This window comes from Dipodomys merriami, unplaced genomic scaffold, assembly GCF_024711535.1.
Source record: "Dipodomys merriami isolate MVZ:Mamm:240054 unplaced genomic scaffold, mDipMer1.0.p SCAF_911, whole genome shotgun sequence".
Taxonomy (NCBI): Eukaryota; Metazoa; Chordata; class Mammalia; order Rodentia; family Heteromyidae; genus Dipodomys; species Dipodomys merriami.
Window position 1 is genome coordinate 1 of NW_027206526.1, and position 68,112 is coordinate 68,112.

Below are 68,112 nucleotides of genomic sequence, written 5' to 3' on the forward strand. Positions count from 1 at the left end.
GCTCTCTGCTCTGCTCTGCTCTCTGCTCTGCTCTGCTCTCTGCTCTGCTCTGCTCTGCTCTCTCTGCTCTCTGCTCTGCTCTGCTCTGCTCTCTGCTCTGCTCTGCTCTCTGCTCTGCTCTCTGCTCTCTGCTCTCTGCTCTCTGCTCTCTGCTCTGCTCTGCTCGCTCTGCTCTGCTCTCTGCTCTGCTCTCTGCTCTGCTCTCTGCTCTGCTCTCTGCTCTGCTCTCTGCTCTGCTCTGCTCTGCTCTGCTCTCTGCTCTCTGCTCTGCTCTGCTCTGCTCTGCTCTGCTCTGCTCTGTCTCTGCTCTGCTCTCTGCTCTGCTCTCTGCTGCTCTCTGCTCTGCTCTGCTCTGCTCTGCTCTGCTCTCTGCTCTGCTCTGCTCTGCTCTCTGCTCTGCTCTGCTCTGCTCTCTCTGCTCTGCTCTGCTCTCTGCTCTGCTCTGCTCTCTGCTCTCTGCTCTGCTCTCTGCTCTGCTCTCTGCTCTGCTCTCTGCTCTGCGCTCTGCTCTGCTCTCTGCTCTGCTCTGCTCTGCTCTCTGCTCTGCTCTCTCTCTGCTCTGCTCTGCTCTGCTCTCTGCTCTCTGCTCTGCTCTGCTCTGCTCTCTGCTCTGCTCTCTGCTCTGCTCTGCTCTGCTCTCTGCTCTGCTCTCTGCTCTGCTCTGCTCTGCTCTCTGCTCTGCTCTGCTCTGCTCTGCTCTGCTCTCTGCTCTGCTCTGCTCTCTGCTCTGCTCTCTGCTCTCTGCTCTGCTCTCTGCTCTCTCTGCTCTCTGCTCTGCTCTGCTCTGCTCTCTGCTCTGCTCTCTGCTCTGCTCTCTGCTCTCTGCTCTGCTCTGCTCTCTGCTCTCTGCTCTCTGCTCTGCTCTGCTCTGCTCTGCTCTCTGCTCTGCTCTCTGCTCTGCTCTCTGCTCTGCTCTGCTCTCTGCTCTGCTCTGCTCTGCTCTGCTCTCTGCTCTGCTCTCTGCTCTGCTCTCTGCTCTGCTCTCTGCTCTGCTCTGCTCTCTGCTCTCTGCTCTGCTCTCTGCTCTGCTCTCTGCTCTGCTCTGCTCTGCTCTCTGCTCTGCTCTCTGCTCTGCTCTGCTCTGCTCTCTGCTCTGCTCTGCTCTCTCTGCTCGGCTCTGCTCTCTGCTCTCTGCTCTGCTCTCTGCTCTGCTCTCTGCTCTGCTCTCTGCTCTGCTCTCTGCTCTGCTCTGCTCTGCTCTGCTCTGCTCTCTGCTCTGCTCTCTGCTCTGCTCTCTGCTCTGCTCTGCTCTCTGCTCTCTGCTCTCTGCTCTGCTCTCTGCTCTGCTCTGCTCTCTGCTCTCTGCTCTGCTCTCTGCTCTGCTCTGCTCTGCTCTGCTCTCTGCTCTGCTCTGCTCTGCTCTGCTCTCTGCTCTGCTCTGCTCTCTGCTCTCTGCTCTGCTCTGCTCTCTGCTCTCTGCTCTGCTCTCTGCTCTCTGCTCTGCTCTGCTCTCTGCTCTGCTCTGCTCTCTGCTCTGCTCTGCTCTCTGCTCTGCTCTGCTCTCTCTGCTCTGCTCTCTGCTCTGCTCTCTGCTCTGCTCTCTCTGCTCTGCTCTCTGCTCTGCTCTCTGCTCTGCTCTCTGCTCTGCTCTGCTCTCTGCTCTGCTCTGCTCTCTGCTCTGCTCTGCTCTCTGCTCTGCTCTGCTCTCTGCTCTGCTCTGCTCTCTGCTCTGCTCTGCTCTCTGCTCTGCTCTGCTCTCTGCTCTGCTCTGCTCTCTGCTCTGCTCTGCTCTCTGCTCTGCTCTCTGCTCTGCTCTCTGCTCTGCTCTGCTCTGCTCTGCTCTCTGCTCTGCTCTCTGCTCTGCTCTGCTCTGCTCTCTGCTCTGCTCTGCTCTCTGCTCGGCTCTGCTCTGCTCTCTGCTCTGCTCTGCTCTGCTCTCTGCTCTGCTCTGCTCTGCTCTCTGCTCTCTGCTCTCTGCTCTCTGCTCTCTGCTCTGCTCTGCTCTCTGCTCTCTGCTCTCTGCTCTCTCTCTGCTCTGCTCTGCTCTCTGCTCTGCTCTGCTCTCTGCTCTGCTCTGTCTGCTCTCTCTGCTCTGCTCTGCTCTCTGCTCTGCTCTGCTCTCTGCTCTGCTCTCTGCTCTGCTCTGCTCTGCTCTGCTCTCTGCTCTCTGCTCTGCTCTGCTCTGCTCTGCTCTCTGCTCTGCTCTGCTCTCTGCTCTGCTCTGCTCTGCTCTCTGCTCTGCTCTGCTCTCTGCTCTGCTCTGCTCTGCTCTCTGCTCTGCTCTCTGCTCTGCTCTCTGCTCTGCTCTGCTCTGCTCTCTGCTCTGCTTGCTCTGCTCTCTGCTCTCTGCTCTCTGCTCTCTGCTCTCTGCTCTGCTCTGCTCTCTGCTCTCTGCTCTCTGCTCTCCTCTCTGCTCTGCTCTGCTCTCTGCTCTGCTCTGCTCTCTGCTCTGCTCTGTTCTGCTCTCTCTCTGCTCTGCTCTGCTCTCTGCTCTGCTCTGCTCTCTGCTCTGCTCTGCTCTCTGCTCTGCTCTGCTCTGCTCTCTGCTCTGCTCTGCTCTGCTCTGCTCTCTGCTCTGCTCTGCTCTCTGCTCTGCTCTGCTCTGCTCTCTCTCTGCTCTGCTCTCTGCTCTGCTCTCTGCTCTGCTCTCTGCTCTGCTCTCTGCTCTGCTGTGCCCTGCTCTCTGCTCTCCGAGAATCAGAAGAGGGCTTGGCGCTCAGCCTGGAAAGCACTTGCTAAAATCTGATCTGTTACTTCAGCAGCTTTCAGACTCGGGAAGGTCTTGGCATGCAGACAGTTGGAACGCACTGGCTTCCAGCGCTGTGGAAATGAAGGAAAAGGGGGGAGGAGGGAGCCGACTTCAGCCCGATTAGAACCAGACCAGGGCTCCTCAGCGGGGGAGTGGAGGGACAGGAAGAGCCAACTTCCCCAGCTCCAGCCACCCAGCGCCCGCGCCAGGAGGGCTGGGGTCCTGGGAGGGTTGGGCACAGGCCTCTGACTTCCTCCACCCACGCAGGTGTCCCCAGTGCTGGGGCCTTGAATGCTGCAGACACCCAGAAAGCTCTGGGCATGGGAGAGCCCTCCTGCTTTTCTGCTAGGTGTGCGATGTGTTGGGTGCGGGTGTGTTCCTCAAGTGTCTCCTCATTCTGGGAGCAGGCAGGCACCGGACCGGGCAGCCAGTTGGGGCCAGGGCTGGCAGGATGTGTAGATGGACAGACCGATGAACCCTTTCCTTCCTTTGGCCAGGCTAGTGTCCCCAGTGACTCCTTGAATCAATACAACTGGAGACAGTAACTTGGACTGGCTGTTTGCCAACGCAGATGTGATCATGTGACCCTGTGTGATGAAGGGGTGGGGGACGGGGCAGGGGATGCCGGTGTCAGGGAGAGGGGCTGTGCCAGGCCTGGGCAGAGTCCTGAGCAGAGGCAGAGCGGCGACTCTGCTTGTCTGGCTTGGACAGAGGTTGAGGACCTGAGCAGAGGAGCTGGGCTCGCAAGCGGAGGGGCCTTGCACCCGGCACCGTAGTCCTGAGTGCCTGTGGCTGAGCTCCTTCCTGACGCACGCGGGCTGCTGGGTGGTCCTGGTGGTCTCTGGGGGAGGACGTCTGGATTCCACGCCCCCCCTCCACCTCCTGGCCAGAGCCAGAACCCGCGTCCCGGGAAGGAAAGGGCTGGGTGGTCCTGGGGATCTGCAGGGTTTGTCAGGAGCAGCCTTCCCACAGGTGGGGAGCCTCCTCCTCCCCTGCTGCCCTCCCTGCCCCCCTCCTCCCCTCCCTGCCCCCCTCCTCCCCTCCTGCCCTCCCTGCCCCCTCCTCCCCACTCTGCCCTCCCTGCCCCCCTCCTCCCCTCCTGCCCTCCCTGCCCTCCTCCTCCCCTCCTCCCCTCCTGCCCTCCCGCCCCCCTCCTCCCCTCTGCCCTCCCTGCCCCTCTCCTCCTGCCTCCTCCTGCCCTCCCTGCCCCCCTCCTCCCCCTCCTGCCCTCCTTGCCCCCTCCTCCCTCCTGCCCTCCCTGCCCCCCTCCTTCCCTCCTGCCCTCCCTGCCCTCCTCCTCCCCTCCTGCCCTCCTTGCCCTCCTCCTCCCCCTGCCCTCCCTGCCCCCTCCTCCCCTCCTGCCCTCCCCTGCCCTCCCTGCCCTCCTCCTTCCCTTTCTGCACTCCCCTGCCCTCCCTGCCCTCCTCCTCCCCCTCCTGCCCTCCCTGCCCCCCTCCTCCCCCTCCTGCCATCCCTTGCCCTCCTCCTCCCTCCTGCCCTCCCTGCCCCCCTCCTCCCCCTTCCTGCCCTCCCCTGCCCTCCCCTGCCCTCCCCTGCCCTCCCTGCCCTCCTCCTTCTCCTTTCTGCACTCCCCTGCCCTCCCCTGCCCTCCCCCTCCCCTCCTGCCCTCCCCTGCCTTCCTCCTCCCCTTCCTGCCCTCCCCTGCCCTCCTCCTCCCCCTTCCTGCCTTCCCTGCCCTCCTCCTCCCCTCCTGCCCTCCCCTGCCCTCCTCCTCCCTCTTCTGCCCTCTCCTGCCCTCCCCTGCCCTCCTCCTCCCCCTTCCTCCCTCCCCTGCCCTCCCCTGCCCTCCCCTGCCCTCCTCCTCCCCATCCTGCCCTCCCCTGCCCTCCTCCTCCCCCTCCTGCCCTCCCCTGCCCTCCTCCTCCTCTTCTGCCCTCTCCTGCCCTCCCCTGCCCTCCTCCTCCCTCTTCCTGCCCTCTCCTGCCCTCCCCTGCCCTCCTCCTCCCCCTTCCTGCCCTCCCCTGCCCTCCCCTGCCATCCCTGCCCTCCCCTGCCCTCCTCCTCCCCCTTCCTGCCCTCCCCTGCCCTCTCCTCCCCCTCCTGCCCTCCCTGCCTCTTCCTCATCATGCCTCTCACATGCATGCCTCCACAGGGCTGGTATTTGAACCCCCAGTTTGTGCTGTCTTGGAACAGTCAAGGATGGGACTTGGGGGGAATGGGATCCCTGATACACTGCGCAAAGCCAGCGCATGCAGGTGCTGTGTCTGAGGAAGGTTCCCGGCAGCCCACAGCTCCCCAAAGATGGAGAATGAGGCGGGGGTCTCAGGCAAGGTTTGGAGGCTCCTGTTTCCTTTGCACACAAGGCGGAGGTGAGGTGCCCGGAGGTGTGAATGCCGGGGTGCGGCGCGAGGGGCGCACAGGGGCCAGGCTGGTGGACAGCACCGCGTCTGGCAGGGTTGGTGGAGACCTTAGCGTTTGGACTTGCTCGGACCTTTCCCAGGGCTGGGCGTCCGGGAACGCTGGCGCAGACCCCGCCCCTTGTGCCGTCTGTGGGAGCCTCGGCTTTTCATTTGTAGGATGGGGGCCCTGAGGTCCCAGTGACGTATGTTGGGGAGGGCAGCGGTTTGGAAATTCTGACCCTCCCAGGAAGGGTGTACCCCATTCCTTCTCTCCCCCACCCTGCTCCCATCCCTCAGCCATCAGACCCAGGCCGCCCCTGCTCAGGCCTTTTCCATGAGTGTGCTCAGAGCCAGACACCGGCGCCCCCACTCCCCCCGCCCCCCATACTCCCCCCCCCCCGTGTGTGACCCTCTCCACCAACACCCCTGGGAATTTAATAAAATCCCTTCATCCCTTCTCCGCACGGCTTGGGACACCACAGATAGCTGAAATGGGAAGAATTTAAAAAATTTCCGCGGCGAGCAAGCGGCGTGACCAGTAAATTGCTTTTCTGCACTTGGCTGAGCTCTGACAATGACACCGGCAGGGCTTTGCACCTGCCTGACACTGTCTCTGCCGCCAGGCTCCACTAGGTCCTGGTGCTGGTCAAGCCGGCCAGGCCTGGTGGGAGAGGACGGGGCTGCAGCTCCCCCCGCCCCCTCCAACAGGGCCGCTTCCTCCCCAAGCCGCTCTGCAGGGATTAAGTGGGCTCTTCCTTCAAGCTGGCCAGGGCAGCAGGAGGGACCGCAGGAGGACGGGAGCTGTCTTAGTGCATAGCATTGGTGTGTGTGTGCGCGCGCACGCGTGTGTGTGCACCTGCTGGCACTGGGGTTTGAATGGGGCCTCATGTTGGTGAAGGTGGTGCTCTTCTGCTTGAGTCCTACTTCCAGACTGAAGTTCGTGCTGGCTAACTGGAGATGGAATCATGCAGAGTTTTCTGCCCTAGCTGACTTCAAACTGGTTTCAGACTCCTGAGTGACTAGGATTAGAGGCGTGAAGCACTGTCTCCTGGCTCCTTGTTAGTATCTTAGAGAACCACTCAGGTCAGGCATTCACTCAACACTTAACTGGCCGGAGCCGGTGTCTCCGTAGCCTGGGAGTAGGATCTGGCCAGTCCCTGGTCTCAACCAGCCTCCACTGCCGAGTTTCTAGGAATTTGTTCTCTCGTAACCTCCGTGCCGTGAAGGGATAGAGACCACATGTCTCTTGCTCTCGTTGGAGAGGAGGACTGGCCGAGGAAGGGGCAGGGATGTTAAGCTGGGCTGGATGGCTCACACCGTTCGTCCAGCCACCCTGGGAGTGAGAGCAGGAGGCTGGCGGTCCAAGGCCAGCCCAGGCAGAAGTGCAAGACCTTTCCTGAAGAATGAGCGAAAGCAGGACACCGGCTGAGGCATGGCCCCAGTGGCGGAGCATGGCCTGGCAGCGTGAGGCCCCGAGTTTCAACCCCAGAAGGTAGGAAGCTAGTGCGTCCGAAGGCACGCCCCGGCTCTGGATCTGGATCAGGGCTGGTCCCGTCAAGCTGACGTTGCTAGAAGGAATCCTGAAGTTGTTCAGAAAGCATCCGGGGAGGTGGAGCCACGCGGAGAGGTGTGTGTGGCGAGGTCTTTAGTGTGGGTCCCGGGGAGAGGCGTGGGAGCCGGGACCAGCGGGAAGGGGTGGCGCTGGTCTCCTGGAGTGTGCCCACTTGGGGTGAGGCCCAGAATTAGGGGTAGGTGGTGTGTGGTGGCTGCAGGGGGAGGCTTCCGCACCCCCAGCCACGTTCCTGGGCGCAGGGGAGGGGCTGGCGCCCCGCCAGCATTCCTGCAGCCTAGACTGTCACCGCACTCCCTGATAAGGAGGTGGATTTTTTAAATTTCTCGTGGTTGGCACCGCCCGAGCCGGGGGCTGGAGCGGGGTAGGGTGCGGCCTCTGCCCGGCAGAGGGCAGCTCTGTGGCCATGGGTCCCAAGGGTGACCGTGACAACCACAGCCCGTGGGGCTCAGGCCGGTCGCGGAGCTCAGCTGCCATGTCTGGGGAAACCGCCCCGGAGGGGGGAGAGACAGGGCCCAGGAGAGGCTTGGCACCCGAGGCCTGCCAGCCGCCGTCACCTGGCCACCTGCCTGGCTCTCTAGCAGCAGGGCGTCGTGGTGAAGGGTCGCAGGAGGCTAGCACGTGTAAAAGGGTCAGAACAAAACCAACCCAGAACAAAGCCACAAAATCCAAACAGCCCGTAGTCTGGCTTCAGCGTGCAGGGGGCACGTGTTGGGGGCCCGTCTGGCTCTGGCATCCCTGGGGGGGTCCTTTCCTCCCCCCTCCCTGCCAGTGGCTATGTCCACGCCCTTGCTGCCCATCTCCCACCTCCTGGAACCTCAGTGTTTGTGGGCCAGGGCCGCCCCTGCCTCAGGCCTGGTGTGTGTGTGTGTGTGTGTGTGTGTGTGTGTGTGTGTGTGTGTGTGTGTGTGTGTGTGTGTGTGTGTGTGTGTGTGTGTGTGTGTGTGTGTGTGTGTGTGAAGGCATGCCAAGCCCTGCGGTGTGGCCAGGGCTGCCCCTGCCTCAGGCCTGGTGTGTGTGTGTGTGTGTGTGAAGGCATGCCAAGCCCTGCGGTGTGGCCAGGGCTGCGGCAGAGCCGGCCTGGCTCTGTCTGACAGTGCGGCTCACTCTGAAACAGCAGCAGGCGCGTGGCCGCGGGGCTGCGGGCGGCTGGTCATCGCGAAGGCCTGGCAGACCCACCGGACTGCGTTAAGGATGGTCGTGCGGGCTCACCCTTTCACGGCCCTGAGGCTCGGGCTCGGGGCTCAAACGCAGAGGCCCTGGTGGAGGAGACAGCCGCTCAGCAAATAGTCGTGAATCCTCCACCCTCCCATCTAGGAAAAGAGGCGCGCCTCCTTCTCGGGACCACTGCGGGGAGCGCAGGAGCACTGCACAAAGAGCACTCTCGCAGCCGTTCAGCCGGAAACGCGCGGCTCGCCATGCCCGCTTCGCGGTGCGCCCCCTGTGTCTGGGGTCCGGAGTGTTCCGTGGGAGGGGAGCTGGCAAGGGCGCCCTCCCCAGCCCGGCACGGCCGGCCTGTCACAGCCCTGGGACTGGGGAGTCGCAGCTCCAAGTTCCCAAGAGCAGCGCGCCCCAGGAAGGCGCTGGGTGGGGATCTTGTGAGCCTGTGCTCGGCGCTGGGTGCACGTGCGGGTTTGTCGAGGATGTGTGCCAGGTGGGACAGCACAGCCGCCCATCAGGGAACGGTCAGCCGTGGCCGGGGGTGTGGGAGGAGACGGGAGGGGTGGGGACGGGGGGGGTGGATACGGGGGGGAGACCCCGGGGGGTGGCTGGAGGAGACCTGGGGGGGAGGATGGAGAGGGGGGGAGACCCCGGGGGGTGGCTGGAGGAGACCTGGGGGGGAGGATGGAGAGGGGGGGAGACCCCGGGGGGGTGGCTGGAGGAGACCTGGGGGGGAGGATGGAGGGGGGGAGACCCCGGGGGGTGGCTGGAGGACACCTGGGGGGGAGGATAGAGAGGGGGGGAGACCCCGGGGGGTGGCTGGAGGAGACCTGGGGGGGAGGATGGAGGGGGGGGATAGAGACCTGGAGGTATCTGGAGACTGGGCAGAGGGGGATGGGGAGAAAGGCTGGAGATCTTCCTGGTTGGACTGAGAGAATCCTTATCTCAGGCATGAACCGTACCCTTTCCCCCTGAGGGCTCAGGGAAGAGGAAGTGCAGGGGCTGTTGGGGCCGTCGGGCAGGGGAGGGAGGGAGGCTAGGAGCTGAGGTCTCAACTGGCCCACCCCACCCCAGACGGGCTCTAGGGCTGGCTGTCGAACGGTAGAACCCGCTGGCCATCTGTACAGAGGAGGCAGATGCTGGAGGAGGTGGAGGCTGAGCCTCAGCCCAGGCCCAACGGGCTGTGCCCTCTCACAGGCTGATGATGGCTCTGCCCTGCCAGTCAATACACAGGCAGCTTAATGGACAGGCTGGGGGGTGTGTGGGCAGGGGCGGGGCAGGGCAGGGGGGGCAGGGGCGGGGCAGGGCAGGGGGGGAAGGGGCAGGGCAGGGGCGGGGCAGGTGGGGGGCAGGGGCAGGGGCGGGGCAGGTGAGGGGGCAGGGGCGGGGCAGGGCAGGGGCGGGGCAGGGTGGGGGGGCAGGGGCGGGGCAGGGCAGGGGCGGGGCAGGGTGGGGGGGCAGGGGCGGGGCAGGGTGGGGGGGCAGGGGCGGGGCAGGGGGGGCAGGGGCAGGGCAGGGTGGGGGGGGGGCAGGGTGGGGGGGCAGGGGCGGGGCAGGGGGGGCAGGGGCAGGGCAGGGTGGGGGGGGCAGGGGCAGGGCAGGGCGGGGGGGGGCAGGGGCGGGGCAGGGGGGGCAGGGGCAGGGGTGGGGCAGGGCAGGGGGGGCAGGGGGGCAGGGGCGGGGCAGGGGGGGCAGGGGCAGGGCAGGGTGGGGGGGGCAGGGGCAGGGCAGGGTGGGGGGGGCAGGGGCAGGGCAGGGCGGGGGGGGGCAGGGGCGGGGCAGGGGCGGGGTGAGGAGCAGGATGCTCTAGGCGTGGAGGTGGGGAGTCACCCCCTCCGGAGGGACACCTTTCCCTGCCTGACCTGGCAGCTGTGGGGTTCTGTGCATCCGCCCCTGGTGAGCGGGCAGAGCGGGCAGAGCGGCCCTGGGCGGGCTCCCTCCCCTGCTGCAGCGCCAGCTCCTGCTCTCGGAAGCCGGGGGCTCTGCGGACCTGGAGATGGCTCCAGGCACCCTGGGGACTCCGTGGCTCTGTGCGACGCCAGCTTCCGCCAGGGCGCCCTCTGCGGCTCCCCAGGCCCCTGGCCCGCCCTGGGCCCTGCGTGTCTTGTCGGGAGGGCCCTTTGTCCCTCGGCCTTCCCTTGTCTTTGCCACGGCCCTTTGCCGGCGGCCTCCTGAGGCAGAACCCAGAGCCTGTAGTAACGTGGACCAGCTGGACTTGGGACAGTGGCGTGTCCAGGGCCCTCCCTGGAGCAGGGCTAGGCAGGCCCTCAGAGCAGGTGCAGGGGGCCGGGTGGAAGAGCGCAGACCCCGGGCCCACCCCAGGCCCCGCCCGGCAGCCCAGGCACTCCGGGCTTTCCGGAAGGACACACATGCAGACTGCTGTGCTCAGAGTGCAGCTGGAATGGAGGAAAAATGGGCGTTGGGAAAGGCCGCCGGCCACTCTGCGCATCCTGTCCAGCGGGCCAGGGCGAAAATCATTAATGGAGGCTGCGCTGGGCAGGGGTGCCCTCCCCTCGGGCCTGGGGTGAGGAGATTGGTTTGACCTCTGATCGATAAGGTCTCTGGTGAGCAGAGGGGAGGAAGGGGAGGAGGGAGCAGAGCCAGGCAGCCTCCAGACCTCATTGCGGGAGGGTCAAAGGCCCCGGGGCGGTCCGGCAGCCGTGGCCTCCCAGTGCCCCGAGCACCAGGCTGGGATGTGGGCCGTCTGGGGCGCAGACCAGGCTGAGAGGTGTGTGCCGCCCGGCAGGGCTGGGGCGTGACGGGCGGGCTTGCGGGTCAGGCCTCTGAGAGGGTCTGCCTGCTTGGTGGCTGTGGGGCTTGAACTCGGAGTCTGGGCTCTGTCCCCAGGGTCTTTGGCTCAGTACTGTACCATTTCGAGCCACAGCACCACTTCTAGTCTCCTGGTTGTTAACTAGAAATAACAGTCTCACGGACTTTCCTTCCCGGGCTGGCTTTGAATCACAGTCCTCAGCTCTCAGCCTCCTGAGTAGCTAGGATTCCAGGTGTGAGCCCCCCACGCCCGGCTTGAACTGACCTTTTGGAGCCTCAGTTTCTACATCTGTCTCCCAGGGCGCTGGGTCTGGACAGCCGCTGGTGTTTTCTCAGAGGCTGCACTGAGCGCTGCTGTGCATGCCTGCCAGCCAAGGACACTTGGCCATGGCGCCTCCGTACCGGGCTCCGGCACCCAGGGCTGTGCTTCCATACCGGCCTCCAGCACCCAGGGCTGTGCCTCCATACCGGCCTCCAGCACCCACGGCTGTGCCTCCATACCGGCCTCCAGCACCCGTGGCTGCACCTCCATACTGGGCTCCAGCACCTGTGGCTGCACCTCGGTACTGGGCTCCAGCACCTGTGGCTGCACCTCGGTACTGAGCTCCAGCACCTGTGGCTGCACCTCGGTACTGGGCTCCAGCACCTGTGACTGTGCCTCCGTACTGGGCTCCGGCACCTGCGGCTGCGCCTTGGTACTGGGCTTCAGCACCCGTGGCTGCACCTCCGTACCAGGTTCCGGCACCCAGGGCTGTGCCTCCATACCGGCCTGCAGCACTGACTGTGGGGCCTTGGGTGCTCAGTCTTTGGAGCAGCCGTGAAGCGCGTGATTCTTCATCATGCTTGCTCCGTAGGTAGGGGACGGAGGGCAGTGGGCGTGGCACAGGGCAGCTGTGCCTTCTGTTGGGTGGAGAGCCTCTCTCGGGCAGGGCCGGGGTGTGGCGGGCCTGGCCCGCCTGGAGCCAGTGCTGAGGCTGCGGCCGCAAGGCCCAAAGCTCGGGTCTGCCCTGCGTGGCAGGCTGAGGCCCAGCCGCCTCCCTCCCTTCTCAGTAGAGCAGCGTGAGGCTCCCAAGCAGAGGACAGTGGTGAGTTTGGGAGTCAGGGAAGGTTTCAGGTGGAAGAGCAGGCCAGTGTGGACAGGGACGCCCGAGCGGAGCCAGACAAGGACTGGGGTGGATGCCTGCAGCTGGAGTGGGGGAGCGGGGCTGTGCTCGAGGGGGGGACCTCCAGCGTGGAATAGCGGGGGGACGTGGGCGGCGGGGGACGTGGATGGTGGGGACGTGGGAGGCGGGGGATGTGGACGGCGGGGGACATGGATAGCGGGGGACGTGGTGGAGCGTGGAGCTGGCAGAGGCAGGGGCTGCTCAGGAGGTGTCTGTGAAGGCCGTTGGGTGCTCACCCGGGTGAGACGGGGCTGGAGCAGAGACCTGAGGAGCCCCAGAGCCGGGGGGGCGCAAGCGCAGGCCCTGAGGCCTGGGGTCCTGGACAGTGATTGGCACAGCCGTCCCGGGGGGGGCTCTGGGGCTCCTGGCGGACCCTGGGGGCAGCCGGGGACCCCGTCCGGGTTCAGTGGGAAGATTGGGGACGCTCCAAGAGGGCTGTGCGGTGGAAGGGGCGCCAGTGGGGGGCTCAGGAGAAGGCCGGGCACACCACCCAAGGCAGAGGCCGTGGAGCAGGAGGGTGGAGCCTGAGGCAGCTGCTGGAGGGACTGGGCGGTGAGGGCCACGTGGGGCAGGTGCACGGCAGCTCCATGGAGACGCAGAAGGGAGGCTCCTCAGGAGGCCTGGCCCCTGAGCTGCCTGGCGCTGCCAGAGGGTGCCTGCCGGCAGAGGGCAGTCGGGGGTGTCCCCTGTGGAGAGCTGGGGGAGGCTGGGCGGGGGATGGCCCACAAGGCCGGGGCTGAGGCCGGCCAGACGTCGGTCAGGCTCACCACGGCGGCCCATTCTTCTGTGCCGGCCCCTCGGGGTCTGGGCACCGTCACCGAGCTCCTGTGTTAAGGTGGTGGTGCACTACCACTTGAGCCATGGCTCCATTTCTGGCTGTTTGGTGGCTAAGTGGAGATCAGAGTCTCACAGGCTTTCCTGCCTGGCCTGGCTCCTAACCACAGTCATCAGATCTCAGCTGTCAGAGTAGCTAGGATTACGGGTGTGAGCCACGGCGAGGGTCGCGGGCGGGCGTGAGCCACGCCGCCTGTGGTCTGCGGCACCCTATCCCAGGAGGGTCCTGAGTGGGCGCCCTGTGCGCGGTGGTCTCTCAGAAGCTGTGAGCACGCCCATCCTCCTTCCGTCCAGCCTGCTTTCCGGTGGCCCCAGCTTTGTGCTTGGCCCTCCCTCCCTCGGGCAGTGCCCTGTGCCTCTCTGAGCCCCAGTGGCCGGGCCTGAGGAACGGCGTGGCTCCTGCGGGGCCTGTTTGTGGTGTCCGTGGCTGCCTCACCTCTCCCCCTCTCTCCGGCCCCTGCTCAGGTGCTGGCCGCCGAGGAGAACGTGGACTTCCGCATCCACGTGGAGAACCAGACGCGGGCCCGGGACGATGTGAGCCGGAAGCAGCTGCGGCTGTACCAGCTTTACAGCCGGACCAGCGGGAAGCACGTCCAGGTGCAGGGCCGCAGGGTCAGCGCCCGCGGCGAGGACGGGGACAAGTATGGTACGTGCCGGCCCGGCCCACCCGCGGCACCGAGCACTGGCCGAGTCACCCCAGGCCGGGCGTCCTGAGCTCTGAGCCTCCTGGGGGGACTGACCAGGGTGTGGACGCCAAGCCGGGGCTGGCGGGAGGTCCGTGCTTGCCTGGTGATGACCGCGCCCCGGCCGCAGGCGTCTCCAGCCTCGGGGGCTGATGTCTGGTCGGCGGAGCCTCTGTGGTGTGTCTCTGGTCTAGCCGCTGTTGGTGGGAATCAGCCTGGGGCTTGTGTCTGCGTGTGTGCAGGTGCGTGGGTGCGCTCGGTGTGTGTGTGAGCATGCGTATGCACGTGTGCATGTAAGTGTATGCGCTCACATGTGTGTGTATGTGTGCACACGTGTGTGTGTGCACGTGTACGTGCGCACGTGTGTGGGCAGAGCAGACCCACGTTCCCCTCGGCACAGGGATCGTTTCCTTATTGTTGCTGGGCAGGAAGGGGTGAGGCCCTGGGAGCTCCCCCCCTCCCCCCCCCCAAGGCCCGTCTCACCTTGCAGCCTTCCCAGGCCCAGGCCATGCGGGCGCCCTGACCCCCGAGCTGGGGTTCTGCCCTGAGCTGGGGTTCTGCCCTGAGCTGGGGTTCTGACCCCTGAGCCGGGGTTCTGCCCCCGAGCTGGGGTTCTGCCCCCGAGCTGGGGTTCTGCCCAGGGCTGGGGTTCTGCCCTGAGCTGGGGTTCTGCCCTGAGCTGGGGTTCTGCCCTGAGCTGGGGTTCTGCCCTGAGCTGGGGTTCTGACCCCCGAGCCGGGGTTCTGCCCCCGGGCTGGGGTTCTGTCCCCGAGCCGGGGTTCTGCCCCTGAGCTGGGGTTCTGCCCCCGAGCTGGGGTTCTGCCCCTGAGCTGGGGTTCTGCCCCTGAGCTGGGGTTCTGCCCCTGAGCTGGGGTTCTGCCCCTGAGCTGGGGTTCTGCCCAGGGCTGGGGTTCTGCCCTGAGCTGGGGTTCTGCCCCTGAGCTGGGGTTCTGCCCCTGAGCTGGGGTTCTGCCCCCGAGCTGGGGTTCTGCCCCTGAGCTGGGGTTCTGCCCAGGGCTGGGGTTCTGCCCTGAGCTGGGGTTCTGCCCCCGGGCTGGGGTTCTGCCCCGAGCTGGGGTTCTGCTCCCGAGCTGGGGTTCTGCCCCCGAGCTGGGGTTCTGCCCAGGGCTGGGGTTCTGCCCTGAGCTGGGGTTCTGCCCCGAGCTGGGGTTCTGCCCCTGAGCTGGGCTTCTGTCCCCGAGCTGGGGTTCTGCCCCCGAGCTGGGGTTCTGCCCCCGAGCTGGGGTTCTGCCCCTGAGCTGGGGTTCTGCCCTGAGCTGGGGTTCTGCCCCTGAGCTGGGGTTCTGCCCCTGAGCTGGGGTTCTGCCCCTGAGCTGGGGTTCTGCCCAGGGCTGGGGTTCTGCCCTGAGCTGGGGTTCTGCCCCCGAGCTGGGGTTCTGCCCTGAGCTGGGGTTCTGCCCTGAGCTGGGGTTCTGCCCTGAGCTGGGGTTCTGTCCCCGAGCCGGGGTTCTGCCCTGAGCTGGGGTTCTGCCCTGAGCTGGGGTTCTGACCCCCGAGCCGGGGTTCTGCCCCCAGGCTGGGGTTCTGCCCCGAGCTGGGGTTCTGCCCCTGAGCTGGGCTTCTGTCCCCGAGCTGGGGTTCTGCCCCCGAGCTGGGGTTCTGCCCTGAGCTGGGGTTCTGCCCCCTGAGCTGGGGTTCTGCCCCCGAGCTGGGGTTCTGCCCCCGAGCTGGGGTTCTGCCCTGAGCTGGGGTTCTGCCCCCCGAGCCGGGGTTCTGCCCCCAGGCTGGGGTTCTGCCCCGAGCTGGGGTTCTGCCCCTGAGCTGGGGTTCTGCCCCTGAGCTGGGGTTCTGCCCTGAGCTGGGGTTCTGCCCTGAGCTGGGGTTCTGACCCCCGAGCCGGGGTTCTGCCCCCAGGCTGGGGTTCTGCCCCGAGCTGGGGTTCTGCCCCTGAGCTGGGGTTCTGCCCTGAGCTGGGGTTCTGCCCCTGAGCTGGGGTTCTGAGCACGTGGGCAGAGGTGGGGGTGGGTCCCTCCGGCCCAGGCCTCTCTGGGATGAAGGCCCACCAGCATCTGATCACTTCGGTCAGGAGGTGACAAGACAAATTCATTCTTGGACCTTTTATCCCGGACACCATTTATTTCCCTGTGCCCCGAGGGCAGGTGTGACCTCGCGTGGCTGCCGCACTCTGGGCGGGGGCTGGGCCCGGGCTGGGGCGGGCTCTCGGCCAGCTGCTCCCCCACTTCCTTGGCCCTGTCGACTCCCTCTGCCTCCCTGGCCTGCCCTCTCTGCCCTGCTTCTGCTCCTGGTCTGGCTCCCTCCTGCCTTTGTTGCTGTCCACTGCTCTGTGCTCCCTCCCCACACCCTGTCCCCTCTCCCTTGGGCTCAGTCTCTCTCCTTTCAGATCCTGCCCCTTCCGTCCTCTCCAGCCTCAGCCTCCTCCAGAGCAGGTGGTAGCTTTCCCTGGGATCCTCCGTCCGGTTGCTGCCAGGGAAGGGGCAGCTGCTGGCTGGGAGGGAGGAGGTGGCTTCCCGGGGTTCTGGGAGCTCTTGCTGGCCCCTCTAGGCCAGGAGGGCACGGGAGGGGGTTGTCAGACTGTGGTTGAACCATCTGTCCACACCCTGAGATGGGGGGCAGGAGCTGTTGGCCTCTGCCTGCACGGGCCTTTCCTGTGCTGTGTGACGGAGGGCCGGCCGGTTGCCTTCTCTGTGCGTTGTCTGGGCTGAGGGACAGCAAGCGGGCAGGGGCTGCTCCCAGCCTGCCTGGGGTCCCGGGTTCCGGCACCGGGCGGGAGCCCTGGGCCTCTGCTGTTCCATTCAGGGTCCCATTAGAAAGGTAGATGAGGCCGGGGCCCATCTGTGAGCCCTGGGGGAGACAATGAGGCTTCCAATCTAGATAATCAATACAAATATTATTGGGAGGGTGATTGATGTGGCCAGGGGCAGGGGAGGGAGTCACCTGACCTGCGGGGGGGCCCGGGCAGCTCGGGAACCTGGTTCTCTCCTGCCTTGTGAGGGTCAGACTGCCTGAAACCGGGGGACCTGCCGTGGGCGCCGCGTGGGGCCGGGCGGGGGGCTCTGCGCTGGGCCGGGCGGGGGGCTCTGCGCTGGGCCGGGCGGGGGGCTCTGTGCTGGGCCGGGCGGGGGGCTCTGCGCTGGGCCGGGCGGGGGGCTCTGTGCTGGGCCGGGCGGGGGGCTCTGCGCTGGGCCGGGCGGGGGGCTCTGTGCTGGGCCGGGCGGGGGGCTCTGCGCTGGGCCGGGCGGGGGGCTCTGTGCTGGGTGGGCCGTGGGCTCTGCGCTGGGCCAGGTGGGGGGCGCCGCGTGGGGCCGGGTGGGGGGCTGGGCGGGGGGCTCTGCGCTGGGCCGGGCGGGGGGCTCTGCGCTGGGTGGGCCGTGGGCTCTGTGCTGGGTGGGCCGTGGGCTCTGCGCTGGGTGGGCCGTGGGCTCTGTGCTGGGCCGTGGGCTCTGCGCTGGGTGGGCCGGGGGCTCTGTGCTGGCTGGGGCCGTGGGCTCTGCGCTGGGTGGGCCGGGGGCTCTGCGCTGGGTGGGCCGGGGGCTCTGCGCTGGTCCGGGCAGGGGCTCTGCGCTGTCCGGGGCTGGCCTCTGAGGGCTGGCCTGGGCCTGGTCCCCGCCTGCCCCGCCCGGGGGAGCTCCCACACCTGCGGGCCGCCGCCCTGGTGTGCCGCCGGGGGTGTCTCCTGTCCCCAGACCCCCGAGCTGTGCAGGGCTGGCCCCTGGCCTCATTGTCTCCAGTCTATTTTTCTTCCTAGAGCTTCTCGCTGTCTGCGGCTCCATTATGTCCTGGGCCGTGGATGGCCGCCTCTCCCGCTGGGTGCCCCCAGGGCACAGACACCGCGGGCAGGCGCTCGGCACACGCTCGGATGCCCCCGCGGGTCCGGGGTGGGGGTGGGGTCACCTCGCCCCGGGACACCAGAGCATGGGTGGGGGGCTGCTGGCGCCAAGCGCCCCACATAGGAGTGTCCCCTCCCCCACCCGTCTCCCTTCCCTCCCTCTCTCCCCCTTCCTTCCCAGTACCTCAGGGAGGGGCCTCGCACCCAGCCCCTTAGCTGTCCTTTGACACGGTGGCCACCCACGGCTGGCCTGCCCCACACGGGCAGGGCCACACCAGAGCTACAGAGAGGATTAAATATAGCTCTAATCAATAGTATTGATTCTCTCTCTCTCTTTCCGGTGAGCCCACATGGCTTGAGACCCTCCTCTGGGACTTAGGAGAAGAGAACTTTGGAGAAAGCCATTTTGTGTGTGTGTGGGGGGGAGGATGGGGGGGGGAAGGGGAGGGAACATTTCCAGAAAGATCCCCAGCCCACCTGTCTCCCGCGGTCTCTCCATCATCCCGCCCGCCCGCCTTTGGAGGTAGGGAGGCTGGGCCCAACTTCGGAGGCTGTGAGGCGGGGTGTGTGGGGACGCTTCTTCTCTGGAGGAAGTGGCTGGCTGGGGAGGCTGCGGTCTGGGGGGCTCCTGGCCCTTGGCCTCTGCCCTGCCGGGCTGCATCCTCCAGCTTGGTTCTCAGCTGCCTGTCTGTGGCGTCTTCCGTGTCTCTGGCTTGCCTCTCCTTGGGTCTCTGGCTGTCTCTCTGCCTCCCTCCATTGTCTCCCGCCCTTCCAAGTCTTCGAGGGAGGGCAGCCCAGCCCGGGGCTCTGCCGTGGTCAGTTGTCAGTCCATCCGTCAAGGCCGCTGCTCTTTCCTTGGTGCTGGCAGCTGGCCCCCGTCTGTTCTCGTGCAGCCTGTGGAACTCGCCGGCATTCTGCCCGTCTCTCAGGAGCCGGTCTGCAGCCCTGGCCCTACTGTGACTCTGGGCAGGAGCTGTGCGGCGCTGTTGGCTTCAGTGTCTTAACATGGTGTCATCATTATTATGCCAAACAGGGTGAGGATACGATGAGACATCCGTTCTGTGTTCAGACTCCACCCAGAGACCAGCACACAGTCGGTGCCCAAAGACATTCTAGCTGTTATGACTCTCTCTCTCTCTCTCTCTCTCTCTCTCTCTCTCTCTCTCTCTCTCTCTTTCTCTCTCTCTCTCTCTCTCTCTCGCTCGCTCGCTCTTTCCTTGTCTGAGACTAGGACTTGAACTTGGTACCTGATGTTTTTGCTCATTGGTTGGCGCTCTATCAACTAAGCCGTACCTCCAACCCCCCCACCTCATCGCAACAGAGTTTTACTCACTGAGTCTTACCTCGGGATAGCCTTGAACTTGCCTCCTCCTGCCCCAGCCTCCCAGAGCTGGGACTCTGGGATTACAGACACGGCTAGATGCTGGCGGCGTTGATCTTTTGTGTTGTCCTTCCTCCTCCTGGCAGAGGAGGAAGCCAACAGGAGATTTGTACTGAATGATATTGCCAGCCATTCTCCCCTCCCCTTCTCCTGAGGCTGAGAAGGTGGAAGAAGATGCTGGAAGCTTCATTCCCCCCCAGGGCCCCGGCCCCCAGCCCTGGTGGGTGCCAGGCTCCTGCTGGGTAGTGGCTCTGTGGCTTTTCCTTCTGGGATCTGTTAGATAAGGTGTGGGGGGGTCTCCGCCCGAAACCCTGCTTTGGATTTGGGGGCTGTTTTTCATGTCCAGATTGGAAGCATTCTTCCTCCTCTGAGCCTGGCGTGGGGTGCCCACGGCTCCCCATCTCCTCGTGTTGGCTAGAAGGCAGCTTCCTTAGCAGGCATATGACCCTTCTTGCTTCAAGGTCATTTGGCAGTGGAGCAGGGGGATGTCCCTGGACATCTCAGTTCCTGAGTTCTGTCTCCAAGAAGGAGAGGCCAGGCCAGGCCAGGCACCAGTGGCTCACGCCTGTCATCCTAGCTACTCAGGGGGCTGAGATCTGATGATTAGTGTTCAAAGCCAGCCTGGGCAGGAAAGTCTGTGAGAATTTTATCTCCAGTGAACCATCAAAAAGCCAGAAGTGGAGCCGTGGCTCAAGTGGTAGAGTGTTAGCCTTGAGTAAAAAAAGAAAAGCAGGTGAGGGGCAGTGCCCGGGCCCTAAGTTCAGGCCCCAGGACTGGCGGACAGCTCCACAAAGCCTTTCCCGTCCCAGCTGAACGTGACACAGGGGGACCGGGGTGTGGGGTCAGGCTGGGACCAGTGCCTCAGGCCCGGCCTGCCTGGGTTTGAGCCTTGGCTCTGCCACTGGTGGTTCTCGGGGCTCGGTTTCCCCACCTGTGAGTGGAGGTGATGGCAGGCATGCTAGATAGAGCTCGTGAGGGTAAATGGGAGAGCTCCACATCCCGAGAGTTACTGACCTTCCTAGAGACGGGGGTGAACAAGGCCTGAGCCAGCACCTTGGCCTGGCCGGAGATGTCCCTTGTCCCCCAGCAGAGGGTTTTCTGTTTGTCCCAAGCCCAGGTGGCAGGCGCGAGAGGTGGGCACACTGCAGGGGAGAGCCGAGGCTGGGGCGTGGCCGGATTGGTGGAGAATGGAGGCTGGGGCGCGGCCAGGATTGGTGGACAGCGGAGGCTGGGGTGTGGCCGGATTGGTGGAGAGCGGAGGCTGGGGTGTGGCTGGATTGGTGGAGAGCGGAGGCTGGGACGCGGCCGGGATTGGTGGAGAGCGGAGGCTGGGACGCAGCCGGATTGGTGGAGAGCGGAGGCTGGGACGCGGCCGGATTGGTGGAGAGTGGAGGCTGGGGCGCGGCCGGGATTGGCTGAGAGTGGAGGCTGGGGTGCGGCTGGATTGGTGGAGAGTGGAGGCTGGGGCGCGGCCGGGATTGGCTGAGAGTGGAGGCTGGGGTGTGGCTGGATTGGTGGAGAACGGAGGCTGGGGCGCGGCTGGGATTGGTGGAGAGCGGAGGCTGGGTGTCGCCGGATTGGTGGAGAGCGGAGGCTGGGACGCGGCCAGGATTGGTGGAGAGCGGAGGCTGGGGCGCGGCTGGATTGGTGGAGAGTGGAGGCTGGGACGCGGCCGGGATTGGTGGAGAGCGGAGGCTGGGGCGTGGCCGGATTGGTGGAGAGCGGAGGCTGGGACGCGGCCGGGATTGGTGGAGAGCGGAGGCTGGGGCGCGGCTGGATTGGTGGAGAGCGGAGGCTGGGTGTGGCCGGATTGGTGGAGAGCGGAGGCTGGGGCACGGCCGGGATTGGTGGAGAGCGGAGGCTGGGACGTGGCCGGGATTGGTGGAGAGTGGAGGCTGGGTGTGGCCGGATTGGTGGAGAGCGGAGGCTGGGTGTGGCCAGATTGGTGGAGAGCGGAGGCTGGGGCTCGGCCGGGATTGGTGGAGAGTGGAGGCCGGAGGCCCTGGACTCTCTTTCGCCCTTTACTGGCGCCAGTCACTGTCAGACGGCTCAGGGCGGCCGTGTGCTGTTCAGATCGCTCGCTGGGTGCTGGGCGCTGGGCGCGAAGGAGCCTGCGGGCCTCGTGCTCACGGCCGCCCTGCTGGAGTGCAGACAGTGGGACCGGCTTTCCGTCCCTGCAGGGAACACCGAGCCATCCCCTGGGGATCGGGAAGGGCCTCTTGGGTCTGGGTTTGGAGTTTCTGTCCTTGGCTGAGCTTCTGCTTTGGGCCCATGCATGGGAAGCAGCTCTTGGTAAGAATGTGGGACGGGGCTGGGGCTGCGGCTCAGTGGTTGGTGCGTGAAGCGTGCACGAAGCCCTGGGTTCGATTCCTCAGCACCGCATAACTGGGGGCTGGGAAGGTGGCTCAGTGGTCCAGCGCTTGCCTTGCATGCGTGAGGCCCTGGGTTCGAGTCCTCAGCACCACATAAGCAGAAAAAGCCGGAAGTGGCGCTGTGGCTCAAGTGGCAGAGTTCTAGCCTTGAGCTGAAGAGCTGAGGGACAGCGCCCAGGCACAGAGTTCAAGGAAAAAAAAAAGAATGTGGGATAGGAGGAGACTCACATCCAGGTGACCAGGAAGCAGAGACAGGGATGGACAGACAGACGCACAGACAGGAGGGCTGGGTGCAGAGCAGTGTGTTTGCCTTGCTTGCGTGTGGCCCTGCGCTCATCCCCAGCACGGTGGGGGGGGGGAGGGATGGGTGCCCTCCCCCCTTAGGCAGACGCGGACACCCTCTCCCACCCCTCTCACCCGCTCTCATCGCTTCCCAGCGCATCGCAGGCTGGTGGCCAGGCCCTGGGGACCGCTCCCATCCAGAGCACAGCCCACGCTGGGAACGCTAAGCGGCATGGTGCTGGACCGGGTGGACGGTGTGTTTGGGGAGGGCCCCTCTGAGGAGGTTGGAAGCTCTGAGCAAGGCAAGCTCCAGGCAGGCAAAGCTCATACAAAGGCCCCGATGTGCAGAGAGCAACAACGGTGGCCGTGCGTCCTGGGAAGGGACAATGGGGCCAGATGCTGAGGGTTCCAGCAAGGAGTTGTGATTTGTGTCTTAATAGCTCGAGGTCTCTAGGAGGCTTTGTTGCAGGACTCCTCCGCTGGGGCGAGAGTGGCTGAGGGAGGCGGCTGGGGTGGAGGCCCTCGGATGGAGGCCGTGCTGGCCCTTCCTCCCAGATGAGCCTCTGGCTCCCGAAGCTGTGTCAGGGTTGGGGGGGGGGCCAGACCAGCTCTGGAACAGACCCCGGGTGGAGTCTGTCCTGAGAATGGCTGCTGCTACGGCTCCCCAAAGGATTTTACATAGTTCTGGCCGGCTGGCTGCTTGTGACGTCAGCCCAGAGCAGCGTCTGAGTTCTTCTGTTTTGTGCAGTGGTGGGGCTGGAGGGAAGGACAGACACCGGCCTCCACACTTAGGGGCCAGGCGCCTTCTGCAGGCTGCAGAGGGGGCAGTGTAGCCCTGCCCGCTTAGCCCAGCCCAGCCCTAGCCCAGCCCCAGCCCCAGCCCAGCCCAGCCCAGCCCAGCCCAGCCCAGCCCCAGCCCAGCCCAGCCCAGCCCAGCCCCAGCCCCACCCAGCCCCAGCCCAGCCCCAGCCCAGCCCCAGCCCAGCCCAGCCCAGCCCAGCCCAGCCCCAGCCCCACCCAGCCCCAGCCCAGCCCAGCCCAGCCCAGCCCCAGCCCTAGCCCAGCCCCAGCCCAGCCCTAGCCCAGCCCCAGCCCCAGCCCCACCCAGCCCCAGCCCAGCCCAGCCCAGCCCCAGCCTAGCCCCAGCCCCATCCCCAGCCCCATCCCCAGCCCAGCCCCAGCCCAGCCCCAGCCCCACCCAGCCCCAGCCCAGCCCCACCCAGCCCCAGCCCAGCCCCAGCCCAGCCCAGCCCCAGCCCAGCCCCACCCAGCCCCAGCCCAGCCCCACCCAGCCCCGACCCAGCCCCAGCCCCAGCCCCAGCCCCAGCCAGCCCCAGCCCAGCCCAGCCCAGCCCTAGCCCAGCCCAGCCCTGACCCAGCCCCAGCCCCAGCCCCAGCCCAGCCCCGACCCAGCCCCAGCCCCAGCCCCAGCCAGCCCCAGCCCAGCCCAGCCTAGCCCCAGCCCAGCTCCAGCCCAGCCCCAGCCCAGCCCCTCAGACAGTGCAAGGCTGTTCTGGAGACTGTCCAGAGCTGGGGCAGAGAGGGACTGACTGATGGCCCTTCGGGGCTCCAGTGGAATCTATCCTGGAAATGGCATGAGCCAGCCAGACCCGTGAGCATGGGACTCAGTGAGCTTACACGGGCGCTCCATGGACACAGCAGGGCCTGGCCTAGGGACAGAGGCCCAGGTGCATGCTGGGAGGAGGCTGGCAGTGGACTTCCTTCAGTGTCCTTGGGCTGGTCCTAATGCTTCCCCCCTTTCCCAAGTCCCCAGGAAGGAGCAGAGCAGCTGGCGAGAAATGAGAGCGGAGCCTCATGCCACACGCAGCCTCCGTGCCACAGCCTCTAGTGGTAGTGCCAGAAATGGAGGCAAACCTGGGACCCCAAGATGCCCCCCATGGTCTGGAGGTCTGCCATGGCGAGGATGCGGTAGTGGTGTTGATCCTCATCCTGGTGTGAGCACAGCTCATGGTGTGGATGGCTGTCACGGTCTAGACACCTGTCATGGTGTGGACGCCTGTCACAGTGTGCACTCCTGTCACAGTGTGGTGTGGACGCCTGTCACAGTGTGGTGTGCACTCCTGTCACAGTGTGGTGTGCACTCCTGTCACAGTGTGGTGTGGACACCTGTCACAGTGTGCACTCCTGTCACAGTGTGGTGTGCACTCCTGTCACAGTGTGGTGTGCACTCCTGTCACAGTGTGGTGTGGACACCTGTCACAGTGTGCACTCCTGTCACAGTGTGGTGTGCACTCCTGTCACAGTGTGGTGTGCACTCCTGTCACAGTGTGGTGTGCACTCCTGTCACAGTGTGGTGTGCACTCCTGTCACAGTGTGCACTCCTGTCACAGTGTGGTGTGGGCGCCTGTTGCGGTGTGCACGCCTGTCACAGTGTGCACTCCTGTCACAGTGTGGTGTGGGCGCCTGTTGCGGTGTGGACACCTGTTGTGGTGTGGTCTCTGCAGGGTGTTGATCCTCATTGTGGTGTGAACTCTAGGCTGTTGTGAAGGCTCAATGCCTGGAAGACACCAGACAAATGAAGAGCACAGGACAGGATCAAGGGAAGCAGGCCCAGGTCCACCTTGTAGGCAGCTGGCTTTTCCACTGTCTTTTAGGAAAACAGTTTGGTTCTGTAGTTTTTAGGAAACAACTCACAGCTCCTGAGCTGTGAGCACAGGTCGTGCCCGTGTCGCACAGTCTTCATCAGAGCGAGGGAAGCGTCAGGAAGCATCTCTGCATTTTACAGGGGAGAGGCCAAGGCCCTTGGCAGGAGGTACAGCTACACCTGTGCCTTCCAAGCCCCTGCCTCTCCACAGGGCTCTGGACATCCTTGGGGTCCCAATCCTCCCTCTGCTCCCTCAGGGCATGACCAGAGCTTCCTGAAGAGATGCTGCAGAGGGTCCCAGAGCCCCGGATGTCCCCTGCAGAGCGTGATGGGCGTGAGTGGAGGAGGTGGGGCTGTACCCCCCTGCCCCCCCTGCAGAGCTGGCTGACACCCTTGACCCCGTGTTTACTGGAGGTGGGGGGTGGGGGGTGGGCGGTGTGCCTCTCTCCTTCCCAGAGTTACAGAATTCTTGTTAGATCTTTAAATTTTATGTAAATTCTTCTTTCTCCCCTTGGAAGGATGGAGATCATATTTTAATTAGCAGTGGTGTCAAAGGAGGCTAGATTAATTATCACAATCTCAAGCTCCACATGGTTTCAATTTTCCCAGCAGGGCACCAGGGTCTATATTTGTAATTTTTTTTATTAAAATCATACCTCGTGCATTTTAGGGGCACTGAGGTGCACTCTCTGAAGTTGTAAGGATATGGTAACTCTGGAATTCGGGGCTGTGATTTTTGTTATGGAGAAGGAAGTCCCTTGTCACCTATGTTCAACTTCTGTGTATGAAGGAGGGGCAGGTGCTGGCAAGGGGGTCTGGTGTGTGTGTGTGTGTGTGTGTGTGTGTGTGTGTGTGTGTGTGTGTGTGTGTGTGTGATGGTCGAAATCAGAGAACTCCTGCTTCTGTGTGTGGGGAGGGCCGAGGTGTAAGAGTCAGGCACAGAAGTTCAAGACCAGAGGAGAGAGCTCAGACGGTAGCGCGCGCGCTGGACCCCACACAGCCCACGGTTGGAGGACAGTGTTCTGGCAGAGGGAGGGGAAGGCCCTGGACACAGCATGCCTAAGCCAGGGACCACTGCCCTTTGACCTCTGGTGCCCTTGTTCAGTCGGGACTTTAAGGATCAGCTCTGGACACCCTGTCTTGAAGTCTAGCCTGGGGAGTCCCAGCTGGAGGGAGCTGGGTCTAGCCTGGGGTGTCCCAGCTGGAGAGGGAGGGGTCTAGCCTGGGGTATTCTAGCTGGAGCAGGGGAAGTGGGGTTTTGGTTGGTCTTCTGGTCTCAGATGGCTGCAGTGAAGGGCAGATGAACATCACATGACCCCTTTCCCGAGGTCTTGTTCTGCATCCCTGTGTCTTCCCAGGTCTTGCAAGTGGCAGAGATTCCAAGGGTCAACCGCAGGGAGGCAGAGCAGGGGTCCTGGACTTGACCGTGGAGGAAATAGCTTGATGTCTCAGTGGCAGGATGCACGTGTGTGTTTATGTGTACGTGTACACATGCACACAGTCTGTACGTGTGTGTGTGAGCGCATGCATGAACACGCACACGCATGAGTGTGCATGGGCGCACACGTGTGCTAATCCGTCCCTTCCTCTGGAGAGGCTACTTCTGGTCTCCGAGCGCTTGACCGTCCTGATGGTGGGCGACGAGGGCAGGGCACACAGGCCTCACCTCTGCCGGAGTCCTTGCATCTCAGGGGGACTGAGAGGCTCCCGGTCGGGCTGAGGGGGAGGGCCTCCTCACGCCTGGCCGCGGGGGGCTCGGCCGGCGGGGGCGCTGTCGGCGGCTGAGACGCCCCTGTTCTCTGCCCTCACAGCCCAGCTCATCGTGGAGACGGACACCTTTGGAAGCCAAGTCCGGATCAAGGGCAAGGAGACGGAGTTCTACCTGTGCATGAACCGCAAAGGCAAGCTGGTGGGGAAGGTGAGTGCCGGGGAGGGGCGGTGGCGTGGCGTGGGGCCTCGGGCGCAGCTGGCCGCCAGGAGCACCGCCCCAGGGGGAGGCAGGGGTGTGAGTGAGGGAGGGGCCACCCAGTCTCTTCCTGTCACCCCCCCCCCCCGCCCTGCAGCCGGCCCAGCCCGGCCGTCTGTGCGTGTGCACCCCTGTCCCCCGCTGCACACAGGGCCCTGGGCCCTGCTGGCCCTGCGGATCTGCTGCCCGTGTGCCTGGTGGCCAAGCCCGTGACTGTCGTGTTAACCATCGCATCGCCAGGGTGCTGCCACAGCCTCAGCCCTGGCCTCAGGGTTCTGGTGTTTCAGAAAGATTGTATTACAGGAAGCTTCACGAAATGCAGGAGGGCAGGCAGGGACCCTCCCCCCCAGCTCTGGGCGACTCGGATCTGCCCGGTGCCGGCAGTCACGCACCTGCTGTCTACGGCGTCCGGGTGACGTCATGCCCTGTCCCCCCCGGCTCTGTGGTGACGTCACACCCGCCACAGTCTCCCCCCTCACCACCACAGGTTTTTCTTTTTCAAAATTGCCTTGACGTAGTTGTACACACAGGGATTTCAGTTCCAACCCGGAGGGAGGATGGAGGTGTCTGTCCAGTGCATCTCGGCCTCCAGTGTCAGCCCCTGTTCAACCGAGTCACCGGGGCTCTGCCGAGCGGCAGCGTGGCTCACGGCAATGCTGGAGTAAGAGGAGACGGTTGCGGTCTCTCTGAGGCTGAATCCTCTATCCTCGCTCTCCCAGCCCTCCTCCTCCCCCTCCAGGCCGGCCTTGTGGGCCAAACATTGTCATGCCACTGGTCACAGTTTCTTTTAGCTGACCATTTGAACACTGAGCAAAACCGGTTCTTCCCGGCAGTCCTGGTGGACGGGTAGCACAGCTGTCCCATTTCACAGAAGGAAACACCGGTTCTGTGTTTGTGGGGAAGCCCTCATTCCAGGGGCCGCCCGAGAGCCGGACGCAAAGCTGCGTAGAAGAAAAAATGAAACTGCTCTGCCCACCCCACCCCACGCGGCAGAAAGAGCAAAATAATAGCAATCCGAAGCACGGCCTGGGTGCCGACAAATGGTTTGAATTAGTGATTCACTTTCCGCCGTCCAGGCCAGGCCGGCCGGGTGTCAGGCCGCGGCCGGGCGGGTGCAGGTCCCCCTGCCTGGCCCATCACCCTGGCTGCTGCCCGCCCCCTTCTCTGTAGAGGCCGGGAGGCAACGCCCTTCCCAGGGTCCGGACCCCAGGGGCGCGGAGGGGCTGGGCTCCGCTGCTGAGTCACATCCACGGGAGCCGGCTCCGGTTTCCTGCTCTTGCCTCCCCAGCGTTAGTGTGGGTGACTGGTCCTCTGGCGTGGCGGCTGCCCGCCCTCCTTCCCGCCTCCGCCTCCCCCGCCGCTTCCCCTTCCCGGCCCCTCTCCTCCCCGTCCACCTGGCCAGAAAGCCTGGGCCGATGCCAGCCTTGGAACCGCAGAGCCGCGGCCAGGCTCTCGGACCTGTCTGGCCCTGGGATCTGGCCCCAGACTGCTCAGCTTCTCACCCGCTGCCCGTGCTGCGGCCTCCAGGTTCCTCCATCTGTCTGCTAAGGCCGGGCCGGCCCCGCTCCAAGCGCTGTGTGGCTCCCGGCCTAGGGAAGGGCCTGTGGACAGGACGCACCGGCCCCGCCGGCCCTGCCAGCGGCTTGTGCTCGGCCAAAGGGCCCCGTCGGGTCCCACGTCTCCGCCCCTCCCCCAACCTCAGGTCCCCGAGGACGGCGCGCCCTGGCCTGGCCTTGGCGGTGCCAACTGTGCACCGACACGTCCCCAGCCCCGCCTGCGTGTCCTGCACCCGACTCCCCTTCCCCAGCGTCCCCGCCTGCAGCCCTGTCCTTGGCACCTGCATCTGTCCCCTCTGTGCCCCAGGGTGTCCTGCGCCCACTCCCCTTCCCCAGCGTCCCCGCCTGCAGCTCTGTCCTCGGCGCCTGCATCTGTCCCCTCTGTGCCCCGGGGTGTCCCCGTCCACCCCGGTACCTGCTCTCTGGCCGCCCCGGGAGTGGGGCGAGGCCAGCTCTGGGTGGGTCCACTCGCCCAGGCCTCTGGCCTAGGATCTGCAGAAGTGACCGAGGAACAGACGTGGCCCCGGCTGCCCGGGTGCTCGAGCCCCAGGCGGCTCACGGAGCCGGTCTCCTCACCTGCGGACGGCCACGCTGACCGCTGACCGCCGAGGAGCCGCGTCTGCTTCGCCGCATTCCTTTGCCCTTGGGAAGCCCCGGCTTCTGCTCCTCTGGAGTTTGTCCCAGGACGGCTTCCTTGCCCTGTTCTGTCCCCTGGCACATCGCCGGCGGAGCACCAAGCACAGCCAGGGGGCCGGCCGGGGGTCCTCTCAGCGCCAGCTCAGGTGCCCCAGCTCCTGACGCTAGTTGCGCCCTGGGCTGCATCAGCCCGCCGAGTTCCCTGGCTGCCCTGCCGCCCGCAGGCCCAGCCCCGTCAGCCCTCAGCCCTAGGCACCTTTGACCCCTCACCCGCCAGTCCTGGGGGCTGTGTCCCCTCCATCTCACCTCCAGCTGCTGAAGGCCGGGGTGAGGGCTCACGCCCGTCACCCCGGTACTGGGAGGTGGAGACGGCTGGGTTGGGGTTTAAAGCTAGCCCCGCAAAGCGTGTCCGAGACCCGGTGTCAGAGATGCCAGCCATGGCGAGCTGCTTGCTTGTGATCCCAGCGGCGCGGGGCACAGGAGGAGAGCCAGGCCCTGGGCTGGCCTAGCCACAGTGAGACCTGTGTGAGAAGTAACGGGAGCCAGCAGTCCCCAAATCCCTTCTCTCTAAGCCGTAGTGCGCTTGGCCCTGCCAGCGGCGGACCGGACGTCTCAGGGACCTTGACCTGCAAACGCTCTGGGCGCCCGGTCCTGGCTGAGCCCGGGCTGTCCTCGGGAGTGACAGGGAGCAGAGGCCAGGGGCTTCTCTCCGGGCTCCCAACTGGGGGAGGTGGGACGGTGTTCTGGTTGCTTTGACTTTTGTCTAAGGTCCTGACTTGAGAAGCTTCCAGAACTTTTCATGGAGGACCCAAGCCCAGGGAGCCCTCCCCTCAGGCTGCCTAGCCTGTGTTCCCTGGCCGCTGTCCCCACCACGCTGCCTTTGGGTCCCGGGGTGGCCCCTGCCCTGCCCCTTTCCACTCTGCCCTTCTCCCCATCCCCGTGGTCCGCGGAGGTCGGCCTGCCCTCTGCACAAAGGTGAACGTTCCTGGAAACGCTCGGCCATTTTCCACCTCCAATGGAAGCTGGAACCTGCCCTTCCACCTCCACGTGGCCCGGGAGCCGCCTGGAGCCAGGAGCGGCCCGGCCTACATTGGAGATGTTCCTTGGAAACTCCAGGCTGCTAATTCAGGCTCCCAACTGCGTGTCCCCCCAAGCAGTCCGTCCGGCTGGAGCCCTGCCTTGCAGCGGCTGGGCCCAGGACGGGCCCAGGAAGGCCGGCCAGCCCTGCAGAGCCACCCAGCAACTGCCTACCGCGTGTCAGACCCACGCGTAAGCCCTTCCTCACGCTGGGTCTGCGGTGCCCAGGCCAGGGTGCCCGTCGGCCGGGGAGGAATCCTGGGCGTGGAGCGTGGGGCTGGCCGGCCCGAGGTCACACAGGAATTCACTCTGAGAATTCATTCGACTGCGGACTCAAGTCCAGTGCCCCCTGCCCTCCCCAGCTGGTAGCCCAGGAAGCCTGGGACCCCCCAGAGCCAGTAGCCCAGACGCTGGCGTTACACGGCGCTAAGTCTCTCATTGTACTTGGGACCAAGCTTGGAGATGTGCCACTCCCTCACCATGCAGCTCCGTCCAGCGGCGTCCCCGGGGGGTCCAGCGGCCCTTGGGCAGCTGACTTAATGTCGGGTTTTGTGCAAATCTGTCACAACTCATTTTGGTTGCAAGTGGTACAGCGGGACGGGAAATGGCCCCATTACGCTGCGTGATGGCGGAGAGCCATGAATGCCAGGCACGCTGCCTCCAGAGCCCGGACGATGGGCCAGGGCTTGTTCCTCTTCTTGGCCTTGCTTTCGCGGTGCTGGCGTCACGGTCAGACGGCTCTCCTCCCGGCCGTACAGTGGCTTGCCGCTGTTTCAGCCTTACGAGGCCCTCCAGTGTGAACCCAGCCCTGTTCGTTGCTCTGCCCGATGGCCTGGGCCCCGGCCAGGCACGGGGCCTGTGGGAAGTGCTTTGGTCAGCCGGGCCCAGGGCTCCGGCTCCGGTAGGAGCGCAGAGGCTCCGCAGGACTCTGGGAAGGAGTGGACTCCTGGGCTCAGTGGGGTCTGTTACCTGAAAGGTCCGCCAGGCCCGCGGCCCGCCCCGCCCCCGACACGGCCACCCGCCCAGGCCCTGCAGTCTTGTCCCTCTCGCCTGCCTTCTCTTTACCCCTGCCTCTTCACAATGACACTTCATGGAGTCGAGTCGGACTCCTGCGGCTTCTCCAGGGCGCACTGTAAAGTCCAGTGTTGGCAAGGCCCCTGGTCAGGCTAGCAGGACCGCCCGCCGCCTCTCCCCATCAGATCACCGCCCCTGCCTGACCAGACTCTCCAGCCCCGAATGATGTCCACCGGCCCTGGGCCTGTCCTCCCAGAGCCCTTCCCCGAGGTCCCCACCCTCCCACCCGCTGCCGTGTGGAGCCGGGCTTGTCCCTGGGGCGTGGCGTGGCACCGGCCTCGGTGCCCGTGGACGGGGCCGTGAGACTCTCTTTAACATGCCTCCTTTCTCCCCTGCAGCAAGACGGGACCAGCAAGGAGTGTGTGTTCATCGAGAAGGTTCTGGAGAACAACTACACGGCCCTGATGTCGGCCAAGTACTCGGGCTGGTACGTGGGCTTCACCAAGAAGGGCCGTGCCCGCAAGGGTCCCCGGACCCGCGAGAACCAGCAGGACGTGCACTTCATGAAGCGCCACCCCCGGGGCCAGCTGGAGCCGCAGAAGCCCTTCAAGTACACCACGGTGACCAAGCGGACCCGGCGGGTGCGCCCCACGCACCCCGGCTAGGCCGGCCTCGGCCCCGCGCCGCCCGCGCCGCTCACTCCCGGAGAACTGCAGCAGGGGGATATTTTTACACAAGAAGACAAGGAAGAAGCTCTATTTTTGTACATTGTGTTTAAAAGAAGAGACTGAGCCAAAACTCACGGGGCGGGGGGGGGGGGGGACGATAAGGATCTCACCGCCGAGCAGGTGAAGCCAGACGCAGGACGAGGGCCGGGAGACCCGTGGGGCCCAGGGCCGCCTCTCCCGGAGGAGACAGCCCGCGGTCCCCACTCGGGACTTGGCAGACCAAAGTCCTTTCCCCCAAAGGTTCTGAAAGCGAAGGAACAACGCGAAAACAGATCGGAAAGAGAGGGCGGTGCCCCCCCCCATGAGGCCACCCCCCCTCCCGGTCCACACCTCTCGCCCCAGACGCCAACAAAAATCGCTCTCCGGTTTGCAGCTGTTTATTTATTGTCCGCTGCAAGCTGACCCGAGACACCGCGCAGGAAAGGGGCACCCCGGAACTCTCCGCGCCTCGACCTTCGACGACAGACGGACGCCCGCGTCCAATCATGGTGACCGCGCTGCAGCGGTCTTGAGGTCCGCTCCAGCCCCTCCGCGACTCCATGACACCAGGGATGAGGGAATCCTTTAAAACCAGCTATGTTATATATATTATATATATGAGCTATTTATTTCACCTCTCTGTATATTGCAGTTTCATGAACCAAGTATTACTGCCTCAACCATTAAAAACAACAGACAGATTATTTAAAAACAAAGCCGGAGGCAAGCGGTGGCTGGAGCAACTTCTTTATGTCTGCTGCGTCTTGGTCTGTGTTCATTGCTCTAAGGACTGGAACCGGCTCACTTGCTGATGGATTGGTTCATGTGTGCACATCTGTTCTTTAGTTCACATCTCCATGTATCTCCATCCTTTCCTTCATGTCTTCATCTGTTTCTTTGCCTCCTTCCTTCATCCCCTCATCCACCCATTCACGTATCCGCCTCTTCTTCCCTGCGTTCATTCGTATCTTTATCCATCCATCCGTCTCTTACATCCCTTCCCGCACGCATTTATCCACCTGTCCCTTCACCCAGGATTCACCCAGCATTTCCTGCGCTGCAGGCATGCGTCTGCCTTAGTAAGATAAAAACCTTGGCTTCAGAGGTTTCATTTACTATGTGGCTGGTTCAGGGCCGACTCAATCACTCACATGTATGCAACTAGAACCTCTTCACGCCAAGTTTCTATGCCCAGGTCCCTTCTAGTAGTTCATTTTTCTTCTGATTCCTTGCATTGTTCACTGATTTACTGATGGGTCCATTCATTCAACCTGGTTTTACTGAGCACCTCTAAGAGCTAGATATTCTTCTGGGCACAGGCGGTCCATTGAGGAACAAGATACCCAGAGCTGTCCTAACTCATGGAGGTCGTAGGGTAGGGCTTGGTTGAGTCGTTGCTCTATTTTGCCAAACACAGGCTGGACAAGGAAATAGGGTGGGGTTTCCAGGTCAGTTTGATATCTGGAATTTCCTTTATCATCCATCCATCCGTCCATCCGTCTGTCTGTCTGCCTTCCCCTGTGCTTCTGGATCTAAAGAAGTGGAGGGTAGAGAGGACGCTGGGGTCTTGGTCTCAGCCCCGGCCACCTGCTCCTGCCTTCTCCCGGAGGTAGTGGAGACAGACCCGGCCCAGCGTGGGGACAGAGCCAGGCGGGGTGGGGGGGCGGCCCTGGCGGGGGGAAGGCTCGGGGAAGGCACCGGGAGCAGGAGCTCCCGGTCTGCCTGTGGGACCCGCTGGACGCGCGCCAGGCCAAGCTGGGGTGCCCGGGGCCTGAAAGTCCTATAAACGCGCAGAGCCTTCTCTCCCTGGCCCGGACCGGGGCTCACACGAAACAATGGTGAATGACGTGCTAGAGATGGGGCGCAGTGCCCCAGCCGCCCAATTAGCCGGTGGGTCTGCTGCAGACATTAGGCCAAGCTGGGGACCAGATGGCGGCAGGCGCAGCCCGGTCCAGGCGTGCCTGGCTTCCTGGCTGAGTCTCGGGCCGGGAGGCTGGAGGTGGCCGGTGTGCGGCCCCCCGTGGAGCGGACGGGCCATTAACCAGGCCTTGCCCCCGCCTCCCAGGGCAGCTCGCGGGCCCAATTAGCACTTGCTGGAGTTCCTGTCCGGCCCCACTGGGCAGGCAGCTCCCCAGCCCGTGCAGGCTGACGGGCCGCAGCTGCAGGCCTCGGTCACCCCGGAGCCCGTCCCGAGAGCTGGGTGCTCTCCGAAGACCGCCACTGACCTGTGTCCTTGGTCCACCCCTGGCGTGGCCGCTGTCCCCGCCCCTGTCTGTCATTTAATTCCTACTCACTGCCCTCTGGCATTTCTTTTTTTTTTCATCTGCTTCCTACCCACAGAGAAACTGAGTCTGGGAAGGGAGTCTCTCAAAATAGTTGGTCAGACCTCCAAACCCTGCATGTGACCATGACACCCCCCACCCCAAGAAACCGGTGGGAAATCAGAGAAGTCAAGAGCCTTGCTCAGAGACACACAGTCGGGACGTGGTAGAGCCAGGCTTGAAGCAATGTTCTTGCCTCTCCTCTCCTCCACCCCTGCCTGCTGCATTCAGGGCTCTTCAGGCTGCGTAAGTGATGGAGAGACATGTGGACATGTGTTAGCGTGTGTAATAATGTGCACTGGTGTTGGTCTGGCTTCGGGCAGAGCTGGAGCTGGGTCATGTTTTCTTTCCTCTGATTGGTTTCTTTCTCACAAGGGCTTTCCCTGCAGTTCCAGATTTATATCCTGCTGGATTAATACTTTAGAGGATGTTTATTCTCCCTTTTTTTGGGGGGTGTAGCACTAGGGCTTGAACTCAGGGTCTTATACTCTTGCTTGGCTTTCTGCTCAAGACCGGTGGCCTACCATTTGATCCATAACTCCACATTGCTGGTTGATTTGGATTTTTCTAGTCTCCTGACTAGCTAGGATTACAGGTGTGAGCCACCCTTGAATAAGTCCGGCCCAACCCTTGAATAAGTCTCTGATCAGGGAGGTCGAATAGTTTAACTGACCAGCTGTAGGTCATGGCTAGTCCCGGAGCTGGGCTAGGGGAGGGGTGTGCGCCCAGAGCCGGGCGGGGGAAGGCGGAGCAGCCCAGGTGTCCGGCCAGGTGCTCCTCATCTCCAGGAGAGATGCCTCTCGGCTCCACCCACCGCGCAGCGTCTCGGGGCCTGGGGCAGGCCTGGCGCTCGAATTCCAACAGCTTCCCAGGTTACCACCACTGCCCATCCGAGGGCCAGACGTTGAGGACCACTTGTCTCCCGTTTGCTCTTCATCTCAAGCTCAATCCTGCTTGTGTGACCCAGGCTACAGGAGCGGTGCTCAAATCACAGCTCTCAACTCCGAACACGTGCGCCTCAGGAGATGGTGGCTTTCCAGAGCTGGGCAGGTACTGTCGTTTCCTGGGATCATGCACTCGTGCCCAGGTCTCCCGGTCCAGCCCTGGTCTCTGGGCCGCAGTCCCTGCCCCCGCACCCCCCTCCGCTCCTCTCTCCCTCCCACCTCAGAACCCTGTGTTCCCAGCATGCCTTGCCTCGTGCTGCAGACAGCTCCAGATTACAGAATAGTACCCACGGTGCTGTGCGTCCCCGGGGACACGCTGGTCTCTGTCCTAGGAGGGGAAAAATGTGGCTCCTGTCTTGGTAGAAGTGAGGTCATGTTGGATTCAGGTGTGTGGGAAGTCAGATGGTAGGAATATTGTCAATTTTCCTTTAATTATCTTGTTTCTTTTGTATTTGGAGAAATATTGCTCTGGGATACATTGACGCCGGTAGACGGTCTAGTAGTACCAAGCAAACTTTGGTAGGAGTAACTCATTTTGTCCTGGGGACAGCAAATCATGGCTAATTTCATGTCTTATCTATTCATTTATCTGTTCTCTTGCCCATGCATCATCCATCCATCCATGCCTCTGCCCACCTGTCCGTCTGTCCTTCTGTCCATGCATCTGTCCCTCCGTCCATGCATCTATGAATCCATCCATCCATGCATTTGTCTGCCCGTCGATCCGTCCGTGCACTTGTCTGTCTTTCCATCGGTTCGTCCGTTTGTGGTTGGAAGGCTGGTCTTTGGCGGTGGCTGTGTGATGGGGACTTGGTGCCCTCATTGGTTCGCCCGTTTGTGGTTGGAAGGCTGGTCTTTGGCGGTGGCTGTGTGATGGGGACTTGGTGCTCTCATTGGTTCGTCCGTTTGTGGTTGGAAGGCTGGTCTTTGGCGGTGGCTGTGTGATGGGGACTTGGTGCCCTCATCGGTTCGCCCGTTTGTGGTTGGAAGGCTGGTCTTTGGCGGTGGCCGTGTGATGGGGACTTGGTACCTCTGCCCCCCCCGCACGTTCCCTTCCCTTTCAGGTGCGCCACTGATTTCCAGCTGGCTCGGCCTGTTCACCATCCCCACTCTCAGCCTGGCTTCCAAGCCTGGGGTCCTGCCATTGAACGTCCGAACTTCCGGGGCGGAAGGACAGACTTACTCCCAGGGCTCCAGATGCTCAGGCAGCGTGGAGACCTCCAGGACAGCGTCGGTCACACAAGTTGTTTCACCCTCCTTCTGCTCTCAGTACTTCCAGCCAGGCTGGGGGGGCCCTGGAGGGGGGGCTGTGGTCAGCCAGGAGGGGCGGGAGCAGGCCTGGGGGGGCCCCTGGAGGGGGGGCTGTGGTCAGCCAGAAGGGACGGGAGCAGGCCTGGAGGGGGCAGGGGGCTGGGGGGGGCTGTGGTCAGCCAGGAGGGACGGGAGCAGGCCTGGGGGGGGCAGGGGGCTGGGGGGGGCTGTGGTCAGCCAGGAGGGGCGGGAGCAGGCCTTGGGGGGGACAGGGGGCTGGGGGGGGCTGTGGTCAGCCAGGAGGGACGGGAGCAGGCCTGGGGGGGGCAGGGGCCGGGGGGCTGTGGTCAGCCAGGAGGGGCGGGAGCAGGCCTTGGGGGGGGCAGGGGGCTGGGGGGGGCTGTGGTCAGCCAGGAGGGGCGGGAGCAGGCCTGGGGGGGGGCAGGGGGCTGGGGGGGGCTGTGGTCAGCCAGGAGGGGCGGGAGCAGGCAGTGGGGGCTGGGGGCTGGCGGGGGGGGGGGGGCTTCCATTAGGAATGAAGCCTGGCTTGCCCGTGGAGGAGAGGAGCCCTGAGCTCATTCAGAAGTCTGGAACCGCTTTTATTTCCTGGAGATCTTAATCTGGCAGTAACCTCTGACCTGAGCCCTGAGGCGATTAGAGCCCTGCAAGTGGTGGGTTTTGAACTTCCTGGGGAGCTACTTCCTTTGTATTCAGTGCTGGGTAATCCAGGTAAAAGGCTTCACTTAAGCAAACAGACAATTACAGCCCACAATAGACCAGATCCTGCGGCACTGGGGTTGAGACTGAAGTCTCCTTTCACGACTGCCTCTCCCTAATTCTCCTTGCACATGCAAGGGAGCGCGCGCGTGCGCGCGCGCACACACACACACACACACACACACACACTGACACCCCCCCCACCCCGCAGCTGCGTCTGGGGGCCCAGGGAAGGATTATGGCCCCTCCGAACAACCCAGCGCCTGGTGGGTCGGGCACAGCAGAGCAGGATTTTAGGTGACGTCTGGGGCTCACCGTCCAGGGTTTGTCTGGGACACGCGAGGTCCTGGGTTCCACTTCCAGCTCTGCAAAGGGAAAGTGGACCTGGCGCCACAAGTGTGCAGTGATCCAGTGTACGCAGAGAAGGCTCTGGAAGGCTGGCATGGTGGCAATCGCCTGTCACCCTACCTGCCCCAGAGTCACAGGCTGGGGGACCATGGGTAAAGGCCAGACTGGCCTAGAAGTTTCTGAGGAGGTAGGATCTGAGAACAGCATGAAGGAACTTCATCTACCTACCTACCTATCTTCTATCTACCTCTACCTACCTATTCTTTCTTTTCATCTATCTATCTATCTATCTATCTATCTATCTATCTATCTATCTATCTATCTATCTATCTATCTATCTATCTATCTATCTACCTATCTATCTATCTATCTATCTATCTATCTATCTATCTATCTATCTATCTATCTATCTGTCTGTCTGTCTGTCTGTCTGTCTGTCTGTCTGTCTGTCTGTCTGTCTGTCCGTCCGTCCGTCTGTCCGTTCGTCCGTCCGTCTATCTATCTATCCATCCATCCATCCATCCATCCTCTGTCGTCTAGCAGCTTGGCTATCATCTATCTCGTCTGCCTTCTGTTTAATTACCTATTTACTTATCTATCAACCATCTTCTGATCATCTACTTACCTATCTACTTCTCGGCCCTCACCTCTGTGGTGTTTGAGTTGCTGGTGTCTCTGGTTCTGTTCCTCTGGTGTTTGAGTTGCTGGTGTCTCTGGTTCTCTTCCTCTGTGGTGTTTGAGTTGCTGGTGTCTCTGGTTCTCTTCCTCTGTGGTGTTTGAGTTGCTGGTGTCTCTGGTTCTCTTCCTCTGTGGTGTTTGAGTTGCTGGTTGCTGGTTCTGTTCCTCTGTGGTGTTTGAGTTGCTGGTTGCTGGTTCTGTTCCTCTGTGGTGTTTGAGTTGCTGGTTGCTGGTTCTCTTCCTCTGTGGTGTTTGAGTTGCTGGTGTCTCTGGTTCTCTGTTCCTCTGTGGTGTTTGAGTTGCTGGTGTCTCTGGTTCTCTTCCTCTGTGGTGTTTGAGTTGCTGGTGTCTCTGGTTCTCTTCCTCTGTGGTGTTTGAGTTGCTGGTGTCTCTGGTTCTCTTCCTCTGTGGTGTTTGAGTTGCTGGTTGCTGGTTCTGTTCCTCTGTGGTGTTTGAGTTGCTGGTTGCTGGTTCTCTTCCTCTGTGGTGTTTGAGTTGCTGGTGTCTCTGGTTCTCTGTTCCTCTGTGGTGTTTGAGTTGCTGGTGTCTCTGGTTCTCTGTTCCTCTGTGGTGTTTGAGTTGCTGGTGTCTCTGGTTCTCTTCCTCTGTGGTGTTTGAGTTGCTGGTTGCTGGTTCTGTTCCTCTGTGGTGTTTGAGTTGCTGGTTGCTGGTTCTCTTCCTCTGTGGTGTTTGAGTTGCTGGTGTCTCTGGTTCTCTTCCTCTGTGGTGTTTGAGTTGCTGGTTGCTGGTTCTCTGTTCCTCTGTGGTGTTTGAGTTGCTGGTGTCTCTGGTTCTCTTCCTCTGTGGTGTTTGAGTTGCTGGTGTCTCTGGTTCTCTTCCTCTGTGGTGTTTGAGTTGCTGGCTGCTGCTGGTTCTCTGCTCTTCCTCTGGTTTGGCATTGTTTTTGTTTGGTGTATGGACTACTTGGCACATTCAATGGGGTTCTATTGCTAATGACCAACGCGTGCTGACTCCGTGCAGAAAGTACAGGCCTGTCGTAGGCCGGGTGTTGGGGGATGCAGGGCTGGCGAGGCTGCTGATCATGGTTGCAGGAGATGCCATGCAGAGATGCCATCTCTGACTCTTCCTTTGGCCTCGGTCAGCACAAGTTGTGTCTTGCCATATACAGATGGAAAAGTCACCAAATTACAACCCCAGATGCAAGCTATCTTTGGTGGAGTTGTGTGTGTGTGTGTGTGTGTGTGTGTGTGTGTGTGTGTGTGTATGGGGTTGTGTATGTGTGTTCGTGGAGTGGTGTGTGTGTATGGGGTTGTGTATGTGTGTTCAGTTGAGTGGTGTGTGTGTGTATGGGGTTGTGTATGTGTGTTCGTGGAGTGGTGTGTGTGTATGGGGTTGTGTATGTGTGTTCAGTTGAGTGGTGTGTGTGTGTATGGGGTTGTGTATGTGTGTTCGTGGAGTGGTGTGTGTGTATGGGGTTGTGTATGTGTGTTCAGTTGAGTGGTGTGTGTGTGTATGGGGTTGTGTATGTGTGTTCAGTGGAGGTGTGTGTGTGTGTGTGTGTGTGTGTGTGTGTGTGTGTGTGTGTGTGTGTATGGGGAATCTTGGCCACCGCCTCTGTATCAGCTGTCAGCAGATCAGAGGCGCCATCCACGATTGTCATAATTCCTGACGTTAATTAACCATGTTGAAGGACTGGGCGTTGGCAGTGGGGATGGGGGGGGAGGGCGGCCGGGCAGCCTCTGGGGTCAGATCTCCCACGGTTTGATGGCGTGCGGCCTCCTAACCGGGATCTCCAGGCGGCCATCATGTTTACGTCTCTGCAATTCTGTGCAGATGAAGCCTCGGGCAGGAAGCCGAGGCCAACAGCGCTCCAGAACTTGGCTCTGGACGCTCCACTCTGTACCCAAAGGGGATAACCACCCCGATGTCAGCTACAAACCGGTGGTTTCTCTCCCGGGCCGCCTCCGGGCTGGCCGTCCGGCCTGGCCTGCTGTAGGACAAGTGGTACCACCACGGCCCCGGTTCCGTGGGAGACAGGGGGGCCACACCTCCGCCATGGTGCTGCTCAGCGGGGGGTGGTTGTCTGGCCAGCCGTGCCGAGTCTCCGCACCCTCCGCTTCTCTCCGTGAGTGCTGCTTACATCCGAGCCTGGGCCCCATCCCCTCCGCCACCCGCGCGCCCGGTCCCCCCGCCCCTCCCCTCTTCTCTCCTCTCTCCCTGCTTTGCCCTCTCTCTCTCCTGCAGCCTGCAGGGAGTTTTCTGAGATGTGGCCGGGGCGGTGGGCGCTCGGTCCCTCGCTTCCCCACTGCCCTGGGGGTTCTGGGATGATTACAAGGCCCCGCTGGGCCCGGGCCTGCCGGTCGCCAGCTCATTTCCAAACCTTGCTTTACAGCCCCACAGGCTTCTTCCACCACATTCCGTGGCTCCCGTTGGCTTCTGTTGCATACCACCAGAGACTTGGATTCCTAAGTCATCGAAGCTTCTATTTGTGCTGCATAAAGGGCAACGTGGTTTATTTTTCATAAAGCCTACCTTAGGTTGTTAGCATGTGCTCAGTAGCTAGGCCCCCGACAGGTACACAGACACCAGAGCCTTGGTGACACCAGTGAAGCGCTAGGTCACATCTCACCTGCAGACATTGGCCAAAGATTTTCCAATGTCTGCAGTCAACAGGTTTTCGTTTGGCTTGAATGACGTTTCCGGAGACTTCCAGCTTCACAAAGACACTGCCTCACAAACTTTCTGGACAAAGAGGCTACCTGCCTTATCCTGGCCCAGTATTCTGCAATTAGTCAACAACTCTGCTACCAACTTCTCTTCCATCCTGGCAGTGATAGGAATACTATGTACAGTTTACAGAACACCCTCATCCATTACCTCACTTCAATCTGCCGAGAATCCGATACAGCCAACCGCTCCATGGACAGAGTCTCCGAGAGCTCTCCAGCTTGCCCCAGGTCACGGGCAAGGGAGGGCACACTGTTTGGAGCCCCATCTCCTGGCCAGGAACAGTGGTTCTCACCCACAATTCTGGCCACGCAGGAGGCGGGCGTCTGAGACTCCTCTGAGGAGACCCGTGGCCTCTTCTGCCTCCAGGCCTGTCCTAAAAACTATGGTGCAGGGACCCAGAATTCCCCAGGGCAGGCCCTGGCTGCGAACCGTGGAGGAGCAGCAGGTCTGCCCGGCTAGGGGTGCGTGGAGTAGGAAGCGTGAGATGGGGGCTCTGGGTGGCCCCGAGGCGTTGACAGACGGGAGGACTCTCTTGCTCAGCGTTGGGACGCAGCAGCCTCTGTGGGGCTCCTCTGCAGCGTTCTCCGATCGGCCTCCCCCAGCCTCCCACCGGCCGCACTTGGAGAGCCTCTGGCCTGCGCCGTCTTGGCCGGGGCCTCCTTGGAGGGGGTTTCTCTTGGATGAAAGGTCCTCCTTCCCTTTGTCCCCTCCACGAGAGGTTCCATGTATTTTCTTTTACTCGATAAAGCAAACAAAGGCCAGGGCCACTTGAAGGCTGAATTTGCCTGTCCTGGCGTCTCAGCCCCGGCCCACAGCCCCTGCAGGAGCCTGGACATCACGGAGGGGACGCGAGGCCCCGGCAGGCAGGGCCGCCACGCTGGCCAGGGCGGTGCAGCTTGGCCTCGCTCCCTGCTTCCTGACCGTGTCCCTCTTCTCCCCGCACGTTGATTCCAGGGGTGACAGCGCAGGGACAGGAGCGGTGGGTCTGTGGGGACCCTGGTCTGGGACCAACGTGCCCGTTCTTTCTGCAGGGAGCAACGCTGTGGTGCTGTGGTCTGCACATCCTCTTCTGGGCAGGGACAGACAAGGGAGAAGACACGAGCCGAGGGGCGGCCCCATGGAGGGGTGAGGGAGGTGGGGCCCCTCCCCTGGCAGCCGTCCCGGGGGAGGACCACCCCTGCCCTTTGAGGCGGTGAGCTAGTGTCCCTGGCTTCAGGCCACGGAGGGGCAGGCGGTGCGGCTGGAGCCCTCCCTTGGTGGGGCCTGGCCATGTTGCTTAAGCCGGCCTGGAACTTGAGACTTTCCTGCCTCAGCCTCTTGGGTGCTGGGATTAAAGTATACACCAGCACACTGAGCCGGGTGCATTTAACCTGGTTGATTTGCAGTGCTAGAGATCAAACAGAGGCCTGGCCTGGTGGACAGGTATGCAGCCCAAACCTAAACCTTCCCAAGCTGAGGTTCTAAGCAGACCGGCAGGGTGCAGGGGTGGTGTACAGGATCACACAGGGTGCAGGGGTGGTGTACAGGATCACACAGGGTGCAGGGGTGGTGTACAGCACACAGGGTGCAGGGGTGGTGTACAGTACACAGGGTGCAGGGGTGGTGTACAGGATCACACAGGGCGCAGGGGTGGTATACAGCACACAGGGCGCAGGGGTGGTGTACAGCACACAGGGTGCAGGGGTGGTGTACAGCACACAGGGTGCAGGGGTGGTGTACAGCACACAGGGCGCAGGGGTGGTGTACAGCACACAGGGCGCAGGGGTGGTGTACAGGATCACACAGGGTGCAGGGGTGGTGTACAGCACACAGGGTGCAGGGGTGGTGTACAGGATCACATAGGGTGCAGGGGTGGTGTACAGCACACAGGGTGCAGGGGTGGTGTATAGTACACAGGGCGCAGGGGTGGTGTACAGGATCACACAGGGCGCAGGGGTGGTGTACAGCACACAGGGTGCAGGGGTGGTGTCCAGGATCACACAGGGCGCAGGGGTGGTGTACAGGATCACACAGGGCGCAGGGGTGGTGTACAGGATCACACAGGGTGCAGGGGTGGTGTCCAGCACACAGGGTGCAGGGGTGGTGTACAGCACACAGGGTGCAGGGGTGGTGTACAGCACACAGGGCGCAGGGGTGGTGTACAGCACACAGGGCGCAGGGGTGGTGTACAGCACACAGGGCGCAGGGGTGGTGTACAGGATCACACAGGGCGCAGGGGTGGTGTACAGGATCACACAGGGTGCAGGGGTGGTGTACAGGATCACACAGGGCGCAGGGGTGGTGTACAGCACACAGGGCGCAGGGGTGGTGTACAGCACACAGGGTGCAGGGGTGGTGTACAGGATCACACAGGGTGCAGGGGTGGTGTACAGCACACAGGGCGCAGGGGTGGTGTACAGCACACAGGGTGCAGGGGTGGTGTACAGGATCACACAGGGTGCAGGGGTGGTGTACAGCACACAGGGCGCAGGGGTGGTGTACAGGATCACACAGGGTGCAGGGGTGGTGTACAGCACACAGGGCGCAGGGGTGGTGTACAGCACACAGGGTGCAGGGGTGGTGTACAGCACACAGGGTGCAGGGGTGGTGTACAGCACACAGGGTGCAGGGGTGGTGTACAGCACACAGGGTGCAGGGGTGGTGTACAGCACACAGGGCGCAGGGGTGGTGTACAGCACACAGGGCGCAGGGGTGGTGTACAGCACACAGGGCGCAGGGGTGGTGTACAGGATCACACAGGGCGCAGGGGTGGTGTACAGGATCACACAGGGCGCAGGGGTGGTGTACAAGATCACACAGGGCGCAGGGGTGGTGTACAGGATCACACAGGGCGCAGGGGTGGTGTACAGGATCACACAGGGTGCAGGGGTGGTGTACAGGATCACACAGGGTGCAGGGGTGGTGTACAGCACACAGGGCGCAGGGGTGGTGTACAGGGCGCAGGGTGCAGGGGTGGTGTACAGCACACAGGGTGCAGGGGTGGTGTACAGCACACAGGGTGCAGGGGTGGTGTACAGGATCACACAGGGTGCAGGGGTGGTGTACAGCACACAGGGTGCAGGGGTGGTGTACAGCACACAGGGCGCAGGGGTGGTGTACAGCACACAGGGTGCAGGGGTGGTGTACAGCACACAGGGCGCAGGGGTGGTGTACAGCACACAGGGTGCAGGGGTGGTGTACAGCACACAGGGTGCAGGGGTGGTGTACAGGATCACACAGGGTGCAGGGGTGGTGTACAGCACACAGGGTGCAGGAGTGGTGTACAGGATCACACAGGGCGCAGGGGTGGTGTACAGGATCACACAGGGTGCAGGGGTGGTGTACAGCACACAGGGTGCAGGGGTGGTGTCCAGGATCACACAGGGCGCAGGGGTGGTGTACAGGATCACACAGGGCGCAGGGGTGGTGTACAGGATCACACAGGGTGCAGGGGTGGTGTACAGCACACAGGGCGCAGGGGTGGTGTCCAGGATCACACAGGGTGCAGGGGTGGTGTACAGGATCACACAGGGCGCAGGGGTGGTGTCCAGGATCACACAGGGTGCAGGGGTGGTGTACAGGATCACACAGGGTGCAGGGGTGGTGTACAAGAGCGCAGGTGCCATCCCTGAGCAGGCCAGGGGGGTGGTGCTCTCAGGATCTGTGGCTTCATGACATAGGTGGAAGGAGATGGGATCTGGCTGTTCTTGGCAAATCAGTTCTCCGAGGAGTCTGGCCTGGGCGGCCCTGTGTGGGGCAGAGCTGGCTCCTAGGAAGGGGGCTTCCCTCCGGACAGCCCTGCCCTCCGCCCCTCACACTGGCTGGCCCAGGTCCGGCCCCGGAGGCCCAGGGCTGGACAGATGGACAGACACTCTCCCCGCTGCCAACTCAGAGTGGGAAGGGCCGGCCCCACAGTCCAGTGGGGAGTCCCGGCCAGAAACAATCAAGAGCAGATGGGACCATGGGGGCTTCCCCGGGCCGGGGCCCGGGCGTGGGGCCCTGGGGTGGTGGGCTGCGGGGTTGCTGAGGTCGGGAGGGGGCATCCCGGGATCCTTGCAGCTGCGGCCGAGGGGTGCTGGGTGGGAAGGGCCCCCCTTCTCTTCTTAAAGGGTCAGGCGAGCTTGGAGGGCCCCTCCTGGGCTAGGCTAGGGGGTGGGCGATCTGATCTGAGGGCCTCGCACCGGCGGTGGGCCGTGGAGCACTCCTGTGGGCTGCCAGGGGGGAGCCGTTTCCGTGTCTGCCCCGGCCTGGGACTCCCAGTGACGCCGGAGGATGGGAGGACTTGGGAAGGGGCCTCCGGCTCTTCCGGAGCCTTCTCCTGACCCGGGGGTCTTTTTGATCTCCCGGGCTCAGTCTCCATCTGTTCCCAGTGGACCCTGGTAGGGACCGGATGGATGTCCTGGTCACCCGCCCTTGGCCTTGTCATGGACGCCCAGCTGCACGGCGCCCCTGATGTCTCTAATGCACTTTTTTGTTTGTTGGTTTTGGGGCTGGGTGCTGTCCTTCAGCTCTTCCGCTTAAGGCGAGCGCTCTACCACTTGAGCCACAGCGCCACTTCCAGTTTTCTGGTGGTTTATTGGAGATAGGAGTTTCTCAGCCTTTCGTGCCCAGGCTGGCTTTGAACCGCCATCCTGAGCTCTCAGCCTCCTGAGTAGCTGGGATGACAGGCGTGAGCCTCTGGCTTTGTGCTGGCTAGGAGTGGTTCCGAAGTCTGCAGTCCCCCCCTCCTGTGGCCTGAGCCCCCCATCTGCAGGTGTGATGGCTGGACAAAGGCAGAATGAGCCTCGGCAGAGCCCCTTCAGGGAGCCCCGCTAGCACGCACGGCTGGGAAGGGCGGGGCCGGCAGGGAGCTGGCGCTGTCCACAGCCCACAGCTGGGGCTGGACGCCCGCTCGGCCGCCCCTCTCCTGGCCTTGGGGAATTCCCCTGCTCCAAGCTGACCCCTGACCCCCTCCTAACCCTTGTGCCCGGCACCCGGCTCTGCGGGCCCAGGGGCCTCTCTAGGTTTGTTCGAGTGTGTGGGGGCGGGGGACCCCTTGAGTCGTGACGGGAATGCGGGTCAGCCTCGTCCTGGCTGCGGCCATCCGCAGGTCACCGGAGACCTGTGCCGGTCCAGGCGCTGTCCCCAGCCTGTCTGAGCCCGGGCGGCTGGGAACTCTGCCTGCTGCTCCTCCCTGCGATCCAGGGAAACATCCCTGCTTCCTTGTAGGCGTAGGGAGGGGGCGCTGGACCGGGGTCCAGTGCTGGCTGCTCTGTGACCTTCCTCAGTGGCTCTGTGTGACACGGAGGGGGGCGGAGGGGGCCCCCTCGCCTCTGCCGGCTTCCGGTCCTTTCCACAGGGCGGGGGGCATGCTGGGGGCGTGCCGGGAGCCTTCTCAGACCCCTCACACCTGCTTCCTAGCTCCGCATGGGGCACTGCCTGCTCCGTCTTGCCTGCAGATCCCAGGGCCTGGGCTGTGGGCCTGGGCGCTCCGCTTCCAGTCCCTGGCTTGCTTTGGGAGAGGAGATGACCAGGCAGCAAATGTGGATCTTCATCCTGGGGGTCACATGACCCCCCCCATGAGACCCAGAGCTGGTCCGCGAGTTCACGGGATGAATGAGCCACTGAGACCCCTGCAGGGCCGAGGGTGACAAGGGACGGCGCACAGTAGGACCCCAGTGCCGAGGGCTCGCGGCAGGAGGCGTGGGGGGCGCAGAGCAAGCGCCGCACCGCTGCTCTGGCACAAGGCCGCTCTGCTCTCTCCAGGGGGCTCTGTGTGCACACACCTGCACTCGCGTGCACACACCTGAACACCCTCCACGCACAGGGGGCTCCGGCCCCGTCCAGTTGGCACATCAGAATCGCAAGCTGGCAGGGCCCCGTCTCCTGGGCTCCTGGAGGTGCCCGTGGCCGCAGACGCGCCGCGTGCGGATAGAGGCCCTTCTTTTCGGGTCTCCTAGAAACTGAGACTCCTGGGCCGCGGCCTTTACATTGCTTTCTTGTTGATTTGATCCCCGCCGATAGCCGGGTCCCCGGGGCACCTGCAGCGTGCCCAGCACCGTGCCACACCAGGGGAGCGTCCGGGGGGGGGGGAGCCCAGGGCCGGAGCGCGGGGTAAGGGTGGACAGGTGCCGGTGGACCGCATCTGGGTGCTCGTCAGACAGGAGTGGCTCCAGATCAGGCTTGACAGAAAACAGCCAGGAAAACGTGGCGGAGTCACGCCCCAACGCGGCGGCTGGCTGGTGTGTGCCGTCTCTTCGACTCGATGACAGCTGGCCAGGGTGGTGACGCGGAAACATGGTGACACTGGCAGGCGAGCAAGCTGGCCTTGGCCGAGGCCCCTCGGCTCCCCGCACACACCGCCAGGCCAGGGCTCTCGGGGTCCCCGGGGCCCGGCCCGTCTGATGGTCCAGGTGGGTCCGGGGCGGCCCTCCCTCCTCTGGGCACTGAGCCGTCAGTTCCTCTTAGGCCTCCCCGGAAGGCCAGGCCCCGGGATTCGGCTCAAGAACGGCAGTCCAGGCCCGTGGACCTGAGCTGCCTCGTCCCGGGGTTCAGCGGGGGGTGTGGCCACCGCCGGGCTGGGGTCCGCTGGCCGGGCATGCTGGGGTGCGCAGTCTCCAGAACTAGCAACCTGATGCGCGGCTTGGTCGAGCGGCCTCTGCCTCCCAGCTCTGCCCGACTGAGCTGCGGCGAGCGAGGAGAGGTGCAGGCAGGAGATGGGGGCCTGGACGGCCAGTTCTTCTCTTCCCAGCCTTTCCCTCCCTCCCTCCCTCCCTTCCTTCCTTCCTTCCTCCCTTCCTTCCTTCCTCTCAGCCTCTCTTTCTTCCTTTCTTTTGGTGGTACTGGGGTTTGAATTCGGGGCCTTGGGCCTTGTGATTGCCAGACAGGCATACGCTTACTGCTTTAGCCCTTTTCCTTTAGTTGCTTGTGTCTTTGTGTGGCCGGGCACTGCGATCTTACTTCCCCCGTGTAGCTGGATTGCAAGCCTGAGCCACGACAACTGATTCGCTGGTTGGATGGGGTCTGGATGCTGTCTGGGGTTATAGGCATGAGCTGCCACACCCAGGTGTGATGTGCATCCCCGAGGGGAGTTTTATTGAACCCTGTAGCACCCCAATCCCAGGATGTGTTTCCTCTCCCTGTTTTGTGGGTAAAACCCGAGGTCCCAAGATGGAAGTGGCCGTGGAGGTCAGACAACACTGGGGCAGCACCTGCATCTGCTGCTTCATGGCTGCCCTCTTCTCCAGACAGGCAGGTAGACCGCGGGGCCTCTGTCCTGTCTGGGTTCCTAGAGGGCCTGCAGGCTCAGGACTGATTCGCAGGGCCCTGGCCGAGGACCGGCTTTCTTTTCATACCATCGAGCAGTCACCTCTCAGGCGATCGTAAGATCCTCTGTGACCGCACTTTCCGGACGTCGCAGTGTCGCCTCACAACGCCACGGGTGTGGGTGCACGTGGCCCACGTCCCTTGCTGACCACACAGCCTCGGGTGACGACGCTGGGCTCAGGCTTGGAGAGGTCGGGCCAGGAGGGCCGCTGGCCTGTGCGGACGCTTCCTGTCTGTGAGGAAACAGCGTTCCTCACAGCGGGGTTGGCGGGGGACTGGGGCATTGTTGGGGTGAATCTGGCCCTGATCACAAGGCCAGAGCTGTGCTTCAGTGCTGGGGCCCTGAGTCATGACAGGAATGATGTGAGGGCCTGGGAGGCCGGAGGCCCTGAAGTCAGGGAGGTCCCCCCTGCCCCGCCTGGCCGGCCCTCGGTTCTCACACCCGTCCGGGACCCCTGGGAAGGAGGGATGTTATGGCCAGGGGGATTTATGGCAGCAGCAACGGTTTACACTCTGAGCTGGTCAGCCTGAGCCAGGAGCAGCTTCACACCTACCACGCAGCACCCAGATGGGGTTTCCAGCTGGACACGGGGCCCCTGCTTGGCCTGGCCTGAGATGGCTGTTCTCCATCTGTGCAGGGGCCCCGAGGGGCGAGGCTGCTCCAAGAGCTCCCCGGGAGCCCCGGGGAGGCGGGGAGCAGCCGGGACGGACCCCAGCCACACAGGCAGGAAGTGGGACCCCTCACGGAGCACCTGCCGCGGGCACAGGCCCCGGCCCCGGCCCCGGCCTGACTGCCAGCTCTCTGCCCCCTGTCTGCAGCTCCGGCCCCCCGTCCCCCTGCCCTGGCCGGCCCCGGAGCCACCTCAGGCCACAGGACACCTCCACCTCTCCCTCTCGCTGCCAGTCCTGCCGTCGCTTGTACGGACTGTCCACTCCACCACCCCGCCCGGCCTCCCCAGGCGTCCACTGGCTCTGCTCTGCTCCCGCCTCTCCTGATTGACGGGCTGACCTCCTCAGCTCCAGGGGCGTCCAGCGGGCGCCGGGCAGCGTGGTGGATCGTCCCAGAGCACCAACACCAGATACTGCGCGAACACCTGCATTTCAAGTAGTTAAAAATGCAACGAAACCTCCAACAGTTCTCAGGACGCTTAAAGCTAGACGGTCAGGGGCAGAGGGTCAGGATGGATGGCCGCCGTGGGGCTTCCAGGGTCTCCTCCCCTAAACTGAACAACAGGGTGTGGCTATGCACACGGCCATGGACACACAGCACAGACCACAGACCCGTTTGGAGAAGGGCCAGGCTGGGGACCTAGGCAGACCCCAGGCCGGGCTGGGCGGAGGGCAGCGTGGAGACGGTCTGCTTTCTTGGGGACCTGGGCTTTTGCTTTGCTTTGTATTTTCTCTTGAGGCCTTCAGTGGACTGGATGACGTCATGCTCATCCAAGGGTAAAGGGTAATTGGCTTTATTCTGCATCAGCTATGCTAAACACAAATCTTTTCTAAAACCAGAGCAGACCAAAAAAATAAAAATGTTTTCACAGCAGCCTTGGGACCGCTGTTAGGCCCAAATATCTAGGCACCCTGGCCTGGCCGAGTTGGCTGTCTCAGCAGGCATGTGTTTTGTTATGTGGGCTGCAATAGTTGGATGTCGGAGCGGATGCAGGGCGGACGACGTATGCAGGGGATGAAGGAGGATGAATGGAGGGGTGGGTAGATGATGGATGGACAGATGGACAAACAGATAGATGGATGGGTGGATGGATGGATGGGCGGGTGGAGAAATCCTGCAATAATTGATTGAATAAGTAGAGGCAGATGGTGATTGGCCAGGCAGTAAGTGTGGGAACAGGTGGACCAATGGGTGATTGATTGGGTGTGGGCATTGTCTGGATGAAGGGCTGGTGTCTGCCTGGGCCTGGGTTGGCTGTAGCCATGGGACTGAGATACACATGCGTGGACGGAGGGGTCCGCGGGCAGGTGCGCGGTTGGGTGCAGGTGCTCGTGGCAGACAGAAGGTGGATGAGGATCTGCAAATCCTTGAGAAGATGCTGAGTGTGGGAAAGGCGGATGGCCGCCAGGGTTGGTAGAAACCACGTCATGGACTATTGTCCCGTATCCACCTGGCAGGGCGCTGCGAGCCTGTGACAAGTCCGAGGGTTTGGCACTGTGCCCGGATACCATTGTGTTCTCACACATGCCCGTGTGCTGTGACCCTCGGCCTCTCCCCCTGCGTGGCTGTGACCCTCGGCCTCTCCCCCCTGCGTGGCTGTGTCCCTCGGCCTCTCCCCCTGTGTGGCTGTGTCCCTCAGCTTCTCCCCCCTGCGTGTCCCTTGGCCTCTCCCCCTGTGTGGCTGTGTCCCTCAGCCTCTCCCCCTGCGTGGCTGTGTCCCTCAGCTTCTCCCCCCTGCGTGTCCCTTGGCCTCTCCCCCTGTGTGGCTGTGTCCCTCAGCCTCTCCCCCTGCGTGGCTGTGACCCTTGGCCTCTCCCCCTGTGTGGCTGTGTCCCTCAGCCTCTCCCCCTGTGTGGCTGTGTCCCTTGGCCTCTCCCCCTGTGTGGCTGTGTCCCTTGACCTCTCCCCCCTGTGTGGCTGTGACCCTCCGCCTCTCCCCCCTGCGTGGCTGTGTCCCTCGGCCTCTCCCCCCTGCGTGGCTGTGACCCTCGGCCTCTCCCCCCTGTGTGGCTGTGACCCTCCGCCTCTCCCCCTGCGTGGCTGTGTCCCTCGGCCTCTCCCCCTGCGTGTCCCTCGGCCTCTCCCCCTGCGTGTCCCTTGGCCTCTCCCCCTGCGTGGCTGTGTCCCTCGACCTCTCCCCCTGCGTGTCCCTTGGCCTCTCCCCCTGTGTGGCTGTGACCCTTGGCCTCTCCCCCTGTGTGGCTGTGACCCTCCGCCTCTCCCCCCTGTGTGTCCCTTGGCCTCTCCCCCCTGCGTGGCTGTGACCCTTGGCCTCTCCCCCCTGTGTGTCCCTTGGCCTCTCCCCCCTGCGTGTCCCTTGGCCTCTCCCCCTGTGTGGCTGTGTCCCTCGGCCTCTCCCCCCTGCGTGTCCCTCGGCCTCTCCCCCTGCATGTCCCTTGGCCTCTCCCCCTGCGTGGCTGTGTCCCTCGGCCTCTCCCCCTGCGTGTCCCTCGGCCTCTCCCCCCTGCGTGTCCCTCGGCCTCTCCCCCCTGCGTGTCCCTCGGCCTCTCTCCCTGTGTGGCTGTGTCCCTCAGCCTCTCCCCCTGCGTGGCTGTGTCCCTCGGCCTCTCCCCCCTGTGTGGCTGTGACCCTCGGCCTCTCCCCCCTGCGTGGCTGACCTGGGGCCCTGTGGGAGCTTCCATCTCCACCGGCTCCTCCCAGCCTTCCTATACACACTGCTGCGGGACCCCAGACACCAAATAACCCCTCTCGGTTCTCTCGCCCCGAAGGGGACCCCAGCGGCTGAACCCCGCGCTCCAGCCGAGACAGCCCTTCCCCAAGGGAGCGGAGCCATCTGGCCTGGCCACCGCTCCTCCTCACATCTTCTCACGACACACAGACGTGATGAGAAACACATGTGGGCTCGCTGGCTGCAGTAGCACTTTCTCCTTGAGAGCGGGGAGCGTGGGAGATGAGGCCACACAGGCACACGCCCCACACATGTGTACACACGTGCACGTGTGCTCACGCCCCGCCCCCGCCGCCCAGGAGACGGCTCTCCAAGGGGCCCGGTTAGCGCGAGGAGCTTGTGCCCAGGAGGCAGTGCCGGGTCTCCCGTATGTAGAGCAGTGGTGGTATAGATCAGAGGTGTATCAGAGCCACGGGAGCCTGGAGAGGGTGGCCAGGAGAGGGTGGTTGGAGGAGCCACTTGATGCCTTGGGGAAGATGTCTAAGGCAAGGCCCGGGGGCGGGGGGTGGAACAGGTGTCCGAGCGACCCGAGCGGTGTGGAGTGCGGTGGAGGGGAGCCCACAGGGCGGCTGCGGGGTGAGCTGGGCTGCTGCGGGAGAGTGTGGAGAGCGCAGGCCCGCATCGGGGAAGAGGCCAGGCAGGTCTCCTGGAGGACGGATGGACCCGAGGACGTGGGACCAGGCTGAGGGGAGAGCTGTGCGTGAGAGGAGGCGGTGGGGACACAGGAGGGACCCGGGACACCGGTCTGTCTGTCTGTCTGTGCGATGCTGCTGGGGGGGGGCAGTGGCCCTCAGGGGCTGGCCTTGGTCCTCCCAGCGGCCACTTGAGTCCAGCAGGGTCCGTCGGAGACCCGCAGGGGTGCGTCACGGCCCCGGAGGGTGGTGTGCTGGCCGCGGGGATGGTGAGCAGGGGTGCGTCACGGCCCCGGAGGGTGGTGTGCTGGCCGCGGGGAGGGTGAGCAGGGGTGAGGGGGCCTTTGCACCCAAGTCCCTGGAGCTGCTCCCATGGCCCCTCCTCCTCACGACCCTCAGGTCAGAGATGGAAAAACAAGCCCATCTGCAAAAACCCAGAGGTGTGAGGCTGCTGGGCCGGCGGGGGTCAGCCCCTGGGGCCGGGAGGGCCTGCCTGCTGGGCCTCTCTGGGGGACACATGTCTACCCACCCATCTGGGAGCGCCGGGGGCTTCAGGCCTCAGTTTCTCCAGACCTGGTGTCTGTGTCCTGGGATGCTCTCTCAGGCTGGCAAGGCCCAGGAGGGGAGAGAGGCAGGCGCAGGGACTGAGCTCCTGCCTGTTGGTTCTGGGCACCCAGAGTGGAGCCGCTCATGTTCCATTCCTGAATATCAATGAGCAGGCCTAGGAATGTCTACCACATAGCTGGCTGCAGCGGGCAGCAGGGCGGGGGGGGGGGGACACGGCCTGGCTGGCTGGCATCCAGACCCACCTGCCCCTCCCAGACCTGCCTTCCTGCCAGAGCAGGCCGGGCAGCAGCAGGTGGGGAGAGCAGGCTGGAGGGGGTTGGCAGAATGCCAGAGCCCCATTCCTGCCTGGGCCTTTCTGCCCTTACACCTCTAAGTTCAAGGCAGGGAGGAGAGGGTCAGGGACATTTGCAAGGGCCCCACAGGGCACAAGAGGCCGCCAGATGGGCCTCAGTCTGGGCAGAGAACAGAGGCCCTGGGCTTGTCTCAAGACATGTTCTCTGGGTTCCTGTTGTCTATCAGGGCTGTCCACGCAGCCAGAAGATGGGAAGACACCAGCTCACGGCTCCATGGGCCTGGGCTGCGCCTGAGCCGCCCTGCGCTGAGGGGGTTGCTGAGTTCCTAGCTGGACACAGAACAGCACAGGAGACCCTCCCGCCCAGACCTAGGTCAAGCCCAGCACTCAGGGCTGAGGGTCCGTGACGGGTGCTTTCCCTTCCCCCAGCCTCTGTCTCCCTGCAGCCTGAGTGTGTTCGCCGACGCCCTCATCCTGAGGTCTCCAGGAGGGCAGGCCCGTGGCCCAGGAAGGTGTTAGCGCCTTCCGTGGGTGGTGGGGACAGAGACGGACGAGGCCTGGCTGCTTGGATTTCACATTGGGCCATTTCCCAGGGCAGGAACAGATCCTGAAGTTGGCTTTAGGATGTGCATGAGGTTTGGGTACAGAAGAGTACAAAGGCAGAGTTGGAACCTTGGTCCTTATTAGCATACATGTATCCATGTATGCTATCCATCCATCTACCCACCCACCCACCCACCCACCCATCCATCCATCCATCCACCCACCCATCCACCCACCCACCCATCCATCCATCCATCCATCCATCCATCCATCCACCTACCCACCCATCCACCCATTCATCCATCTATCTCTCTACCCACCCATCCACCCACCCACCCACCCACCCACCCACCCACCCACCCATCCATCCTTCCATCCACCCACCCACCCATCCACCACCCACCCACCCATCCATCCATACATCCATTTACCTACCCACCCATCCACCCACCCATCCATCCATACATCCATTTACCTACCCACCCATCCACCCACCCACCCATCCACCCACCCACCCATCCAACCACCTATCCATCCATCTTTCCATCCTTCCATCCACCCACCCACCCATCTACCCATCCATCCATCATCCAACCATCCATTCATCCACCCACCCACCCACCCACCCATCCATCCATCCATCCATCCATCCATCTACCTACCCACCCATCCACCCATTCATCCATCCATCTACCTACCCACCCATCCATCCATCATCCATCCATCAACCCATCCACCTAACTACCCACCCATCTACCTACCCATTCACCCATCTATCCATCCATCCACCCACTCATCTACTTACCCATCCACCCATCCATCCATCATTCATCCATCCATCCATCCATCCACCCATCCACCCATCCACCCACCCATCCACGCATCCACCCATCCACCTAACTACCCACCCATCTACCTACCCATTCACCCATCTATCCATCCATCCACCCACCCATCTACTTACCCATCCATCCATCATTCATCCATACATACATCCATATATCCACTCACCTACTCATCCATCTATCCACCCATCCATCCATCTACTCAACCATTCACCTACCCATCCACACCCACCACCCACCCACCCACCCATCCATCCATCCATCCATCCATCCATCCATCCATCCATCCATCCATCCATCCATCCATCTGTCTACTGTTAAGCACAGGCACATTTTGAGTGTGTGATTAAAAATGAGCATTTAGGGGACATTAGAAAACAGAGTACACATCCTAGGATAGTGGTGTGCGCCCCTCTGGTTTGGCTGTTGGGAACGCCGTGCCCGTGTTGATGGCCTTTGAAGGCACACCCTTTGGGAGTGACTGCGTCACTTGTGGGTGAATAGCTTGGTGGGGCCGAGAGAGCAGCGCGGTGCACGCTGGCCTCACCGCACCCTGCCCCTGGCCGTGCCAACAGACAGCCAGAGGCTTGGCTGGATGCCAAGCGGATGCGCCATGGTGCGGTGCCCCGGTCTGGATTCCCCTCGTCCAAAGCCGTGGGATCCGTGAGCCTCCGTTCTTTACAAGTGACTGTTGGTGGTGTTTCATGATAGCGACAGAAAACAGTCTGATGAAGGCTTCGCCCTGGCCTCGGATCGCGCCCGCTTCGAGGCCTCCGGCCTGCCTCCTGTAGCGCTTTGTCCTGTGAGCCCCGGCTTTCCATCTATGGCATGGGGGTTGATGATCACCATCTGATCGGCAGTGCTATTTTGAGGTCCTGGGAGGATGATGGAGATCAGCCGAGCATGGCACTGCAGGGAGGGGCCTGCCCTGGAGGCTGTCATCAGAGCCACGGTCCAGCCTCAGCTCCCGGGACCTCCCCGCAGCAGGCTAGCCGGGCTAGCCGTCACCAGCAGCACCGGCACCCAGCCCAGCAGTGAGCAACGGCGGCCTTCCCGCAGAGGCCTGGACAGGCCCACGTCCGCTGCCTTCCTTCCATTCGCTGAGAGGAAAGAATGGAGGGCTGTACGCAGGAGAGCCGAGCGGCGGGCAGACCTCCATTCCATCCTCAGGCCCTGTCTTGAGAGGCGGGGGGGGGAGGGGGGGGACGGGGACTGGAGACAGGGAAGCTGTCCTGGAGGTCTTTGAGCTGAAGAGGACAAAGGAGCCATGAGAGCCCATCCAGAGAGAAGCAAAGGCCCTGGGGCTACACATGGAGGCTTCGGAGAGGGAGGAGGAGTGGAAGAGAGCCCAGCGGGAAGTCAGGTGGAGGTGGGACTCGGGTTACGTTGAGGGCAGTTCCACCGGGGGAGCTGAGGGCGTAGAGAGGTTCCACTGCCCACCCCGGCTCCAGCTTGCAGGGAAGAGGCCCAGTGGGTTTCTGGGGTGAGAGGCGAGGGGGGAGCCCTGGGTGTCTGAGGCGCCCCCACCCTCTGGGAGGGGTAGGGTGGGAAGGGCGGGGCATAGCGCAGTCAGGAGCCAGCGGCTGCTGGCAGCCAGGTGCTGCTTCTGGAAAACATATCTTCCTGTCTTGGCCCGGCCTGGCCGGCCTGCACGCCGGGGAAGGGAGGAGGGCCGGGAGTGTGGGCTCAGCTTTGCACCCCAGATCCGGGCTGGTGTGCCTTTGAAGCCGGGGAGGGGCCGCGGGGAGAGGCGGGGGTGGGGGTGGGGCTGCGGGGAGAGGTGGGGGGCCCGCGGGGAGGGGGGGAGGGCCGCGGGGGGTGGGAAGCGGGGGGGGGGGGGGGGGGGGGGGAGGGCCAAGGCAAGCAAAATATTTGTGCTAGAAATGTGCTGGACCAGGAGAAGAGCTTTCTTCCTTTTTTTCCTCCCCTCACTCTTGCTGGAAAACCGAAGTCTTATTAAAACAACGTCATTATGTGTCATGTTTGCATCAATTAGGCAAAGGAGAAGAAGCTAGAATCCGCCCCCCCCCGACAGTTTAACATAAAAGGAATATTCTCCCACAAGCCAAAGGATAACGAGTTTAGTTTTTTTCCCTTTCTGAAAAAAAATTTTTCCTGCCATGTGGATGGAAAGTTCCCCATGTCTGAGTTTCCTGAGAAACTGGGCTTTGAACCTAGAGGCCAAGTTCTGCCCCTGAACTGGGTGGGGCAGGGCAGGTGCTATGCCCCCCATCCCCTCTTTCCTCCCCCCCCTGCACCCTCCTCCCGGCCTGACCAGGACTCCAGGGTGGCCAGCCAGCGGGCCCACTCAGCTGATGGCCGGGAGAGTGACAGATGCAGCGGGGCATCTGGCTGGGCTGCTGGCTCCCTGCTCAAAGCCACGGCACAGGTCACAGTCTGGCCGGGGCTCCGGACCTGGCCCAGGCCCCTCTGTCCGCTCCCAGCCCATTGTAACCGATGCAGCCTCATTTCCGCACCCCTACTCTGTGCCTGGCACTTCAGGACACCCTATGGAACAAGTCCACCCACGGGCCATAAAGGAGAAGTCACCGTAGCTGGCGCATGGCCGTGGTGAGGTCCGAACCTCTGTCGGGCCTGCAGTCTGTGCCTCCTCCGTTCACCTGCCTCTCAGAGGGCCACGGCTCAGGGTGGTCTCCACTCACGTGTGGTGAGGAAGTGGGCTTCCAGGGCGTGGTGTGAGCTCAGCCTCCAGCTCCCACTCAGAGCTCCCAAAATGACCCAGCTCCTCTACTAAACTTCCCGAATTTCTCTTGTCTAAACACTAACTCTTCATTAATTTATGTCTTCCTCTACCATCCATCCATCCATCCATCCATCCATCCATCCACCCACCCATCCATCCATCCATCCATCCATCCATCCATCCATCCACCCACCCACCTATCCATCCATCCACTCACCGATCCATCCATCTATCCATCCACCCATCCATCTACCCACCCACCCACCCATCCATCCACCTCCTTCTACCTTCCCCTCCCTGCTGTGTCCTCCCCGGCTGCCTGGGCTTGCGGTCTGGATGCATTCGCTCCTGGCCTTTGCTCATACCACTCTTTTTTTTTTTGTCAGTTGTGGGGCTTGAACTCTGGGCCTGGGCGCTGTCCCTCAGCTCTTCAGCTCAAGGTGAGCGCTCTACCACTTGAGTCACAGCACCACTTCCGGTTTTCTGAGTGGTTTATTGGACAGAAGAGTCTCACGGACTTTCCTCCCCGGGCTGGCTTTGAACCGGGATCCTCAGATCTCAGCCTCCTGAGTAGCTAGAATGACAGGGGTGAGCCACCAGGGCCCGCTGTTAGTACCTTCTTATATGATCTTTGCTTCTATGCAGCGGACGGTATCTGAGTCCTCTCTGAGTGTCTTCCAAGTGTTGGTTCCAAGACTCTCTACAGAAATTGGAGTCTTCCTATGACTCGATACAGCACTCGAGTACACCTCCTGCGTGCGTTCATTGCTGGTACCATGTAACTGCTGTATACACACTTGTGTTGCTCAGGGAGCCGTGGCAAAAAGTGGTGTGCACACCACCAGAACACACGCAGTGTTTTTCTGAGTATTTTTCCATGTGAGTTTCACTGGTGCCACACACAGGACCAACTGAGCCCTTTTATAAAATCCAGATAATATGTAACCAGAGTGCCTTTCCACGTCGATGTATACATATGCATATATATATATGTCTATCTATCAGTCACCATTTTGAACGGTGTATGGTGTTGTACCGTGTGGTTGTACCGTAATTAAACACAGCATCCTTGTTGGCCATGCTGGAGATGGCAGGGACTGGCAGACGTGGGCCTCGCGCTCACCGGTCCACGGCCTAGGAGCGCCGCCCGCTGCACCGCGGGCTCTGCCCTCCCGTGTTGCTAGGCCTCCGGAGCCCGGCTGCTGGTGGACGGGCAGGGCAGAGAGGGAGGGAGAATGAAGGGGTAACTAGCCCAGACGCGATGGATTAGTAACCGGGAACTCCGTGAAACCCGGGGCCTCTGGGAGCAGGAGATACTCAGAAAGGAAGGGTTTCGACCAGCTCAGCGGGAAGAAGGGAAAAGATCTGAGGCCTCGTGGTAACCTGTTTGTAGGCACTGCCTAATTTAGCAGAAAATCACCACACCGGCCTGGCCCGGGCTGTGGAAGGCATTTCTCCGCCGGCCCGGGTCAAGTTTCATTCATAGGTACTGGCTAAAATTAGCCCCTCGGCTTTCATTCTGCTCCAAGCTCCCTGGCCGGGGAGCTGGGCTCCGTGTGTGCGGCGGCCGCCGCCGCGGCTCATAAACCTGGGTCTAAATTCAAAGCATCCGCTCTGACTGGTGACCGGGCCGGCCGCAGCTCACACCCGGGCCCGGCCCGGACACCGAGGATGCGGTCGCACGCCTGTGACCCGGGCACGGGTGTGCGTACGGGGTCCGGCCGGGGGTCAGGGCCCGGGGAAGGCCCCCCACCCCGCCCCGGCCTGCTGGCCTCCACCCCGGGCTCAGAGCCCAGCTCAGCCCGTGGTACGGTTAGTTTTCTCCAAACCAGCTCCGGTGCCAAGGAAAGACTTGGTGAGACGGGTGTCCACACCGGCTCCGACAGCTCGCTGGGCTCAGGAGCACGGGGCACTGTGGGTGGAGCGCTTGAGGGCAGGAGGAGGGCGGGAGGAGGGCGGGAGGAGGGCGGCAGGAGGGCGGGAAGAGGAGGGCAGGAAGAGGAGGGCGGGCGGGGCCGGGCCCAGGCCCCTGCCTTCCTCCCCTCAGCCCATCTGCTACCGCACACCTGGCTCGCTCCCCGCCAGTGTCCTCCAGCCGCCTCCTCCCACACTTTCTAGAAACTCCCTCTTGGCCTCCCTTGCTCTTATTTGGCTCTTTTCACCAGGATGTGTGTGTGTGTGTGCAAGGAGTTGACTTGGAAGGTGATTCTAGAAAGTGCCGGCTGGAAACATGGGGCCAGGACAGGGCAGAGGGCTGGGAGGCGTCCTGGGGCAGGTGTCCGAGTGCTGCGGGGAGAGGCTCAGTCCTCCAGCCCATTCCCACGGAGGGGCTGCCGTGGGCTCTGCGTGGCCTGGGCTGTGGTCTCCTCGCTGGCTTGGTGGCCCGAGTCCACCTGCCAGGTGGACGGTCCGCATCTCGGCAGCCGCTGGCTTTGCTGACGCACACGCGGAGACAGAGCCACCACCCAAGTGTGTTTGTCCCCCAGGTTCAGAGGCTGGAAGTCCAAGTCCACAGCCTGGAGTCTGGCGAGGGGCTCGGGCGGCAGGGCGTCTGGCAGGCGTCTGGCGAGGGGCTCGGGCCGCAGGGCGTCTGGCAGGCGTCTGGCGAGGGGCTCGGGCGGCAGGGCGTCTGGCAGGCGTCTGGCAGTGTCTGGCAAGGGGCTCAGGGGGCAGGGCGTCTGGTGGGCATCTGGCGGGCATCTGGAGGGCGTCTGGCAAGGGGCTCGGGCGGCAGGGCGTCTGGCGGGTGTCTGGCAGGGCGTCTGGCGAGTGTCTGGCAAGGGGCTTGGGCGGCAGGGCGTCTGGCAGGCGTCTGGCGAGGGGCTCGGGCCGCAGGGCGTCTGGTGGGTGTCTGGGGGGCGTCTGGCAGTGTCTGGCAAGGGGCTCAGGGGGCAGGGCGTCTGGTGGGCATCTGGCGGGCATCTGGAGGGCGTCTGGCGAGGGGCTCGGGCGGCAGGGCGTCTGGCGGGTGTCTGGCAGGCGTCTGGCGGGCGTCTGGCAAGGGGCTTGGGCAGCAGGGCGTCTGGCGGGTGTCTGGCAAGGGGCTCGGGCGGCAGGGCGTCTGGCGAGGGGCTCCGGTGACAGGGCGGCCCGGTGGCCCAGCCCTCCTTTCTTCGGCTAACGTCCCCCCGGGGCCCCGGTCTTTGGGCCTCAACTCAGCCCCTCCACAGAGGCCGGGAACACAGGGGTGAAGTCTCCTACCCACGGACCTCTGGGGAGCACTTTGGATCTGCAGTGGGTGACAGAAAGCCCCGGAACGTAGGCCTGGCCACCTTCTCTGTTGAACGGCCCAAGAGCGCCAGGGTTTCAGGACCTGGCCTGTCCCACGCTGCCCCGCACAGCTTCTCCCCCGGAGCCACGGGCCTCCCTCCGGCCGGGGAGAGGACCCAGAGAGGACGCAGGCGTGGCCAGGTCTGTGCTTTGGACTGATCTACCTGCCCATGGCCGCTCACAGCCACCGAGCCCGACACGGCGCGGCGGGCTCTCCTTCACCCCGCCTCCCTCCTCAGCAGTGTTTTGGCTGTTTGTGGCTCTTGAAACCACCAGAATCATCGGCTGAGCTCCACGAACTGCTGTGTTGAAATTTCATTTGGAACGGAGGCCCCTGTGCGCTAGGATTACAGGAGCAACCACGGTGCCTGGCTCTTCATGACATTTTTGTATTGTCTGTTTAATATTAATGCCATCTGTTTGTATTTCTCGTTTTTTTTGCTTCTTCAATATTGCTTATTGCGACGTCTGTTTTGATTAGTCTGACAGGAGGTTTATTTCATTCTTCAGTTGAATCAGCATCTTGCCATTAGCCTAGGATGGCCTTGAGCTGTTAATCCTCCTGAGTGCTGGGATTACAGGCATACACCGCCACCACAGTCTGTTTCATGAGTCTCTCAAAGAGAACACTTTTGGTTTTGCTAATCCCATGTATTATACGTTTTATTTCTCAATACTGCTCTCCTTATTGTATCCCCTTTGGCATTTTGTTTTGGGTTTCTTCTCTGAAAATGTAAACATCGAAGGCTATACATTGGCCTTAAAGTGTGGTGGAAGCTGCACTGTGTGAATGTTATTATCACGGGCTTTTAAGATCTGACCTTTAAATGCATTGCTGCTTCTTAAACCGGCGGGTTACTCATTTTCCGCACTGTGTGGCTCATGTTTCCATGGTCTTTTGAAGAGCAAATATTACAAATTTTTGATGGAGTCTAATTTATGAGCTTTCTCTTACATGTTTTGATCCTCTTTATCTTTGCCTAATCTGAAGTCACAAAGAACTGGTCCATGTTTTCTTCTAAAATTTCTGTAGTCTTAGGTCTTATATTTAACTCTGTTGTTAATTTTGCGTTAATTTTATTTCATGTGAATTACATGTCAAACTTCTCTACATGCCTAGTTGCTCTAAAACATATCGAACTAAACAATAAGACAGAAAATTAATATTGTTGTTCCCTACTGAACAACAAAATCATCTTCAAATGCTGTTGTTCCAATTTCCTTCTGAACTATGATTTTGATGGTTTCTTTGCTCTGTTTTATTTCCCTCCACGTTAGATATCATTGTGTTTTTCAAAAGAAAACCTATGTTAAGATTTAACCACAACTAGCCAAAACCCTCCTGAAGAGGGAGTCGGGCTGAGAAGAGTCTACCACGCCCATAGTTACCCTCTCCACCATTTCCATTCCTGCTCACATTTCAAGTTTCCTCTGAGATAATTATACTTTTGCCAGAAGCCTGACTTTTGGAATTCCCTCAATTCTTGTGTCTAGCAGTGTATGTCGTTTGCCTTGTTTGTGTGTTTGCATTTAGAACGAGGTACTTGAGTCCAGTACGTAATTTGGTACCATGTAAAAATAAAATAAAACCAACCAGATCTCTATTTGGGGATGAGCGTAGAGCAATGTAGTTCGCATGTCGTAAAGTACACAAGCTAAAAACCACATGATTTGATATGTGATGCCCAAGTCCAGGCAGAGAGCACATGGATTATCTCTAGAAGTTTCCCCACACCTCTGCAATCACAGCCATCTCAGATGATGAGTGATCTGCTTTCCATCATTATTATTTGTAGTCATTTGTGAGTGATTTTTTCCCCTTCTCCTGCCCAAGGACCATCATTAAAAAAGAAAACCCCTTTCCTCTGAACGTCTTTGTGCAGTCATCATGTGTGATTTATTTCTAGACCCTATTCGGTCTTTCTGGTCCATTTCTCCTCTACCTTCCTAACACCCTGCCTTGATCCTTGGAGCTTTAAGGCCAGTCTTGAAGGTAGTTATTAGTCTTCCAACTTTATTCTTTTCAGAGTTGTTTAAAAGTGAGTTTCTGTATGAATTTAAGAATATACTGGTCAGTTTCTACAGAAGAAGGGAGAACCCCCCCGCTGGTAATTTTGTTTGAGCCTGTGTGAGATCTTTGGATGAATGGGAGGAGACATCACACTTTAGTACTAGGAAGTCCTGCTCATTGTCTTTCCGTTTAAGTCTTCCTGGCTAACATTTTATATTCTTGATGTATTGTAAGTGGTGTTAGTTTTTACCTTGTGATTTCAATTTTATTACTAGCAGATAGAAACACAATTGATTTTTGCGTGTGTCTACTGCTCTTGTGTCCTGCAACCTTGCTGACCATATTCATTGTAGTCTTTGCTGAGTCCTTTGACTTTTTCACATGAACATGGCTGAGCTGCTCCAGCCGTGGGACATCAGACCAGACCGACTCCTGAGCCTGGTAGCTCACTCTTTACGGAGGGATTTCCTTTATTCAAGCGCTGCTACAAGGGCTTTTGTTTTTAAATCAAGAGAAATTAGGTTGTTGTGTGTGGGGGGCAGGTCTCTTGCTTTTTCTGCACCTATTATGAGGACGGTATTATTTCTTGTAGCTTTTGCCGTAATGACTGGCACCAACGGTGACGATCGTACTCACACATACTCCTAGCACCGGAGTCCGTTTCCTTATGCAGCAGCGTTCTGTCTTTGACTTATTGGACTCTACGTGTTTAGTCCTACCATCAGCTCTGCATCTGTGTTTACAAGAGACATTGCTCCAGAGTTTTCCAATCTTGTGATTCTTAGTTTGGTTTTGATTTCGGTCATGCTGGCCGCACAGAAGGAGCTGAAATGTATTCCATTCCTTTCAATTTTCTAAAAGTGTTTGTGTAGAAAGGCTATTATTTATTTCATCAATGTTTTATAGCATTTACCAGTGAAGCCATCTGTATTGGAATTTTGTTTGGGGGATGTTTTAACTGCATTTTACTTGTGTGAACATTTTTAATGATGCCATTTATGATGATCTCATTAGCTTATTTCTGGTATCAATGATGTGCATACTGGTTCCTGTTGTTTGATCAATTGAGCTACGTGTTTTCTAGATTTTATTGATTTTTTTCAACTAGCCAGCTTTTGATTAAATGGATTTTTTCCATTGTTTTTCTGCTTTATGTGTCTTTGACTTTTGTTGAAATTATTATGATTATTATTATTATTTGTCATCTCTGCTTTCCTTGGTTTAATTTGCTTGCTAGTTTCTTAAAGTAGACTTGCGGTCTCTCATGTTCAAACTCATTTCTTTTCTACTGTAGGCACCGAGTGCTACAAATTTCCTCATAAGATGGCATTAAGTGAAGCCCATGGTTTTTTGATATGTTGTGTTTTTACTTTCATTTACTTTGAGTTACTTCTCTTTTGTTTTTTTTCTTGACCCCCCAATTATTTAGAAGTGTGCTATTTAGTTTCAAATAGTTGTGGATTTTACAAAGATCTTTCTGTTATTAATTTATAATTTGATTTCACTGTGGTCAGAGAACATGCTTTGTAGGACTAGACTCCTTTTAAGTTTATTGAGACTTGTTTTGTGGCCCAAAATGTGGTCTATCTTAGTAGATGTTTTGTGTGTGTGCGTTCAAAAAGAATGTGCCTCGTGCCACCATTGGGTGGAGCCTGAAGTGGATGCCAGTTGGGTCAAGTGGCCGATGGGGAGATTCAGTCCTTCTGTATTCTCACCGGTTTTCCTTCTATCCATTCCGGGAAGAACAGCCTTGAAGGCTCTGAGTGTAATCTTGGGCTTGTCTGTTTCTTGCAATTCCTCTGTTAAGTGTATGAACTCGCTGCACTGTTATTTCTTGATGGGTAAAAGACCTTCTTTACTCTGTTGAGATTTTTGCTCAGAAACCCACGTGGTCCAGTATTCATGAAGCAATGCCACCTTTCGTTTGACTAGGGGTAATTTGGTATCTATGGTGAAAATCCTTCTACTTTCCACTTATTTTGGGGTCATTATACTTCACAGTTCATACTTTCTATAGATAATTGGGTCTCTCTGTACAGTTGAGACTTGTAACTCTGAAAATCTCTGCCCTTTAATTGAGAGTATTTAGAACATTTACATTTAATGTGATTATGAGATATTTGCTTTCTGTTATTCCTACCTCTGTTTGGTTCTCCCCCACTTTTCTACTTGCTGTTGGATTAGCTGAGTATTTTTAGGATTCTATTTAGTCCCTTTGTGGATTATTAACTGTAACTCCTTTGTAACATTAGTGGGATTTGTAGTATAAATCTTTAACTTATTACAGTCAAATGATCTTCATACACAGTATACTAAGTATGACAAAATACATAGTATCAAACAGTATCAGTATCGATACAGTATCACCTGGTTGTAGGCCACTCCGTACATAGTATGAGAACCTCACAATCGCATGCTTTTGTGTGGTACATGTATTTCTTTATATTGTTATTGTTATATTTTATTGATGTATAAGTTACAGACCACACTCAATACTACTATTTGTTAAAGCTTAAACGATAATTTAGAGGACTTTTTCATATTTATCTATTTGCCTTTTCTTGCGTTCTTTGTTCTTCTGAAACGTCCATCTTCCATGTTTTCCTTTCTGGTTGAGGAAAATGTCCCTGAACACCCATTAAGGATGTTCATTCTGAAACACTTTTGTTTTGGAAAATATATTTTCTGGGTTTACCAGTGGGTTAGTAGATTTTATTTTCCTTGGAGTAATTTACAATGTTGCTCTTTGATTTTTTGCAGCAAGACTATTAACGGCATTTCCATCCTGTTATTTATCTTTTCTTCTGTGGCTGTTTTTAAGCTATTTTCTTTCTCCCTTTTTTGGGGGGTATGTACCAGTACTGGGACTAGAACTCGGGGCCTTACCCTATTGCTCAGCTTTCTTGTTCACAACTGGTGATCTACCACCTGAGCCACACCTCCAGTCCGCCATTTTGCTGGTTAATTGGACATGGAATCCTACAGACTTTCCTCTCTAGGCTGGGCTTGAACCATGATCTTCCAGGTCTTAGTCTCCTGAACAGCTGGGATTACAGATGTCTGCCACTGGCACCAGCTTATCACTATTTTTCAGCAGTTTAATCATGCTGTCTCTGGTGCACTATTATATGTTCATTCAGCCAGAGATTTGTTGGGTTTCTTAGATGGGCGATATATACTTTTCACTGTGTGTAGAAATCTTAAAATACCTCTTCTCAGGCCTTTTCTCCACCAATGGAGATGACCACATGACTCTCATTCTGGGCTCTGAGTGTAAGCTTCTGAAGTGTATAGACATTGTGAAGTAGTTCACGCCAGTCAGGACCCAGGCTTGCTTAGTTCCACTCTTGGCTGCCCATGAAGAGGACTGAGTCGAACGTCAGCACTGTTGTCTCTTTGACCTGGTGATGTCATTTTATCTGGGCGTATACCCATTGTGAGATTACTGTGCCATGCAGAGTCCTGTTTCCAGTTCTTGGAGGAACTTCTGCACTGTTTTCTATAATGACTGTACTAACTAATACCTGATCCTTTTTAAATTGGGTACCATATTACAGAATTTACACTGCTGGTTATTGCATGCTTTTACTATGGTTATTATGTGAATTACACTCAACATTCCAAAGTTACAACGTCCTAAATTTGAACTAATAGCAGCTTAACTTCAGTACCATTGACAAGTGTGTGCCATTGCTCTTCTGTTTCGGTTCTTCTCTGGTTTACTGGTGTTTCTTAAATCACATAGAAAAGGAGCTAGGAGTTGCACACCATTGCTGCAGCCACGCTGGTTTCTACCCGAATTGGGCTTTAAAGAAAACATGGGGTAGGTTTCACCTTCGCTTTCTGACTTTACGATGGTGTGAAATGACAGCACTCAACGGAAACCGTCTCAAGTTTTGAATTTTGACTTAAGATACCTCTCATTGACTTTCACACGCTGTAAGTTTGTGTAAGATGATTTGGCATGACTGGAGGCTAACGCGAATGTCTTCCAAAAGTATGTATGATAAAAACATGTAATTAGATGCAATGTAGTTTTATAATTTTGTTATTTATGTATGTTGTATGATCCTTCGATAGTCGCGTAAGGGGTTATGTCTGTCTGTGAGTGCCGTGTGTCTTGGTTCCTAATGTAACGATCCGAGGTCACAGGTCTACGGCCCCCGAGCTCCTCTCCCTTGGGCGTCTGGAGATGTTTGTATTTTGTCCATGCCTATCACACAGCACTCAGCTAAGGGTCGACATAGTACACAGCATTCAGTGCTTGTGTCAGCTTGAGGGGGAGGCTAGCCCAGGATTGGGAGCCCCGTCCGGGGGCACCGGCCTCGGCCTTGCTGCAGCACAGAGCTCTGGGAAGGAGGTGTGCTCTGCAGAGCGGACCGAGCTCTCGGGCGCTGGGTTCCCAGTCCCTGGAAGAGGCTCAGAGCCCCCTTTGCCAGTGCCCGGTGACCCCTGCGGGTGCCCCGTGACCTCTGTTGGTACCCTGTGACCTCTGTGAGTGCCCGGTGACCCCTGCGGGTGCCCGGTGACCGCTGTAGATGCCCTATGACCCCCTACAGGTGCTCTGTGACCTCCGGGCAGGAGGTGATGCTGAAGCCTGGCAGCAGCTCTGGCCAAAGACTCCCCAGCCTGGGCTGGAGAGACAGCTAAATGTCAGGGTTCAGGGCAGCCAGGCCTGGCGGCCCGCGCCGGGCTCCGGAGGCGTAGGGAGAGGCTGGGGCCTCTGAGGGCCTCCGGCTGGCCGCAGCCAGGTCCGGGCGGGGCAGCCCGGGCCCGTGTGGGGTGGCCGGTGGCCGGGCCGCCCAGCACCTCTGACGGCCAGTTTCCAGTTTCCTATGGAATGAAAGTGTAAAAGCAGAGCCGTCACTGTCTGCCGCCCCCCGGGGCAGAGCTGCGAGGCCTCTCCCAGACAAACAGCATGCAGGAGGCGTGGCGGTGGGGGCTCAGGGCCCGGCCTCCCTGACCCCTTCGCCCGGTGACCCTGGGCCAGTCCCTTCCGGAGGGGCCTCGGTTTCCCCCTCTGAGAGGAGGTGCTGCAGAAGTGCCCCCAGGCCTCCCAGGCCGATGCTGCCTCGGGTAGTAGAGCTAGTGTGGGAAAGACCAGGCGCAGGGGAGGGGCAGGGGCTGGAGCCGTTCAAGGGAGCTCTGTTTAGCCCGGCCCGAGGCTCCCTGATCCAGCAGCCGGCCTGGGATCCACCCAACCAAATCAGCGCGGGGAAGCCAAGAGCATGAGTAAGGACAGGCTGCACCATAAACATGTCATCCGCACAAACAGCCCGGCCCCTCTGGGGTCCCCGGCCCTGCGGGGGCGCGCCGCGGGGGCCCCTCGGCCGGCCACCACCTCACGCTTGGCCCAGGGTTTCAGAGTGGAGGCCTAAGGGGGGAGCTGGCTGTGGACGAAGGGGCTGGGGGGGAGCCAGAGCCTCAGAAAGCCAGGCGGCCAAGGGAGGCCTGGGGAGGGAGGCCTGGGGAGGGTCGGGGAGGGGAGGCCTGGGGAGGGGAGGCCTGGGGAGGGCGGGGGAGGGAGGCCTTGGAGGGGAGGCTCGGGGAGGGAGGGATTTCTGGAATGACTCTCACTCTGGATTGGCCACGGCCCTGACTGTCGTCCCCACACGGACCGCGGCCCCGTGGAGGTGGTGGCTCTGTGAGAACTGGCATCCCGTGCCATGGTCCCGTGTCCAGTGTGGCACCAGGGCCAGCCCTGGATGTCCCGGGCTCCAATCCGTGAGCTAACCGCCCCCGGCCTGTGCTCTTCAGTTACAGCAAGAGAAGACGGACTAAAATCAGCTCTGCGCGCCTTCCTCCCGGGACCCCGGGGCTGGGTGCTCTCGCTGGCCGCCCAGGGGCTGGGTGCACGTGCTGGCTGCGCTCGCTGGCCGCCCAGGGCTGAGCGGCGGCTCAGGGAGCTTCTTCCTGCTGCTTACGGCGCGGTGTGCCGTGGTGTGCCGTGGTGTGCCGTGGTGTGCCGTGGTGTGCCGTGGTGTGCGGTCGGTCTCACGGTGTCACGGTGGACACACCCAGGCCCGGCTCACGGACCCGCCCAGCTGTGTGGACCCCTCCGGCGAGCGCGTGTGTACAGCGTACTTTACGCATCCACAATCCCGCCGACGGGCGTTTGTGCTCCTGCTGTTGTGAAAATGGCGGCGATATGCGTCCTGCTGTATGTCTCCCGTGCTTCTTGCTCCTTTCTAGCGCACACCCACGGGAAGCCCGGGGAAGATCACAGAGGAAACACAGACATTTCCTCTGCTCAAAGCCCTTCACTGGTCAAGGTCCAGAACACGGCGTTGCCTGGTAAATACCTGCACCAAGTTGGTGCCAGCGTCCCTCGCCTAATTTCCAACTCATTTCCCCATTGCTAACGAACTCTGAGCCCTTGGGCAAACTCCTGGCCCTCTCTGCCTCTTTCCTGCAGAATCTTAGAACAATAGTCAGGCCAGCCCAGACTTAAGTGATAAGGACATAGACTACCTTTTGAAGGAACATCTTCAAAGCTGCGTGTGTGGAAGCAGATCAGGCCATGTAGTTACTGGGTGATTAATGAGTTCAGACAGCAAATGCAAACAACCCCGCTTGGCATATGGTGCCCTAGAAATACTTGGTATTGTTCTTGTTTTGTAATAAACGTAGCCAATGGCTACTGTTCTTGTTACTGTAATAAATGCTGCCAGTGGTAAAGCTCAGGGTATATCATACCTCAGAGCCTTTGCACATGTCAGTTCTTCTTCTCAGAAAGCCAAAAGGGAAAGGAAGAGAAGGGAAGGAAAGGGAAGAGAAGGGAAGGCCAAGAGAAGGCTGAGGGCAGGGCCGAGCGCCGCGTTAGGCTCCACTGCTTCTCCAGGCCTCTGCTGATCAGCCAAACCATGAGCAAAAGGCCTGGCTGTGCTACCTCTGGCTTGTGGAGTCTCTGCCTTGCTGAACCGAGGGCTTCCCACGGGCTCCAGGCTGCTCCTTCCTGGCCAGGCTAGGAGGAGGGCAGAGTTCCAGCCGGTCTGGAGGTCCTGAGATGGCCCCTTGACACT

The 68,112-nt window shown here is 61.1% G+C and overlaps 2 protein-coding genes across 2 annotated transcripts; one reads left to right on the forward strand and one right to left on the reverse strand.

Moving 5' to 3' along the window:
* Positions 1–11,388: 11,388 nt before the first annotated feature.
* Positions 11,389–31,321, forward strand: LOC138821403 (fibroblast growth factor 18-like). Its single transcript, XM_070013606.1, has 5 exons — positions 11,389–11,399; positions 11,568–11,634; positions 13,012–13,192; positions 25,489–25,595; positions 30,325–31,321. Exons 1-5 carry the CDS (start codon positions 11,389–11,391, stop codon positions 30,589–30,591), a joined length of 633 nt encoding a protein of 210 aa, XP_069869707.1. The 3' UTR covers positions 30,592–31,321.
* Positions 31,322–41,043: 9,722 nt separating this feature from the next.
* LOC138821404 (uncharacterized) lies at positions 41,044–43,188 on the reverse strand. Its single transcript, XM_070013607.1, has one exon. The coding sequence runs from the start codon at positions 43,186–43,188 to the stop codon at positions 41,044–41,046; it is 2,145 nt and encodes a 714-aa protein (XP_069869708.1).
* Positions 43,189–68,112: the final 24,924 nt, after the last annotated feature.

What these genes read in the sequence shown, in the direction of transcription:
- LOC138821403 (XM_070013606.1), top strand. An exon ending in CGAGGACGGGGACAAGTATG is followed by an intron (nt 13,193 to 25,488) that starts GTACGTGCCGGC and finishes CTGCCCTCACAG; the next exon opens with CCCAGCTCATCGTGGAGACG. An exon ending in AAGGCAAGCTGGTGGGGAAG is followed by an intron (nt 25,596 to 30,324) that starts GTGAGTGCCGGG and finishes TCTCCCCTGCAG; the next exon opens with CAAGACGGGACCAGCAAGGA.
- LOC138821404 (XM_070013607.1), bottom strand. Translation starts at nt 43,188, where the DNA reads ATGGCACCTGCGCTCTTGTACACCACCCCTGCACCCTGTGTGATCCTG.